Here is a 64,220-nt window from a genome sequence, read left to right as displayed (position 1 = left end):
AAGGTGGTTCGACAGTTACATGTGGAACAGACAAATAGACACACACACAGACGTTTTTTAAATTAATATAGATAGATACAGAATGCAGATTTTCTAACTCAATACATCATAGTGTGAGACTTGGCCTATTAAAGGGCAAAGAGAATGTCCCCTCTTTCCCGGGCGCAGCAGTTCAAAAAACGCCCGGGAGAAATGTCTCATTGATTTTGACTCTTTGCTTTGAATGGGACACTTTTCTTAGTTATGGAGATAGTCTTGGCTCATCTGATCAGACACAATCATGGATCTTTTTAAGATCTTATTACACTTATTATATTTCCACGTACACAATCACCCGTGCTTCTCCAACTCTGTGTGTCTAAACTTTTCCCTCCTCGCTCTCGTGCAGTCACAGCGAGGAGACAGAGCGCTGTTGATCAGAGAATGTGCCTACATTTATTAAGGCTGGATGCAGGTTAGATGTTCTTCATGTCTTGAACGCTACATCACTTTTTATTTGATGAAAACTCACCTCATATTAGTGGAGATGTGTTCATAAATCCCAGCTGGAAAAATGTGTCGTGTAACTCAGACACACGTAACCGTGACGCGCACACTGTTCAATCATCAACCCTCAGAAACAGCATCTCATAATAAATACAGAATATATACAGGATGGTAAGATACTACTGTAGCCACAGCTGCCCTGGGGCACACTGGCAGAAGCACAGTTGCCATGTCAATTGGCGCCATCGGTCCACCACCATCACACACACACCACTTTCATACTAGGCAATGTGGGTGAAGTGTCTTGCCTAAGGACACAATGATTGATGGGTTGATGGGGAAAACCGGAGCACCCGGAGGAAACCCATCCAGACACAAGGAGACACATGCAAACTCAAACATCGGGGATCGAACCAGGAACCTTCTTGCTGTGAGGCATGAGTGCTAGCCACTCAGCCACTGTGCCGCCATAGAATAGAATATAAAATAGAATAGAAATAGAATAGAAATAGTATAAAATAGAATATATATATAGAATAGAAAGCCTTCATTGTCATTCTACAAGAGTATAATGAAATATACTCACTGTCCCTCCTTTCTCTATTAAAAATCCCTGTGCACCACACATATACTTCATCAGAACATTCATCAGGCGGTTCTAGTCTCTTGTGAGCGGTGCAGTGAAGCCTAACTGGTGCACTACGGAACTTTTTGGTCACGTCACCGTCTGTTTCTATGGAGATGTCCTCGCTCTGTCTGGAATGTTCCGCAGTGTGACATTAAACAGATCTATCTTAGATTTATTCAATTACAGGTGGTTTTACGGCTCAAAAAATACCTAGAAAAAACGACATTCTGACTGTGAGCGTGGTCGCCTCTCCACGGATCTGAACTGTAACTTGGTCTGGTTTGGTCCCCATGAAGATAGAAAGGTTTAATGCCATACTGTGAAACATTCCAGACAAAGCAAGAACATCTCCATAGATAAAACCACCAGAACATACACCCCCAGACCTGGTTCAGTCCTGATTTAGTCCTGGTTCAGTCTTGGTTTAGACCTGGTTTAGACCTGGTCCTGATTTAGACCTGGTTCAGTCCTGGTTTAGTCCTGGTTTAGTCCTGGTTTAGTCCTGGTTCAGTCCTTGTTTAGACCTGGCTTGGTTCAGTCCTGGTTTAGACCTGGTTTAGTCCTGGTTTAGATCTGCTTCAGTCCTGGTTTAGACCTGGTTCAGTCTTGGTTTAGTCCTGGTTTAGTCCTGGTTTAGTCCTGGTTTAGACCTGGTTCAGTCCTGGTTTAGTCCTGGTTTAGTCGTGGTTTAGACCTGTTTAGAGCTGGTAACAATATATTTCATTTCAATCACAAATATGAATCTAACAGATCTCTTCAGATCTCGTACACGTCACTGAACCTGAACACTTCATTTCATGTATTATCCTCGACTCTTTCTGGGTTCCAGGTGGTGGAGGTGTACCCGTTCACGACCAGGGGGCACCGGGAGGTCTCTCTGGGGGCGGGAGAGCCGGTGCGAGTCCTGGAGCCCCACGATAAGAAGGGCAACCCCGAGTGGAGCCTGACCCAGACGCGAGGAGGGCAGAGCGGGTACGTGCCCTCCAACTACCTCACCGTGGTCCCACAGACGAGCCACCTGCGGCCCTACCCCTGAGACACCGAGAGACTGGACCAGGACCAGAGCCAGAACCAGAAGCAGAGCCCGTGCGACTATCAGTGTTGAACTATCGGACCGTTATCTGCTATTTATTCCGTGGCGTTTGAGCGAGTGCTAATGGAACACAGAAAAAACAATGTCGAGGTATTGCTAAAGCGATTTCAAGTTCTGAATCTCAATTTGAGTTTGCACAAGTTCATAGATATTAGTTTGTCGTTTTAAGACTTTCTGACAGGTTTCAGTGCCTTGTGTTAATATTAAAGATGCACTGTGTAACTTTTCTGGTCTGCTTGTCCCCGTGGAGATGCTGTTTAGATTTGAGTGTTCCACAGTATGGCTTTATCTTTCCTACATTTATGTGATTATAGGTGTCGTCATTAGTGTACACGGTGATTTCAGATATCTGCTGTTATCAAACGATTCTTGGGTCCAGACTGAAAAGAAAAGATCATTTATTTCCTTTAAACTCAGTCAGCGTGTGGTAAAAATGATCATCCAAATGTTTTGTAACTTGAGAGACTGAGGGGCTCTGTCAGATCGTAACCACCAGACATCAGCAACGCTACGGCAACAGCCAATAAAACAGAGCATCAGAGGAGTGACAAACACAGAGACTCAACATACAAACTTGGGAAATATTGAAAAATAATGAGGTGAATTTATTCCTCACCTCTCTTAATGTTGTAAAGTTAAACTACAGCATCACATCCACATTATCCATAGAAATTGTCCTCAGTACTTCTAAGGCTGCGTTCAGACTGCAGGGCTTAACGCTCAATTCGGATTTTTTGTGTGAAATCCGATGTTTTTGCGAGGTTGTTCACATTTCCAGTTAAATGTGACTTGTATGTGACTCCAGTGTGAACAGTAAACGGCCCAAAAGTGTCGCACATGTGCACTGGAGACACGACGATGTCAACCGCAGTGAGCGTCTCTGTGTTTACAGAAGTTGTCCAAACATTGAGCATTGAGCACCTGGAGATTTTAATGTTCCTCTTGTACCGGAGCCAGAACATGAACAAGTTACTTGTTTTAAGGAGGAGATTGAGAAGGAGAAGGACGAGGTTTTTGGTCGTGGTGTTTTGTGGAGCAGCGGCAGCGACGTCCGTTGAAAGGAACGTGTGGATGTGGAGACGGAGCCAAGAGTGGTGAGTGGTGATGTGCTTCACTTCAGCGACACAGAGTTCATTAACAATTTTCGTATGACGAGAAGAACATTTGTGTACGTTTGTGTCTTGTTGATAACGTGTAGGTGGATGAATGCACTTTGGCCGTTCAGACTGAAGTCACATGTCAAAAGATCAGATATGTATCAGTTTCAGGAGCACATATCCAAGTGTCCTGGGTCACATTTGAAAAAATCAGATCTGTGTCGTTCAGACTGTCATTAAAAGATCAGATACAGTCACATAGGGGCCAAAAAATCGGATTTGGGTCACTTCAGGCTGCAGTCTGAACATAATCTGAGTCTCGTGCAGGTCAAGGTGAAGCTGCAGATTAGTGAGAGTGACTCCTGTATCTGAAATATTGCTCCACATTTCCCAAATAATAATAACACAGTTTGACTTGTATCTGAACTACAAGTGCAGAGCTCTGATTTTTGAACACTTAAGAGTGTCAGAGTGACTGGTTTTACTGTAAACAGGAAACAGCTGACGTGATCGCTCTCACAACTTTATATTCTGCTGCAGTCTTTGTGATCGTAGATTTAAAATCTTGTAACATTCTTCTTGTTTGTGGTGTGAGCTTTTTGTCGCACGTTTAAAAATTGTTTAAGATTGAAAATTCCTGTAATGTGTGGTGGTCTTAAAGCTTGTTAGTTGCTAGTTGAATATTATGAGACATTTTGGGCCAGCGTTTGGCAGTAAATCATTTTATTACACCAATTTATAGGTCAATATGAGCGGAACCAAAATCTGATCCACCAAAATGTTCAATATCGGTGCAGATATAGTGCCAGGGCAGCAGACAGGGGGACAAAGAGGTCTGTTGTTTCAAGCTCCAGGGTTTTAGGGGCCCAGAGATGGACCCTCTTCCTGTCTATTTATATTAAATGGGGCCCCTGTGAGGTCTCTTGCCCCAGGCCCCCGAATTTTCCATCAACAGGCCTGTCCGATACCTGTATCGTATCGGTACATCCCTCCTTTTAATTGCTCAAACACCTTGCGGCGGACATGCGTCTCCACATCTGACATGTGACTTTGCCTGGTGACGTCAGAGACTTGTCTCCATGGAGACAGATCTGTTTAATGCCATACTATGGGACATATAAGCAAAGACCTGGAGTTTAGCAAGTGGCATACTCCCCACGTTTAAAGTAGGATGGGCATTCAATTAAATTTCCTTAATCAATCGTCGGGAGAGTTAACGATCGATTATCCATTAATCATTAATGTTTTTAAATTAAAATGATCATCATTATTATTGCTATCTGTACTACTAATCTGCATAAATAAATTCAACTTTACAACATATAAACCGTAACCACTCTAGAGCCACATCAGCCCGTTTGACATTATAATGTGTTTAATTCAGTTTTGCACAAGTCTCACAGAAACAAAACTTAAAACCACATGGCAAATTTGCATAAACTAAGCAAAGGAAAAAAACAGCTCTTATGCGCTGATGCGACACGACTCAGGTGAATACAGGTTAATGTGACCATATTTGCATTTGTCAAAACCAGGACACCGTCCGGGGGAGGGAGGTGGGGACTCGTCATCGACATTGAGCGACTCTCACCTGGTAAAACCTTTTTCCACTGGACATCGAAACATATGTGCTGCTTTATACACTGTGCACATGGACTCACACTTGTCTCGACCGGAACGGAAAGTGTGGAATTTCTTGTACAAATCATCATTAAATACACATTTGTGCTTCGGTATGTTGCAGACTGACCCACTGTTTGTGTCTCGCTCCTTCTGATGCAGAGAGACATGTACACACCTGTTTGGTCACGCGACGCACAGCAACCTACATTTGGTTTGTTGATTAAAATGAACGTAATCGATGAAATTCTTAATGATCAATTATCGATTAATCGACTAATCATGCCCATCCCTACTTTAAAGTTCCATAGTGCATCTTTAAACATGTGAAACAGCTGTCAGGAACAGATCTTGTAGGCCTAAAACTGATCAACGTCACAACTCAAGTCATTTTACGATTTTAGATCATCTATGACTATTTCTGTGATTTTGTGTCTTTTTTTACTAAACCTGTTCACGGAGACGATGCGTTATCTGCTTTTGTATTAAAAATTATCCAGGTCCATTTGTCTCTAGCACAAAAATAACATTGTGAGTTTAATGAAGGGACAGTTGTGTTCTTGTTGTTGTTTTGGTCTTAAATCCATTGTCTTCTGTCAGACCTGGACTGTTCATGCAGATATGTACAAATATTGTAAAAATGCAAGTATTTATTTATAACATGTGACCATATGTCGTTTGCCATTTGACTTGACCAAAATATATGAAGAAATCTTAAAACTGAACTGTCATGACTCTTGTGTGTTTATTTTTGTTTGCATATCGGCTCGATACTCAATACACTCAAGAATGTAAATGCATGGATTGGGCAATTAATCAAATAAATTCAAATAATTAGAGTTTTTAATATTCAAGATGTTGAAAAATTGTAAAATTGTGAAAGTTTCCTGATTTTCTTACTTACAAAGCAGGATTATTGTGTGTAATTTAAGGTGGTTTACAATTTCTTAAAGCTCCTATACACAGGATTGACTCTTGTGAGCTTTAAGGTGTTCAAATGTTGTTATCTCCTCAGAAACGGGTAGAGAAGAAGAGAAGAAAGTACGGGTGAAAAGAAGGAAGAAAGAAAGGAATAAAAAAGGAAAAGGAAGGGAGAGAAGGAAGAAAGGGAACCAGGAAAGATGGAAGACCCAAGAAGGATGGAGAGAGAAAGAAAGGACTGAAGAGAAGAAAGAAAGGGAACAAGGAAAGAAGGGAGAGCGGGAGAAACAAAGGAAGAAAGAAAAAATGAAATAAAGAAAGAGGGAGAGAAAGAAAAAGGAAGGAAGGAAGGAAGGAAGAGAAGAAAGAACAGGTGAAAAGAAGGAAGAAAGGAGGAAACAAAGATAGAGAAAGAAAGGAAAAGGGAGAGGAATGAAAAAGGGAAAGGAAGGGAAGGAAGAAATAAAGGAAGAAGAAAGAGAAGAAGGAAGGAAGGAAGAATGAAGAAATCAAGAAAAAAAGGATAAAATAAAGTAATAAAAGGTACAGAGCTGATGTTTTTTTTGTTTTTTTTCTTGTGTGCTGTGGCGCTGTGGTGCAGTTGTGTTTGTAGTGTTTGGTCGTGTCCACTAGGGGGAGCCTGAGTCTGTGTTTGTGTGTTTGACTTTCACTTCTCTCTCTACACTTCATTTAAGGTGTCACCGCTTTAGCTAAAATGCTCCGGCTTTACACCTCTCTATCCAGCCTTTATTTTACTGTGTGGGTTTCATTGCTCCAAAAAGAGACATTCTCACAACCTCTCCACAGATCTGACCTATAAACACACACACACACATATACACACACATACATATGTCAGGTCCAGCGTCTGACCAGAAGTGAAGAAGAGGCTTGGATGAACTGTGGAACGTTTTCAACCTAAATAAATGCAACGTTTGTCCAGCTGACAAATTGAGTTTCTACCTAAACACGCTGGAGTGGTGCAGTGTATTAAAACTGTGTTGGTTTTTCCCTCCAGATCTTGGCCTCTTCACACGTTTAAATGGTACGAGCTGCAGCAGAGCGCCCCCGTGTGGAGCCCAGAGTGAACCAGAGTGCCCCGTGTGGAGGCCAGAGCGCCCCGTGTGGAGCACCCCTGTGTGGAGCCTGGTGGTGCACAAGGTTCACACCAAAATGAAAATTAAATGTACTTTATCCTCGTGTGTGTGTGTGTGTGTGTGTGTGTGTGTGTGTGTGCGTGTGTGTGTGAGAGAGAGAGAGAGAGAGAGGAGAAAGAGGGAGGAAGAAGGAGAGAGAAACACAGAAGGAAGGAAACAGAAGGATGGAGGGAGAGGGGGGAGGAGAGAGAAACAGAAAATAGGGGATGAAAGGGATAAAAGCGCGGGAGGAGAGGGAGGTGAAGAGAGGAGAGAGGGGGCTAGAGAGCTAGAGGGACGGAAGTGAAGAGAGAGAGTTAAAGAGACAGAGACAGTGACAGAGAGAGAGGAATGAGAGCAGAGGGAGAAGTGAGAGGGAGGAGAGATAGAAAGACATAAGGGGAAAAAGATGGGAAAGGAAAGGATAGAGAGCAGAGAGGAGAAAGAGAGAGTGACAGAGGTGTGGAGAGAGAGATGACATTGAGCTGAGGTGAGGTGGCACTCTCCTGACACAGCACTCTCTCTCTCTCTCTCTCTCTCTTTCTCTCTCTGTGTTGTTCATCTTTGGGCTGAAATCTGTCCCAGTGTTGAGCTCACAACTTCAACTCACTCCACCTCATGAACTGAACGCACTTTCTGCTCTTTCTCTAAGGCTACGTTCAGACTGCAGGGCTTAACGCTCAATTCAGATTTTTTTGTGAAATCTGATGTTTTTGCGAGGTCGTTCACATTTCCAATTAAATGTGACTTGTATTTGACTCCAGTGTGAACATTAAACGGCCCAAAAGTGTCCCGCATGTGCACTGGAGACACGACGACGTCAACCGCAGTGAGCGTGCTCTGTGTTTACAGAAGTTGTCCAAACATGGACGCAGCATCGAGCACCTGGAGATTTTAAAGTTCCTCTCGTACCGGAGCCAGAACATGAACAACTTACTTGTTTTAAGGAGGAGATTGAGAAGGAGAAGGACGAGGTTTTTGGCCGTGGTGTTTTGTGGAGCAGCGGCAGCGACGTCCGTTGAAAGGAGCGTGTGGATGTGGAGATGGAGCCAAGAGTGGTGAGTGGTGATGTGCTTCACTTCAGTGACACGGAGTTCAACGTAACGTGTAGGTCGGATGAATGCACTCTGGGCGTTCAGACTGAAGTCGCCCCCCCCGAGCATCACACCCCCACCATTTGAAAAGGACTGTTATAGTTTGACAGGAAGGAAAGATTTATTACAACTAAAGTTTAAATTCTAGCAACATTATATTTGATTAAACCAAAACTCAACAAAAATGTAATTTCAAACTATTCAACTATTCCATTCTGGTGTGAAAATGTGTGACTTATCTCATAAATTGATTGTCATAGTTTTCTTTGCTGTTCTCCACACACGTTACACATGTAACTGAGGATTTCACGTGTTACTGGTTTAAGTTGAAAAGTCTGAACACAGATCAACAGACCAGCACTCACTCAGTTTTCTGCTGCTCTGACTTTTTCCTGCATTTCCGCTGGCACAGCTGGCGGAAATGGTGAGAAAATACAAACATCTGTACGACGCGACGCTCAGTGACAAAATGGCAAGGAATTTACGCAGGGACATCGCCAACATGGTTCAGGCTCAGATGAATATCATTCTAGAAAAGTCTGGCCTAATTAAAAAAAAAAAAGAGAGAGAGGTCTGGAGAACGAAAAGAAATACCCTCGATATAACCCTCCTGCAGTGACTGGTCTCCTTCATCAAACACAGAGAAACGTCACCAATATACGTCCTGTTTCAAGTCAAACGGAGGTAAGCTGTAAGAGAGGGGGCGGGGCAGAGAGAGGGGGCGGGGCAAATGTTCTTATGAAATATCAATAGAGGCTTTGCACGTGTCCCCCATGGCAACAGTAACTACGCCACCATGACACCGGGGAAACACTATGTCACTGACTTCAGCAGCATCGGAGAAACATGGGCAGGTTTTGTTGTGTATTTGGTTGTTCTAGACGCTCTGAAAGGGATAAAATGATTTGTTTCTTCACTGTTCCTCTGGAAATGACTCATCAGGATCTCAAACAAGGGAATTATCAAAAATAGACAGGAATTATGTCTAGAGAACATAAACCGCAAAGAGATTTCACGTGACACGTGACGGTGCAAAGCCTCTATAGGCCTTAAGGACAGACAAGAAAACTGTGATGCCCAACGGGAGCTGACGTCAGTGTAAACATCATTCCAACAAAGAGCCGGCACCTCCAGTGGATAACTGCGCATCTGTTACAGCCACAGGCCTCCAGATCCTCCTCTGGCCATGTCTGGTTAGATCCGTGTGTGTGCAAGCCTCCATATACAGACCCCCTGCTGTGATGCTGTGATTGGAGGATTCAATTTAAGCTGGCATCTGGAGCCCCTCCTGCTGATTGGTGGAACCTGAAACACCTGGCCAATCCTGGGCCTACACCTGGAGGACCAGCCCTATAAAAGGACCCGCCCCCTGCCACTCAGGGCTGCTGTTCTGCTGTGGACTGTGTGCCACTTTTGCTGTGGCGCTCTAAGTAATTTTGTGAACCTAGAGACACTAGTAGTCCTTTTGGCTTTTGTAAGTTTGGAAACTGGATTTGTTTTCTTTTGACATTTTGTATACCCTGTTTTGGTTAGCCTACTTTTAGTTATACATTTAGCCACTCTGTTTAGAGCCTCCTTTTGTCATTCTTGTAAATATCCTCTTTTTGTTAGCTTCACCTTAACAGTTCTTTTAAATAAAACACAACTTTAGTTTTACCACCTTACAATCTTGGTTATTTTGTTACTTCCCACTGTCCCTAGCAGAGCTGGGTTGTAACAGCATCACACTAGCTACATTTTTTTCATCTGTACCAAAATGAAACACGACACTGCTGAATCCTATACGCCTATTACTGATTAAGAAAACAAAAGAAGAAGGAGAATGAAATAAGCATGGAGCAGTAGGCATATCGCTGTTGCCGTTAAAACAGGGATTTATCAACAATATAGAAATTAAAGACTGCGCAAACACGCACAAGTCCTTCCAAAAACAACTCCGAGAAAGTAAATGAGAAGGAGAAACAACTATAACACAGTAAAAAGATCTGAAAAGTTCATTTTGTAGAATAGGTCTGCTTTAAGGTTGCTCTGAGTGTGAGACAAAGCTTAAGGACTTCAGATAAAAAGAATGAAAGATGGAGGAGGAAGGAGGAAAACAAAGAAAAAGTGTAGGAGGAGAAAGGAGGAGAGAGATAACGATGACTTGGCTTAGTTTCAGACTCACGTTCATTACATCTCCTTTAAATACATGTACTTGTCACTGCTGTACATTTGAATACATCTGGCGTAATCTCCCATAATGCCGCTGGTGATTCGTGTATGGGCCAGAACGCACTGAACTCTGGGTAACTCTCGGCGCTTTACATGAAACGGTCACGTGACGAGTTGTAATTTTAGTAACATGACGTTCCTGTGACAGCGGCGTTCCTCTTAGCGCGTTGCCGTGTTTTGAACGCTCCCCGGGTCCTGATGCTGCGTCAGCGGAGAAACAGAGGAAAAAGAACAAGAGCTGGAGGGGACTGGAGACCTCTGGGTGACCGAGGGAGTGGTGCATGCTGGGAGAATGAGTTCTTAGAGAGAGAGAGAGCTGTAGTAAGCATTCTGTAACATTGCATTTGAGAAAAAAGAACTACAGTTTAAAGCCTCTTTTTTTTCCTCCATGTATTTGAGTAAAATGTGTCTTGTCCCAGTGCAGATGAATTGTGTAAACAGCTCTTGAGGTCAAAATAAATTCACCATGTACTGTCTGCATATATATATATAGAGGCTTTGCACCATCAAGTGACCCCTATGGCAGCAGTCCCTACGCCACCATGACACTGGGCAACACTATGTCATTGACTTCAGTATCATTGGAGAAACATGGGCAGGTTTTGTTGTGTATTTGGTTGTTCTAGACGCTCTGAAAGGGATAAAATTATTTGTTTCTTCACTGTTCCTCTGGAAATGACTCATCAGGAGCTCAAACAAGGGAATTATCAAAAAAAAGACGCAGATTATGTCTAGAGAACATAAACCATGAAGAGATTTCCAATGGTACCATCAAGACACCCGAAGTTTCATCAAGGTATTTGCTATTTTAATTGTTTCATAGCTTATTTAATGAAAGAAGCACATTTACTGAACAAAAATTGTATTAATTTATCCAGGAAAACCCGCACTAGTTTACGATTCAACGAAACCCACACTGGGCTCCTATGATCAACATGGAGCACGAGTCGAAGAGTCTGTGAGTCGAACCTCGAAAGAATCGACCATGAAAAGATCCGCTCACAAAAAGTGATTAATTCTAGAAGACATAGTTGTGGATAAACAAGACAATAAAGAAAACATGGGTCCTACGACAAGTGACATGTTTATATGTGCTGGAAGATCCAGTTTCTACTGCCACTCACACTGCAAATGTTTTCTTTTTACATTTTAGTTCAGTAAATGTGCTTCTCTCATTAAATAAACTATGAAACAATTGAAATAGCAAATCCCTTGATGAAAGTGACGTGAGTGTGTCTTGATGGTACCATTGGAAATCTCTTCACGGTTTATGTTTTCTAGACATAATTCCTGTCTTTTTTTTGATAATTCCCTTGTTTGATCCTGATGAGTCATTTCCAGAGGAACAGTGAAGAAACAAATCCTTTTATCCCTTTCAGAGCGTCTAGAACAACCAAATACTCAACAAAACCTGCCCATGTTTCTCCGATGCTGCTGAAGTCAGTGACATAGTGTGCCATGTCGGTGTAGTTACCGTTGCCATGGGGGACACGTGACAGTGCAAAGCTGGATTATTTGTTTATGAACACAGTGGAGGTGCGCAGCCTGGGTGCAGAAAGCGGTGCAAAGTGCAGTGAACATGATGTTGCAGCGTTGGCCAGTGATGATGTCGGCACTAAAACAGTTTATCACGTGTGATAAAATCAGTTGTGATGCTAAATGAACATTAGTGAGGGGATACGTCTTAATGACCCGTATGCGTTAAATGCAGGTGAGTGGTAAATGGTACATGGTCACATTTTATACAGCTCTTATCCACTTCAAAGCAAGGCTGGATTATCCATATGCAGTGTTGGGAAGGTGACTTTTAAAATGTATTCCCCTACAGATTACAGATTACACACCCCAAAATGTAGTTTGTAACGTAATCCATTAAATTACTTAAAGTGAGTAACGTAATCTGAATACTTTGGATTACTTGATTTGCTCTAGAGAAGCAAAGACCAGGATATCGTAACATAAGATTTTTTTGTCTGCTAAAAGAAAATAAAAAGCGCAGATTTTACTGAACCAAATTAAAAATATTATTGATAGAAAAGAAGGAGGAGACATGGACTGCACAGCATGGTTTAGTCCTGGTTTTAGTCCTGATTTTAATCCTGATTTTAGTCCTGGTTTAGTCCATTTAAATCCTGTTAAATCCTGTTTTAGTCCTGGTTTTAGTCCTGATTTAGTCCTGATTTAAACCAGTTTTTTTCCTGGTTTTAGACCTGGTTTAGTCCTGGTTTAGACCTGTTTTTTTCCTGGTTTTAGACCTGGTTTAGTGTACGGCAATGAGTGGAATTACCAAAAAAAAAAAAGGGGATATAGCCCCAAATGTGAAAACAGGAAAATACCGTCGTGTAATGCATTTATTTCAACAAAGTAACTGTAATCTAATTACCACTCACTGAAACAGTAACACAGTAACTGTAACTGAATACAGTTACTCATAATTTGTACTCTGATTACATAACTCCAGTACATGTAATCTGTTACTCCCCAATACTGTCCATATGGGCCAGTGACACGATGCCCAGAGGCACCAACCATTCACAACCAGTGGGGGGCACCACTAGACTGATTCATCATCATGTATGGAATGTGCCGGAACACTCAGTAGTGTTCAAATAACTGCAGGCACAACAGCAAACAAAACAGAGAGTGAACATGTCTGAATGATCATTGTCATTTCTGTGAGATGAACTTTGAATTAAAGGTGCAAAAAAAAAAAAAAAAAAAAAGCTAAGTTTGTGTTTGTCAAAGGAAATCCAAAGGAGGAGAGCGTATACAGTCTGATATCATGACTCGGGCTGGTTCAGCTCCTCGCTGATCAGCAGGTGCGTGATCACCAACTTCCAGGGTTTTTTAAACTGTCTAGTGCAGGGGTCTCCAACCTGTAGTTCGGGAGCCACCAGTAGCTCTCCATCCCCTTCCAAGTAGCTCACCAAACAATTTCTGAATTATAAGTTTTGAGCTGAATAACAAAATTAGATGACTAGACTGACTAATAAAATTGTAAATATATCATTTTTATGCCTAATTTACTTTACTTTCTGCACTAATAAATGGATTATAGTCCTCTGACTATTCCTGTCTAAGGCTGTGGCTCTTATATTTACTCAGTTTGTTGCGACTGCCAAAATGAGGAGCTCTCTGGCATTTTTATTTTGTAAAGGTAGCTCACCGGAGGAAAAAGGTTGGAGACCCCTGGTCTAGTGTATTCTGATTCCTGACTTAGTCCCTGGAGAGAAATGAAATTGAAATGAGAAAATGAGAAACTAAGCGTTGGGCACTAGGGGGCGCCAGCCTGGCTACAGCACCTTTAAAAATATTTTTCATAAATTTGTATGTTCTTCAGTTGAAAATGTTAAATGGCCAAATATGACTCATCACTAACATGAATTTGATAATAACAACAATAATGATAATGATAATACTGAAATGAATATACCTGCATGTACTGTTTATACTTGGATGTTGTTAATTAAGTTATTATTATTATATAATATATATGATGTACATTATGAACTGAGACACATGAATATGCCGACATATTTATAGTTGGATGCTGTAAATTATTCTCATCTTATTTGCTGGGCTGATGTAGTTAGTGAATTACAAATGAGAAATGCCTTTGTTTATGTGAACTATTTTTGACAGGAAAACAGAGGTAAGGTGTGTGCATGTGTGTGTGTGTGTGTGTGTGTGTGTGTGTGTGTGTACTAGTTTTTGCAGAGTACTAGTACGTGTCTGATTTTGTGTGTGAGACGCTAGTTTAGTTTAGTTTAGTTTTGTGAGTTTTTAGTTGTCACTCGATTCTGTTTGCAGGTTTATGTGACTTTATCAGTGTTGGGGAGTAACAGATTACATGTACCGGAGTTACATAATCAGAGTACAAATTATGAGTAACTGTATTCAGTTACAGTTACTGTTTCAGTGAGTGGTAATTACAATTACTTTGTTGAAATAAATGGATTACACTGTGGTATTTTCTTGTTTTCACATTTGGGGCTATATTCCTTTTTTTTTTTTTTTTTTTTCGGTAATTCCACTCATTGCCGGACACTAAACCAGGTCCAAACCAGGTCTACAACCAGGTCTAAAACAGGATTTAACAGGACTAAAACCAGGTCTAAATCAGGTCTAAACCAGGACTAAAACCAGGATTAAACCAGGTCTACACCAGGACTAAAACAGTTTTTAACTAAACCATGCTGCGTGGACCATGTCTCCTCCTCTTCTATCAATAATATTTTTAATAAAAACTGGGCTTTTTTCATTGTCTTTTAGCAGATAAAACATCTTATGTGAAGATTTCCTCATCTTTGCTTCTCTACAGCAAATCAAGTAATCCAAAGTATTCAGATTACATTACTCACTTTAAGTAATTTAATGGATTATGTTACAAACTACATTTTGGGGTATGTAATCTGTAATCTGTAGGGGATTACATTTTAAAAGTCACCTTCCCAACACTGGACTTTATTATGTGACACTTGTAATTTAGTTGTGTTTCTGTGTCCCTTAGTTTAGTCACTTTTTTTTTTTTTTATAGACCTACATGACCCTTTTTTGGTTAATCTTGTTATTTTGTTTCTTAGTTTAGGTTATTTTGTGTATATATTTTAGACCACTTTTGTTATTTTGCCATTTATATCCCTGTTCATTAAATTATTACTTAATTTATACCATTTTCCATCTTGGTTTTTGTTACTTCGCCACTGTGCCACTGCCTTGTCTTCTACGTATTTTCGAAATCTCATCCTCCACACAGGTATCAGTATTTCCCCAAAATAGTCCTGTATCTTTCTAATAACAAACCTACATTATTACAAGTCAGGTCCCATAAATCTGCATTGTTTTCCCCGTGTTCCCCGCGCTGTCCTCCAGGTTACAGAGTCAGTGTGAGTGATGGGAGCCGCTCATTAAAGCTCCATAAACACGCCATACATCAAAACTGTGTGAAAATACAATCTAATGACCTTCTCCGCGGCCCACACAGAGCGCTGAGTCAGAGCAGGATGAGAACAAACAAATGAGAAGAACCTGGAACACAAGATTGCATTATAGTTATTACCGCGGCAGAGTGGTTAGCCCCCCTGCTGCGATGGAATAGATGTTTTTGAGTGATGCTTGTTCAGAGTTGCAGATTTAAGATGTAGGTATGTGGCCTCGCTCTTACTGCTATGAAAAGTTACTGTAAGTGTCTTAAAGGTCCTATATGACACAGAATGGACTCTTGTGAGCTTTAATCCATGTTAGAATGTTGTTACCTCCTCAAAAACTGACCTGGAGTTGTGTTGTGTTTTGTTTCATTCACATGTTTGACTAATGCCGGGTGTACACTGTGCGATATTTTGGGTCGTGTCACTCAGCCCCAGCTTAAACTGTACGACCAAATCGCAGCGTTTAAAAGTTCACAGCTCACGAATCATGTTCTCACACTGTACAAACCGATGCTCGGATGTGACCTGCCTGCGCACACTGTACGATCACATAACGACCACAAAGAAGAAAACCACGGAATTAGAAAACCACAGATGTGCGGAGACATGATGCTGATCCAGGCAAAAAAACAGATGCACTGCCCTGGCAATTTGTGCCATTCTCTGCGCAGACAAACCCAAAAAGAAGAGGCGACGAATCTGGTCTCAGAAATGGCTGGGCAGACGTGGACAGACGTGGGCAGACGTGGGCAGACGTGGGCAGACGTGGGCAGACGTGGGCAGACGTGGGCAGACGTGGACAGACGTGGGCAGACGTGGGCAGACGTGGGCAGACGTGGACAGACGTGGGCAGACGTGGGCAGACGTGGGCAGACGTGGGCAGTACAGGTTGTCAGTTTTTCAGAGGGAACTGGTGGTAAGTAGCATCAAGTTTTTCACCAAACTTCTGTTCTGTGTTGCTCGATTAGCTGAGCCTCTGTGTCCTGTGTCCAAAAACATTCATATCCTCCTTCTTCTTCTGTGTCCGCACATGCTCAGTCTGACAGATTCTTGCAAATCTGCTCGTGGAACGACTTCAACAGAGCGAAACCCTCACAAGAGGCGACTGGATTTCAAATAAGTTTGATTTTCTTGCGACCTACGAATGCCAATCGGGAGCTGGTCGTGATTGATGCAGGTACTGGGGTTTAGGTAGAGATTATTCAGATCAGAGAGAGGCATTTTAGTGTTCTGTCACACTGACAGCAGTTGGTGTGTACCAAACGTTTTGTTGGTGTGAAAGCTTCAGTCGCACTCGGATCTGCACTAAATTAAGAGGACCGAGACCTCAAAACAGAGTTGATCTAAGTCCACTTGAGTCCACAACAAATGCCAAACTCTGGTGCGGTCCCTCTGGTGTGAATGCTAACTTCAGGTCCAAACCATAGACAATAGGTTGAAACCAACTATTTGAAATGAATCATGGGAGGGCAGGCTCGGACTTGAGCACTCCAAGTGCGTATTGGCCTCACTTCCGAGAGGTCTGGCATGCCGGGGAGCCTCAGCGTCCCCGAGCCACGTGCTGTTGAACCCACTGTGCGCAGGAGCCTTGGATATATGTCAGTCGGACCAGATTTAGTTCTTTTGCAGGTGTGAAAGAACCTCACTGGACTCTATATGCTATATCATATGTTACGACCCCAGCTTGGGTCTGTGTTTTGTGGGTATGTGTTTGTGCTGCTGCTGGCTCTCTCTCCCTCCTCCCTTCCAGATTCCAAAGTTGGAGGGCCAATCAACGAGCTGCACCTGATTGTGGGCGCGGTCCACCACCTTTAAAAGCTGGCTGCTGGAGACTGCTCTTTCTCTTCTCTCCTCTCCACTGTGCAGCCACAACTTTATTTGCACCTTGCTTGTAAATAAATATCTATTTTTGTACTTTTTAAAAACATGTGTGGACTCTCCCTTGTTCGAACCTTGAGCCAGTTTGTAACAAATAACAATTGTATTGCCTGGTCTGGACCAAATAATCAAACTAGCAATGTGAAAACACCCTTAAGTTTATTTCCAACAGATTTTACAGACCGGTGCTGGCAACTCAAATCAGAGACTCATGTGAGGATCACTCTGCTTTCTGATTGGATAATCCAGTGGTCCTATGTCCCATGCAGTATCTTTTATTACAGGTTCTCAATATTGATTTAACCTTTATCACTGTTGTGAAATGTGAAAAAGGTTATCACATGCAAATCAGCAACTGCTGCCAACACGACTCTGCCTTCACACTGATGAAAAACTAGTACTGCTGCCATAGAAAGTACCAGTGAAAATGTCTATTTTTTTTTTTTGGCAGTTTATATAAATCAAAGCTTTGATTAAATAAATTGTGTTTTTCTCCTCAACATTTCATGCTTTGGTTGGCTATAATCAATATAATTACAGAGAAGAAATAAATAATTACAGGAAAGGAAATCATTTATATTTGATTCTATATCATAAACAGGAAATAGGATAAATAAAAATACTATGGCTTTGCATATTCTTATGCTTGACCATATTATTTTGACATGTTTAGAGTCATGCTTTCCTATATTTAAACTCCAGTCCTTTTCTGAGCAAACCTGACCTACAAAGCTACTCCAGCTTTGACCGTTAGAATCCACAGTAACAGCTGACACCTCCACATCCGCCGCGCTCACACGAAGGCCCATTTCAAAAATTCACTATAAACATTTCACGATTTACTGTCCGCAAACGGCGATTATTATTAAACTCTGTTGCATTTCTTTACGATGGCGTGAATACTTTTGAGAGGACACATAAAGCCCAAAATACACCAGAGACATGCGGTCATCACCTGCTCTATTTCTCCCACAGTAAACAGAGCCACAGACAGAAATACCCACGCACATGTGATGGACTTTAAACGTAGTCCAAGGCTCCCCGCGCGGATCATGTGTTCTTCATTAAACGCGCTCTGTCCTCTGCCCGTCTTCATTATGAGTCTATGTTCAGAAGGTAACGTGACAGGGGAGCGGCGAGCTTAAAGGTTAAACTGAATCCGATACACTTTGTGGCTAATATTGTTATGCTACATGATACGACTGGAAGGACAGAGCACATAGCAACAGAGTCGCGTTTGTTAACTGACTTCAACATAAACATGTTTAGTCTATATCATTCTGTTTACATGACTTAGGCTTCACTTCAGACTGCAGCCTGAAGTGACCCAAATCTGATTTTTTGGCCCCTGTGTGACCTGTATCTGATCTTTTATTGACAGTCTGAACCACACAGATCCGATTTTTTCAAATGTGACCCAGGACACTTGGATATGTGCTCCTAAAACCGATACATATCTGATCTTTTGACACGTGACTTCAGTCTGAACGGCCAAAGCGAATTCATCCACCTACACGTTATGAACGAGCCACAAACGTCACTATTCTGCACTGAAGTAGACGAAAATTATTAATGAACTCTGTGTCACTGAAGTGAAGCACATCACCACTCACCACTCAACGGACGTTGCTGCCGCTGCCCCACAAAACACCACGACCAAAAACCTCGTCCTTCTCCTTCTCAATCTCCTCCTTAAAACAAGTAAGTTGTTCATGTTCTGGCTCCGGTACGAGAGGAATTTTAAAATCTCCAGGTGCTCAATGCTGCGTCCATGTTTGGAAAACTTCTGTAAACACAGAGACGCTCGCTGCGGTTGACGTCGTCGTGTCTCCAGTGCTCATGCGGGACACTTTTGGGCCGTTTAATGTTCGCACTGGAGATCACACACAAGTCACATTTAATTGGAAATGTGAACGACCTTGCAAAAACATCGGATTTCACAAAAAATCTGAACTGAGCGTTAAGCCCTGCAGTCTGAACGTAGCCTTATAGTGACCTTAGTTCAAACGATTGTAAGTTTATGCAACATCTCACAAAACAGCGTCAGTAAACCTGCCGTAGACTCTGGGTACATTATTAGCGCCTGGCAACCGCACTGTGAGCGTCACTACTTCCTGTCCAATTGTGCGTCCATGGGGATGTGTCCGAATGTCCACCCTGCTATCTACAGTGTTTGGAGTAACGCCTTATAAAAGTAACGAGTTGCTGCAATTAGTGATGGGCAAATGCAGCCTCGTGAAGCATTGACACCTCAGTCGCAATATTGTCTCAAATGGTTCGACATTGGCACACAGGTGTCTCAGCATCGATGAAGTATTGTTAGTGTAAGAAGACAATACTTGTACAACAACAACAACAACCTTTTTTCCACTTGTAGATGCCGTCGAAAATGAAACAAAAGTCACTAAAATCACCACTAACGTCACACAATACTCCTCACTACCCAACATTTTTAAGAAATATTGGTGCATCTTTTATACTGTAGCAGTTTAGCGCTTGTCAAACCACAGAAGTGCACTGAACACTCTGAACACTCTGAACCAATCACAGAGCGGAACATTCGCTGAACCAATGAAACGCTTCAATACACTGAAGCGTTTGACACGTAGAGTGAAGCAGTAGGGGGAGGGACCGACACTTCCACACTTTGGTCACTGCTGTGAGACGAGCTCCGAGGCAGTGCTTCAGAGCAATTTGTTTCAGAAAGAACGAGACGTGCTCCAGAGCTCCGACTCATTTTCCCATCACTAGCTGCAATGCGTCGCTTTTTACTGTAATGCAGTAATGTGGTATTACAGGGAAAAAAATAGTAATATTTTACTCGGTACAAATGTGAGTAAAGTGCATCACAATGCTTTTTTAACCTGGATTGAAGTGGTGGGTTTTTCGTTTTTCTTCATTCCCTGTAATCACCGCGACATCAGCAGCAGTGAAATGCCACAGGTGCACCGAGTAGACCGAACGGACCGGCGCAGAACTCCGCACTACACGGAACTAACCGCAGCCGACGCCCAATCACGTTCTAGTCCAAGATTAGTCCTGGTTTAGTTCTGGGTTAGACCTGGTTCAATCCTAGTTCAGCTCTAGATTAGTCCTAGTTTAGTCCTGATTTAGACCTGGTTTAGACCTAGTTTAGTCCTATTTTAGTCCTGGTTTGGACCTGGGATCAGTCCTGGTTCAGTCCTGGTTTAGACCTGGTTTAGTCCTGGTTCAGTCCTGGTTTGGACCTGGGATCAGTCCTGGTTCAGTCCTGGTTCAGTCCTGGTTTAGACCTGGTTTAGTCCTGGTTTAGTCCATATATAGCACAAAAGTTCAACATCTTCACAGTTATTTTGATGGGGTTAGGGGGAGGAGCTTATCCAGTTTTATTATAGATCCGTGAGTGACCACTGATGTCCACTACTTTTCAAGGTGCCTTGTGGGAAATTTTGAGTGCACTACTTTTTCACTCGCTGGTCATACAGACACCCCTAAAAATAGCATGACCCCTAAATAGTGCCGTAAGTGGGGAGCAAAAACTACTTTGACAACAATAACATGACCTTTTTAAAAATGTTTCTCTGTCCAGCATGTTTAAATCTTACAAAGGTCACTTGATTGTGGCTGATGTGAGACCTGCATGTTTTAATCAGGTTGAGGAAACATGACTTTATTATAATCTGTGGTGAGGCTCCTCCCTCTGGAATTCTCCTCCTCAAAACTTTTGGAGGGAAAATTCAAATGTAACAGGACACAGGACAGATCCAGGAGCAGAGACACACAGTGTGGAGCAGGAGGATTATGAGAGCTGATCTGGAGGTGAGACTTTTCAAAGATGTTATTTGCTTCTCTGGACTAGAATGACGTCATTGTTAAAACATGTTTGTGGTGTTTTATTTGAAATTAGAGTTAATGTCAGGACTGTTTCCATGAAACAAATTATATTTGACTGTCCATCTACAAGAGTATGATAGTTGTACTCAGATTTTAATGTGTTTGTTCCAGAGTCGTCTACAAACACAGAGTGACGTCCAGAGCTCTGCTGAGCTGTGGGGAAGTTCATGAAAGTTACAGCTGATGTTTCAGAAAAAAGGAAGATGTTTGAGAACCAACAAAACACAGAGCACAGATGAACAAAGTAAGTAAACCAACTAAAATGATTTTAAACAAATGTTTCAAAATGAACTTCTATTGAAACAGTTTTCGTGTTTCTACAGGGTGATGTGGCACTAGGAGACTTTATACCAGATGCCCTCCCTCTTACTGCGTTTAGAGGAAGAAAAACAGCACATGGTGAGTTTTGTTTCTGCAAATACAGTTCTAATGTTCTGGTCCATTATTGTAGTAATAAGTACTTTAAATGTATTTAAACATGTACAACAGAGTAGATCATCAGAATGTGATCATGTTATTTGTGTGTCCACAGAGACCAGAGCTTCTTCACTGGAATAAATCTTCACACTGTCCAGCTCCAAACTGTGTGTCTCTGTGTGTGTTTGATTCTGTTAAGACAAGACAGAACTGTGGAAAACTAAAGACTGTTTTTGTATTATTTTATAGAATTACATCAATTAAATTACATTATACATACTTATACATTTCATGATAAGGTAACATGAGATAAATATGCCTATTCAGCATGATTTGATCAAATTTCATCTACATGAAAAAGTGACGTTCATGTTCTGAGAAAAATATGTGTAGAGAGGATCGAAATAAGTTTCAAAGCCTAAACATAATTTTATTGCATGCAACCGTTTGCCATAACTTTTTTACGCAAATCCAACAACCTTTTTTTTTCCAGTCTATATGTACAATTTAAAAATGTTGTTAAAATTTGGTTGATGCCGTTTAACAACATAGAAACAGGAGAAGAGTTGAACACGAGGAAATGTCCAAAATGATCTGAGTCAGTTTGAGTGAAATTGTAGTTTGCAGTGACACAAACCGTGATTCATGAACAAAACAAAGTGAAGGCCGAGAGCAGCTCTGAGCGCACACTTCAGCTGCTCATTCATATGCACATGGACATCTTTTCTTCTTCAAACTCTGACCTCTCTCTGTCCTCCACTCCTCTCCTCTCATCTCTCTCTCTGATTTACTCTCCTTCCTTCTCTTTTCTTTCTTCTCTTTTTCATTCATCGATTTCTTTCTTCTTGCCCTCTTCTCTCCGTCCTCCGCTCCTCTCTTTCTGAAGTGACCCAAATCCGATTTTTTGGCCCCCATGTGACCTGTATCTGATCTTTTAATGACAGTCTGAACGACACAGACCCGATTTTTTCATATACGACCCAGGACACTTGGATATGTGCTCCTGAAACCGATACATATCTGATCTTTTGACATGTGACTTCAGTCTGAACGGTCAAAGTGCATTCATCCACCTATATGTTATCAACAAGACACAAACGTCACTATTCTGCGTTGAAGTAGGAGAAAATTGTTAATGAACTCTGTGTCACTGAAGTGAAGCACATCACCACTCACCACTCTTGGCTCCGTCTCCACATCCACACGTTCCTTTCAACGGACGTCGCTGCCGCTGTCCCACAAAACACCACGGCCAAAAACCTCGTCCTTCTCCTTCTCAATCTCCTCCTTAAAACTAGTAAGTTGTTCATGTTGTGGCTCCGGTACGAGAGGAACTTTAAAATCTCCAGGTGCTCGATGCTCACGTCCATGTTTGGACAACTTCCGTAAACACAGAGACGCTCACTGCGGTTGATGTCGTCGTGTCTCCAGTGTCACATGTGGGACACTTTCGGGCTGTTTAATGTTCACACTGGAGTCACATACAAGTCACATTTAACTGGAAATGTGAACAACCTCGCGAAAACATCAGATTTCACAAAAAAATCTTAATTGAGCGTTAAGCCCTGCAGTCTGAACCTAGCCATAAATACATTTGTGTCTGTCCAATCAGAACCTTCCCCACCTCCAGACACTGAGTGGAATTAAATAAAGGAGATTTAACGTGTTTTCTATGTAAACCTCATTTCAGAATTATTATTTCCATCTAAATTTGAAGGAGAATATTTTAATTCCGAACTAGAGCAATGTCCTCCACTTCCTCTCTGTCTCTCCTTATCATTCAGTCATCTCTATCTTTCTTTCATCTCCTCTCTGTCCTCCACTCCTCCTCCTCCTCTCTTTTTCTTTAATTGAAATCACTTAATGAAATCCCTCAGTTGGGCTCTTCTCCAGATCGTTCAGAATAGATTGCGTTCACAAACACATGGACACATTAGCAGGAGGCACTGTTGCTGAAGCCCTGTTGTTTTGTTTTTTTCAATAGTTCATTCCTGTTGCCGTCAGCAGGTGGAGCTCTAACACAAATCTCAAATCTAATACCTGAAGTAAAGATGGGACTTTGCTTTTAAAGTGTTTTGTGTTTTTTTCCCCCCAAATGTACTCATCATTTTATGTTCTAAAATCAAATCCAAGCACCAAGGTGACCCCAAGATGTATTTAAAAGCCAGTACAGACCAAATGTAAAAGCTTAAAGGGGCTGTATTTGATTTTTACTGTCTTATAAACATGAAAAACAGTATAAGACTACGTTCAGACTGCAGGGCTTAACGCTCAATTCAGATTTTTTTATGAAATCCGATGTTTTCGCGAGGTCGTTCACATTTCCAATTAAAATGTGACTTGTATGTGACTCCAGTGTGAACATTAAACGGCCCAAAAGTGTCCCGCATGTGCACTGGAGACACGACGACGTCAACCACAGCGAGCGTCTCTGTGTTTACAGAAGTTGTCCAAACATGGATGTGAGCATTGAGCACCTGGAGATTTTAAAGTTCCTCTCGTACCGGAGCCAGAACATGAACAACTTACTTGTTTTAAGGAGGAGATTGAGAAGGAGAAGGACGAGGTTTTTGGTCGTGGTGTTTTGTGGGACAGCGGCAGCGACGTCCGTTGAAAGGAACGTGTGGATGTGGAGACGGAGCCAAGAGTGGTGAGTGGTGATGTGCTTCACTTCAGCGACACGGAGTTCATTAACAATTTTCACCTACTTCAGTGCAGAATAGTGACGTTTGTGTCTTGTTGATAACGTGTAGGTGGATGAATGCACTTTGACCGTTCACACTGAAGTCACATGTCAAAAGATCAGATATGTATCAGTTTCAGGAGCACATATCCAAGTGTCCTGGGTCACATTTGAAAAAATTGGATCTGTGTCGTTCAGACTGTCAATAAAAGATCAGATACAGGTCACACAGGGGCCAAAAAATCGGATTTGGGTCACTTCATGCTGCAGTCTGGACGTAGCCTAAGTTCATTGTAAACAGTTTGCAGTGCTCCAGAGTTCTTCCTCACTTACCTTATCGAATTATTCACTGCGATGAGTTTATAAGAGTTTTTCACAACTATCAGAGGCCAGCATGGAGTTCTGCCATCATGGTAACAGCAACTAGCATGTTAACACTGTACTTCCTGATTCTCAGACAATAAAATGCTTCACAATTAGACAGGACACGGCAGACTTAGGCTACGTTCACACTGCAGCCTGAAGTGACCCAAATCAGATTTTTTTGGCCCCTATGTGACCTTTATCTGATCTTTTAATGACAGTCTGGAAAACACAGATCAGATTTTTTTTCAAAGGCGACCCAGGACACTTGGATATGTGCTCCTAAAACCAATACATACCGATCTTTTGACATGTGACTTCAGTCTGAACGGTCAGGTTGCAATCATCCCACCTACACGTCATGATCGGAGGTTAGTGAGTTTATTCATATTTGGGGCGATCGCTGTATTCAGGACAAATTGGAGGGGTCATATCGGAAGTAGACGGTTTTTTAAATGACTGCCAAAAAAAAAGGCAGAGTGTTGCTACAGGGAAATGCGAGGAGACTAAAAAGACTCAAACGAAGCGGCCGACGTGTAACCTGTCCATTTTACCAAGAATTGGACCAGATTTGTGAGACAAGCCCAGCGTTTAGACGACGTCCGTAAACACTGAGCGCGCTCGCTGTGTGTAACGTCGTTGTTTCCTCCAATGCTCGTGCGGGACACTTTTGTGGAGTTTAAAGTTCCGGTTTAAAGAAACCGGTCAAGGTCACTTGAAGGTCAAGGTAACCAAGATCAAATATGCATTTTTGGTCATAACTCCGTGAAGGATGGAGCTCGAGCAACGGGAGTGTCTCAAAATCTCAGAAAAATTATGATCTATTTGTAATTGTATGTATTTGTATAATCAAATATGAATAGTTTTTGAGATAATCACTAATTCGAACAGTTCCTTTCTCTTTCAGTGAAGCCGTTAAAATTCTAATTGGAACAAAATTTTTTTTTATTTCTTATTTTTCTGGTGATACACAACACACTGATCTACAGTCACACAACTAACACACACACAACTCATGAAAAATGACATTTTGGTTCCACACTAGTAAACACAGACATTCTCATGTGTGACCAAGATCACACACATGTTCATGGGCCTGTACAGATACACACATTACATTGTGGATATAATGATCCTGTCATATGGGCTGGGCTCCTCATAAACTGTTTCTGTGGTGATGAACTGAACCACCAATGCCTCATGGGGACCAGGTTGTTATCTCTAATTGTGCTTGTTGGAAATGTGAACAACCTCACAAAAAATCAGATTTCCCAAAAAAATAAAAAAATAAAAAAATCCGAATTGAATTGAGCATTAAGCCGTGCAGTCTGAATGTAGCCTTATTTTGACCTCAAGAACTGCAATGGAGAAAGACTGCTTTTTCTCAAACACATCGGGAAAATCAGGTACAGTCCTTTTAATATTCACTCCACTTTTGGCTCAGAATCGATAGTTTTTGCATATTTCTTTGTTCTCTTTTGTTTGGTTTCTTCCATGTGTGTTGTGTCCATGGGAGTGGTGACTGCAGTGTCAGTGTGGTGTCTGCATGATGTGCAGAGGATGAGTCATGTATGAAACATACATAAAGCGACACAGATACAGACACACAGAGACACACAGAGCTGGGCTTTTCACCACTGGAACACACTGTACCGTACTCACATCTCCACTCACAACACGTGAGTTTTGGCTTTCAACACGTGTTCATAAAGAGGATTTAAAGGGCCCGTCTTACACACCATTTTCTAATCTGTGTTCTAATGTTGTTTCCTCATCACAGACACACCTGGAATTGTGTTCTGTTTCTCTCAAACATGACTTGTGGTGTCATACAGGAAGTACTCCACTGTGTTTTTAAATTCCATACACCTTCACTAGGATCATTTGGATGATTTTTGCTGTCGAATTGCCAATTTTCAGTTTAGGACTCCCGGGTGGAACACCTCCTGAGGGAGAGGCCCCGGAGGCATTCAGAACAGATGCCTGAACCAGCTGAGCTGCTCCTCTCGATGTGGACGAACAGCGGCTCTACTCCGAGCTCCTCCCGTGTGACTGAGCTCCTCACCCTATCTCTAAGGGAGCGCCCAGCCACCCTGCGGAGGAAACTCATTTTGGCCGATTGAAGTTACTTCCTAAAATAATAAAAGCGTGCAAAGAATCCTCATGTTGAAATGATGTAAAGAGATGATTTTTTGGGCCACTCCTTGAATCATGTGAATCTTTGATCTCGTTTGCCACGTTTACATGAGAGCTTTAATTCCAAATAAAAATCACTTAATTCTGAAAAAAAAAAAAAGATTCTGCTTTAAAAAAACATGTAAACGCTTAATTCTTAATGAAAATTCTTCATTTATTGCTCGATCATGTAAAAGTCTTAAAAATAATTTGGGTCATTCTGACACAATTTCGACGATCCACCAGTCCTGTCTTCGGACTTTCATCCACGTCTCTTTGGATTTGTGAGCAGGATGTGGGAGTGGGCTGAGGTAGAGCAGCCTCAGTCTCACTTTGTCTTCTTCCTCCTTCTCCGACACACTCTTCCCTTTTTGTATTTTTGTATCATGTTTGTGTCCGTGGTGTAACGACAAACCGAGATGACAAAAAAGCCAGTAGCAGCTGATGTGTGTGTTTTCTTCCGATCGATGTAAATATGTTGGTGTCTCTGTCCAATCAGAACCTTCCCCACCCCCAGACGCTGAGCAGAATTAAATAAAGGAGATTTAACGTGTTTTCCCTGTGAACCTCAATTCAGAATTATTATTTCCACATAAACTCGAAGGAGAATAATTGAATTCCAAACTATTTAATTCAGAACAATTTGGAATGAAAAAACATAATTTAAATGTGGCCAGTGACAGTGCTCCACATTTGAACATTCAGATCATACCAGAGGAGATGGTTCTGACCCACGAGGCACTAACCCAATGTACTGCCCTTAAGATCACAGTACACCGATACTAAATATACTATTTACTACTGCATACTGCTCAGGCCAAACGTGAGAACTACTGTAACACGGCTGGGGCGAGGTCAAATATAGACCAGAACAGAACCAGAAGAGGACAGTTCTCAGTTACATTTACTCAAGTACATTACAGCGCCCATCACAGATTGGATTACTCATTTGACTAAAACACATGTGAGCTCAATATATTTTAGATTTGACTAAAAATTTTATACATTTTTCCTTGGTTTGACACTTTTTTCACATTTCAAACTCAAAAACTGCCAAAACTTAAATGCACAACATTATAATACCCCCTCTTTAACTTTTGTTTTGCGGTTCTTACCCGAGTAGTTTTCTGAAAGTACCGTTTTATTTGAGGAAAACATTTTACAGAAGAAGAACTCCTCCTTCGTTATTCTTCCCACTTTAAGTCATTCTAGGAACAAAAGCTTTATGTTGACAATAAGAAATGATTTGAACATTTCTGTTTCTTGCTCAGATAAGGTTTAGGTACATTCACACTTTACTGACCACATCCATTGGGACTAAACCAAGAGTATACTCGGTGTCGGCGGCAAGGTGGGGCATTTGAGGGCCGTGCCCCCCCTAGCGGCCACTGGTGCCCCACCCCCCAACAGGCCGTTATTATTACTATTTTAAAATGATTTTGATTTGTGCATTTCACTTCGGGCTGAGGGCACAAACTTTACTGTGACATCAATGACATCACAGTCTCTGTTTATTTAGTGTAGTGTGATTGGACAACTGTCCTGTCACTCACGTCACGTGTTACGTTGTGTTGTTGCGTAAAGTTTGCGCTTGGCTGTTCATTGTGCTCTGATCGACATTGTTCAGCCAATACTAACCAAAATGTCTGTTTTCTGTTATTTGTTTTAATACTATAGACTAGATATATATATAATACATATATTATTCATAATATATATTTATAATTTTGGCCTTGGTGCCCCTCCCAAAAATTATACCACCAGCTGCCACTGGTCCTGGTTTTAGTCCTGGTTTAGTCCTGGTTTAGTCCCTGGTCCCTCAAGTCTCAGGTCTCTATAGGACAGGACTGGACGGCGACTCGCGTACCACGTTCACTACAGCCCTGGTGCTGTCCGATGCGTGGCTATTTCTAGTTCAAGGGTGTTTTTGACGAGAGGCTGTTGTTTAATGTTTACAACCAGTGGCCTTATTGTTTTTTAATAAACCTCAACCTTTTATTATTGTCTTGTGTGCGTATCGTCTACCACAGCCTCAACAACTATTGCAGCTAATAATAATAATTTTAATATAATAATTATAATAACAACACATAATTAGCCTAATACTGTTAAAGAAAAACGTGTTTGATAGCATGTCTGCTGTGTATGACTCCACCACGTTAAAATATTTCTCAAATGACAGTGCCCCCCCTGCTGGTGACCCATGCCCCTCCAGTAGATGTGCTCTGACGCCGACTCTGACTAGACCAGAACTAAACAAGGACTAGACAAGGACTAGACCAGGACCAAACCAAGACTAGACCAGAACTAAACAAGGACTGGACCAGGACTAGACCAGGACTAGACCCAAAGCCAAACCAGGACTAGACCAGAACTAGACCAGGACCCAACCAAGTCCTCCTCAAACCTGAAGTGGGTTCATCTTAGGACTAAATAAAAGTGAGCTTGAACGCACAGTTGGTTTCTCATTTTTGTGTCTGTTCTTTGTAAATACCATTTGTCCAAAGATTAATGATTTGTCCTTCAGATCACATTAACCCCACATGATAAATCAGATGTCACGCCCAGACAGTAACTTTTGCAATTACTCAGCAGTTATTTCCCCAAATAATTGTCTTACTTGCATCATTTCTTGGACCAATCAGTCAAATTTATTATCATTTATTAGAAAGTCATAAAAGCATTGAAATATGTACAGCTTTTTTTTTTAATGGTTGAAGCAACACAATGAAATCAACTACTTTGTACTTCTATTTGAGTAATACGACGTTGAAGTAATTGTACTCTTTAAGGTAGAGTGACCACACGTCTCTATTTACCTGGGACATTCCCAGTTCTGAGCCTGTGTCCCCTGTCCCAGCAGATTTATACAAAACCACTGACCAGTTTTATACAAGAAATGTCCCAGGTGTCCCTATTTTTGACCAATCTGATCCCTGCCAACAGTAAAAAGAGACATAAACTGTCATTTGTTTCGGTAAAATACAAAAAAGCTGCTTAAAAACAACCAAAACACAAAGAAAATGTGACTGTAAAGGCTTTGCACCATCACGTGTCCCCCATGGCAACGGACACACTATGTCATTGACTTCAGCAGCATCGGAGATTTGCTATTTCAATTGTTTCATAGTTTATTTAATGAGAGAAACACATTTACTGAACTAAAATGTAAAAAGAAAACATTTGCAGTGTGAGTGGCAGTAGAAACTGTATCTTCCAGTGCACATATAAACATGTCACTCGTCGTAGGACAGATGTTTTCTTTATTGTCTTGTTTATCCACAACTATGTCTTCTAGAATTAATCACTTTTTGTGAGCGGATCTTTTCATGGTCGATTCTTTCGAGGTTCGGCTCACAGACTCTTCGACTCGTGCTCCATGTTGATCACAGGAGCCCAGTGTGGGTTCGTTGAATTGTAAACTAGTGCGGGTTTTCCTGGATAAATTAATGAAATTTTAGTTCAGTAAATGTGCTTCTTCCGTCCATCCATCCATCCATTTTCGTCCGCTTATCCGGGGCTGGGTCGCGGGGGCAGCAGCCTAAGCAGGGACTCCCAGACTTCCTTCACCCCAGACACTATGAAACAATTTAAATGGCAAATACCTTGATGAAACTTCAGGTGTCTTGATGAAATCTCTTCATGGTTTATGTTCTCTAGCCATAATTCCGCGTCTTGTTTTGATAATTCCCTTGTTTGAGCTCCTGATGAGTCATTTCCAGAGGAACAGTGAAGAAATGGTTCGTTTTATCCCTTCCAGAGCGTCTAGAACAACCAAATACACAACAACACCTGCCCATGTTTCTCCGATGCTGCTGAAGTCAATGACATAGTGTGTCCGGTGTCATGGCCGCGTAGGTACCGTTGCTATAGGGGTCACATGACGGTGCAAAGCCTCTATACTGACTCACATTAGTCATGAATGCAGAACAGTTTTCCTTAATTTACGCACTCGTTTCACAATTTTATTATTACCAACCACCAAAAAACCAGGGACGTCCCAGTTTTTTAGTTTGAAAATCTGGTCACTCTACCTTAAGGCTGCAGAATTTGCCCGATTTAGGCTGCGATTCAGTTCTCTCTGAGTTCAAGGAGGCTGAACCCTAATTTGTGTCTTTGCGTGATTTTGAAGCTGCTGCACTCCTCGTGTGTGTGTGTGTGTGTGTGTGTATGTGTGTGTGTGTGTGTGTGTGTGTGTGAGTGTGTGTGTGTGTGAGTGACTCTGAGCTGCTCTATCAGGTCATAACAGTGCTGCACCAGCCAATAAAACAGAGCCGTCAGGGGCAGGAGAGTGACAGACACAGAGACACAAAATAGAAACTCAGGAAATAACAAGAATAATGAGAAGACTTCCTCACCTCTTGTAAAGTTATAAACTTAAACTGCATCCAGTCCACAAAACTGTGCTGTGAATCCAGTTTGAGGCGTTCTTTAAAAGTAAAAAGGTATGAGTAGTTCCTCAAGTGTGTCTGTTTACATCCACACAGCGCACGGATCGAGCTGAAGCTGCAGATTAGCCACTGTGCCTCTACTTCCTGTGGACTTTAACTTAACCTTCTGTGCATTAAAAATTGTGTATCTGAAGTTTTACACCACATTTCACAAATAATAATAACACAGTTTGACTTGTATCCAAACTAGAAGTGCAGTGTTCAGAGAGAGCGGTTTTACTGTAGACAGGAAACATCAGACACAATCACGCTCACAACTTTAAGCGTCTGTTCCGCAGACAGATCCCACTGCAGTCTTTGGGATCGGAGATTTAAAATCTCATAAGATTCTCCTCGTGTCTGTGGTGTGCAAGTTTTTTGCAAGTTTAAAAATCGTTTAAAACCAAAAAAATCCTGCAGTGTGTGGCGGCTTTACTTGAGTTTCATATTTAGTTCTAAGACTCAGATCAGTATGAGCCAAAGGTGTAAGGTTAAAATAGATTTTCCTGATAAAAATGTTGTGAGACTATAGAAAACGTTGCAGTACAACTTCTGAGCTATTTACTTTTGAAGAGTATATATACACACTACTTTTTTTGTCTGGTAAATTTTAGATAGATAGAGAGAGAGAGAGTCTTCATTCATTTTGATCTAAAACAATTTGAAAACAGAAACAGGTCCACTGACTTCTGATTCAAAACCACAGAATTGATTCTCACTTGCCTCCAACGCCGGCCCCGTCTCAGATCTGTGCTTTTCCCTTTAGTTTGTGATTGATTAGATTGCAGATAAATAAAGTGGCACGTCCTCCATCAGAAACTGTAACTTTACAAAACTGTAATCTGAAACCGTGAAAAAAAAGTTGTGGTTTCTGATGTTTTGTTTCGAATTTTTTTTATTTTTTTTTACCAGATCTTTATTGTTTTTTAATATAACAAAAACAATACACAAACCAACACAACACAACACAACAGGTCCAGGACAAAATTAAATAAATGAAAGATTAGTGCTCATCTAACTCTACCACATCAAACTCAGACAAACCCAAAACAACAATATCACTTAGCCACTCAATGGTCAGATACTGTTTGGTTCAAAAACTGAATAGTTTTTTCTTTTGCATTATGGATACGCGCTGTGGACAATTCTAAGTAAGCAATGTCCATAAATGAAAGTCCCCACTGGCGATGTGATAAAGAGTGAGGGGGTTTCCATCTAACAGCAACCATTCTTTTAGCAGCTGTAAGGCCCACCAGAAAAACCTTTTCTTGCTCTTTACTCAAGCCGAGCAGAGACATGTCATTCAGAATCAAAACCAAAGGTGAACAGGGAACATTAGTAGATATTAGAAGAGACAGACTATTACTTTTTACCTTCCAAAAGTAAAAAAACCCTGGGCATTCCCATTCCATGTGGAAATAGGTACCTAATGAATTTGTATGGAAAAGAGTACAATTTGGATCAGTTCTGGATTTCATGTTGAAAAGTCTGCGGGGTGTCATATATGTCCTGTGAATAAAGTTCAGATGTATCTGTTGATGGTTTGGATTCTTAGATGAGCAAAGCACCGAGTCCCATATTGCTTCCCAGTTAAAATTCAGAGGTAGATTAGGAATATCGTTCCTCCATCCAAGATCCAGTTGCAACGGAACATAAATATTTTCCAGAATGTTTTGTTTCAGAATTTTATTGTACTAAAAAACATTTGTCCTTTTTTCAAGTGGCCTCGCAGCTCCACAAACCTGACTCTTATTTGAAAAAAAATCCCGTTTCCATAAAAATGTTGTTCCATAGACTTTAATCTTTCACAGTATGACATAAAAAGTGTCTATGTCCGTTGAGAACGTTCCAAATTCATGCAGATGAAGTGCCACCTCCAGAAAGTTACAGTGTACCTAAAAAAAAACCACACTGACACACATTTGAGTAACCCTTTATTATTAGTCTGTTTACATCTCCAAAGCTCAAAACACTCTGTTCCACCTTGTGACATCATGAAGCGGTTAACACCTTTTACCTTTTGTTCAGGAGAGATTTGCAATTCCAGGTTTGAAATGATCCAAATGATTCTAATGAAGGTGTATGGAGTTTAAAAACACATAATGGAGCACTTCCTGTTTTACCACATGACATCACAAGGTGCAACAGTGTATTTTCTTCTTTGAGAGAAGAACTCAATAACATTATAACATAGATCAGAAAATAATATGGCCCTTTAACTGCCATATTCTCTTTTTCCTTTCAGTTGAGTTTATTATGAAAACAAAGAACCTACAAATGTAAAAGTGCAAGGCAAAACTGGTAGTACATGCCCACATGCTGTAGTCACCTGCCACCCATGTTTACTCCACACAGAATCACCCAAGCAGAAAGACATTTAGCAACTCTGTGAAAATAAGGAGCCAAGGTTAAAATCTGGGTCAAGGTCTAGTCTGTAGCGAGGCAGACACACGGGGAATGCAACTCTCGCAAAGACGACGACCATTTTGAACATGGAGCCGGTATGTTGCGTGGTCAAGGGCGTGTGCAGATGTAAAGATAGAAGGGACATGATCGCTCAAAGCATCTTGTGTCAGCTGATCTTCTATCCCATGTTACACTATGTTCTGTTCTATGTTCTAATGTTTCCTCATCACAAACAGACCTGCAGTTGTGTTTGTTTCATTCACACATGTTTTCAGACAAATCCTGCACATTTAGGCTGAGTTCTTCTCTCAAACAGACACTCTGGCTGCGTTCACACTGCAGCCTGAAGTGACCCAAATCTGATTTTTTGGCCCCTATGTGACCTGTATCTGGTCTTTTAATGACACAGATCCGATTTTTTCAAATGTGACCCAGGACACTTGGATATGTGCTCCTAAAACCGATACATATCTGATCTTTTGACATGTGACTTCAGTGTGAACGGTCAAACCGCATTCATCCACCTACACGTTATCAACAAGACACAAACGTCACTATTCTGCGCTGAAGTAGGCAAAAATTGTTAATGAACTCCGTGTCACTGAAGTGAAGCACATCACCACTCACCACTCTTGGCTCCGTCTCCACATCCACATGTTCCTTTGAACGGACGTCAGAAAATCAGACCTAGGTTTTCTCTAGAACACAATCCCTCTCCCCCATCGCCATAGTGACATGTTCTAGAACATCCAGCTGTATATAAGCACCAAACTGGACCAAACCAGTTCATTTCTAACCGAGACACTGACGAGTACAGTCACACATTATGGCAGAGAGACAAAGCTTCAAAATTTTTACTCTTTGCAGAGCTACACAACCACGTTCAGGTAAGTTTCTACTTCATTTGATGTGTTTTGACCAATGGGAATTGACATTTTGGTAGGTTGAAGGTTTGTGGCAGGTTTTGTTGTAACTATTTGTCTCAAACATAAACTTATTCTAATACCTTTCTTAACACGTGATTGTTTAGTGCTTTTTGAAAGGTAAAACAAGTTACGGGTTCACAGTTAAGTGTTAGGCCAGTGCTACAAACACCGAAGTCTTTCACTGTAACAACTTCTCAGTGTAAAGTGGGTACAGTAGCCCAAAACGTGAACTTCTACTTAAGTAATATTATTTTGAAGTACTGCTACTTGTACTTAAGTAGAAGTTAAAAGGTGTACAAGAAAGTAAGAAGTAAGAGTTAAACTGTATTTGTGGAAACAACTGCTCAGTAAGATGTGGCACCTGGTTTGTGATTTAAAGTTGATGTAATCGGAAGGACAAAACATAAAATAACGCACAAAATCTGGTGTTTTCAAAGGTTACACAACAAATATTAGAAAAACTAAATCATATCTGAAGGAGCGGTGCAAGAAACACAAATGTTCAAATCGTTTCACGTTGTCAACATGAAGCTTTTGTCACTTGTAGACTTACTCACAGTGGGAAGAGAAGCCATAACTTTTACTTGAGTAAGAGTACAGTTACACTCACATATTTTACTGAAGTAGTAAAAGTATAGAGTGTGAAAAATACTCTGAGAAGTATTCAAAAGTTACTCAAGTAAAAGTGATCTACCCACATGTACTGTTCAATACACAATTCAATCACTGTTGGCGTTCTCTTAAAGGAAGTGTACGTAAGATTTCTGCAGGTTTAGGCTCTGGTAACACAGGTTCAGTTGTGTTCATTTGTTACTGTAGTAACTTTTTTTTTTTTTTTTAAACAGTAAGAGCACAGGCTACATACAGTTCCTTTGAGTAACACATTTGAGCCTTCTCTGCAAAAGTATCTGCAGTCAGGACTACTTTACATTTACACATGAAATAAGTAGTATTGTTGAAGTAAATAAAAACACATTGTGACATGTGTGTGTACTGTTTTGCAGATTTCCAGATGAACTCAAAACCCTTGAGCAAGCTGGAGATCATGTCATCTCTCCCCATAGAGTACAGGTTCATCAAATACCTGAGAGAGGAGCATTTGGCCAAGTGGTCCAGTGTCGGATCAAGGACACTTTACAGGACGTGGCTGTCAAACTGCCGTTGTTTCAGCAGGACACCAAGGACGAGGTAAGACATTTAGATTTTTGATATGATTTAAAGGTGCACTATGTAACTTTTCTGGTGGAGGGTATGTACAACCTGCTTTTCTTTATGGAGTGACGCCAAGTTACAGGTCAGAACTGTGGATAGGCAATCACAGTAAGAATCCAGTGTTGAAATTTTATGAAATAGTTTTTGCCGCGTTTTTCTGACTAAAAAAGCTAAATCAAACTAAAACAACAAAAAATAATTACATCATTTCTGTCAACTAAAAATGACTAAAAGCAGTTCACTAGTAAATCCACACTGGTATCTGTCTCCGTATTTTTATAAAGATTGATATCAGTCTGGCCTCACGCCCCCTGTCGCGCCTCGAGCCTGGCCAAATGTGATCATCCAATCAGATTTGTTTATTTCAGTGACACAAGTGAAATGAAGGAGCTCATTGGTCACTTATCATTTACAAATAAAATCAAAGAGATAAGTGATTCTGCAGAATATCCACTATACAATATTTTTCTCGTTTATTTGTTCCAATACGGACGGACCAAGCGTGTCCCTGATTGGCTAATCCACCTGTCAGTCACACCCATCTGAAAACGAGATTCACCAGTGACATCTTTCACATCTTTCTGAAGTATTAAAAGTGTGTATTATGGATCCCAGGCAATAAAAGTAGAAATTTCATTGACTAAAAGTAGCCTGTTCACATTTTACCAAATAAGAATATATGTTCCATGAAGCAATGGGCTTCAATTTATAACAGTAAAAAAAATAAATAAATCAAAAGTAGTCTATTGTGCATTTAGTCAAGTACAACTTTGTCGACTAAAATGTAACTAAATAAAGCAAGACAGAGAAGATGGACGCTTTACTGTGAACCTTTCAAGACATAACATCTAACAGCTGAAACTCTCCACCAGAAAAGTTACACAGTGCCTCTTTAATGACGCATCTTTTTACCTCGGTGCCTAATCTGATTTCACTGAACTCTTGTCTCTGTTTGTTCAGATTTCCATCCTCACTCGACTGATGGAGGAAGGATGTGACCAGAGAAACATCGTCACATTTTTGGAGGCGTTTGACACTCGTTTGGGGAAAGTCATGATCTTTGAAGCGCTGGACATGTCTCTGTACGATTACCACAGAACAAACGCCCCACTGCGCCTCTCTGATGTCCGCACCATCACCAAACAGGTACTACCCCAGAGAAAAGTAACTCAGTATGCATTTATGGGAAGGACACTTTGAAAATATATTTAGTTACATTACTATTCCAACTTATCCATATATGAAAGCTGGGACAACATATTTTTGGGGTCAGCATTTATCATGGGTGTTCTTTCTTTTCATTACTAGGACATTTCTGGTTATTTTTTGATGATAAGATCTTATTTAAGTCGTAAAAGGTTGAAAAACTAACTTCAGTGACTCATTACAGATGCAAACTAAGAACTAAAGTTTTTAGATTCTGCTGTTTATTTATGGCATTAACGATATTGAGATTTAGAATAGTTCTTGTGGTTTAAATATGCTCTTGGGTTTTTGTGTCAGTGCCGTACATTAATTTCAATATTAGACACTGCCAAACTTTATTGATACATGAGGGAAATTACTTGTAAATGATCCTTAATCATCTGTATTTACTTATTGTGACAGTCCCAATACGATCCTACAAATGAACTTGAACTGTCCGTTTTATACTCCTAACCCTGCTCATTGTATCCCGCACAGGTGGCCACAGCCTTGGATGCGCTCAAAGAGATGTCCATAATCCACGCGGACATTAAACAGGGAAATGTGATGGTGGTGGATCACAGACAGAGGCCCCCGCAGGTCAAACTCATCGACTTCGGTTTGGCCAGGCCCGCAAAGGAGGCCAAACTGGGCAGGAGGATCCACCACGTGTGCCACAGTAGGTCTCAAAAAGTAGAGAAAGGACATAACCGGGAATACAGTGGTGGGACATACAGGGATGGACTTGGGATATTTAAAGACGGGGTATTTGACTTTTATGGGCTTTTAACCTCTTACACATAACATATTTAGATCACCATGCTTGCTTTTATTGTTTTGAAAATGCTATATTTGCTCATCTGACCCACTGCTCTTAATGTCTCTCTCCTCTCCAGACCCCCTGAAATCATTCTGGGTTTGCCTTGGAACGAGGCCGTGGACGTGTGGTCCCTGGGGACCATGTTTGCCGACCTGTGGTTAGGAATTAAATGATTCCCCAACACCACTGAATTTGAGGCGGTAAGTCATCGGACAAGCGTAGATCATGAAAACCCTTTTTTCTTCTTTTTGAATTTGACATACATATTAAAGGTGCACTACGTAACTTTTCTGGTGGAGGCTCTGATACCTGATGGTCTCCATGAGGATGGCATTGCTTTGTCTGAAATATTCCTCAAAATGGCAATTAATCTGTCTTCCTGGAGTCAAGCAGTAGTTAGTTACCTGACCAGCCAGTCCCTTCTAGGCATAAAGAAAACCCACATATTGTGACATTGTATCGTCAAAAGTCTCACAATAATAGCGGAGGCCCTCACAATATATCGAACATTTGACTGCTAGTGTACGTTTAATACATACCCGGGTTAACAATGAATGTACCGGTTCCGGATCATAGATGTTGGTGGATACGGCCGGACGAGCGATGGGGGGATCTTGGCCAACTCTCCCTTTGGTCAGGCATTGCGTGAGGGCAGACTTCCTCTATCCCCTGACCAACACCTGCCCGGAGCTGACCACAGAGGACCCCAGCCCCATGTTTTTGTTGCAGATGAGGCCTTTCTGCTGCAGAAACATATGATGCGACCCTATCCCGGACGTGCACATGGTGGCCTTACCCGAGAGGAGCGCATCTTCAGTTACCGCCTCTCCAGGGCACGGCTGGTGGTTGAAGATGCATTTGGAATCTGGAGCTCGCAGTGGAGACTGTTTCGCCCGGAAGTGGAAGTCAGCCCACAGGTCACGGAGAAATGTGTAAAGGCAACATGTCTCCTCCACAATTTCATGAGGGCAACAGCATCATCACCTGCACCGAGGGCAGCTGGAGCACAGGGAGAGGAGCCACTTCCAGATGTGAGGCGGATGGGGGCCAACAACGCATCCCAAGAGGCCATGAGGGTGAGGGAGGTGTTCATGGCCCACTTCTGTGAAGAGGGAGCAGTGCCGTGGCAGCCAGCATAGTCATGTCCTCCACAGGACTGACACACAACGGCTCTTTTAAGAGCCACCCACTAAACTATAAAGAGCTTAACATTATAGAGTTAATGGTTATGATTCATTATGTTTATTCACTTATTCATTTATTACTACACTGCCTACATTTAGAACAGTGGTGCTCAATACCTCGATCGCGATCTACCAGTCGATCACCAAGGTCATGTGGGTAGATCGCCGTGTCTTAGTACTCATCGGTCTCACGTTTGGACTCGGTCTTGTCTCTCACTCGAGGTCTGACACTCAACAAGTGCGATCATATTTCATTACGGCCGCTGCTGTTGGCAATAAACTTGTAGCGGGTGCAGGAGCGTGTGGGGCGTCTCAGTGCAGCCTGTGCGCTCATTTGAAACCCGCGGAGACTCTACGGCACATCACAAACACACACGCTCCCTATGCACGGCTCGTCTGCAACAGCGTGTGCCCTCGTGTACCAGCGTGCATCACAGGGCAGGTTCAACTTCCTAAACATCCTACCTGTCCATCTGCCTCACGTCAGCACGCCGCCCCTCGCCTTTTCACGCTCTCGCTCCTTCCTGCGTACAGCGAACACAAGCCCCTCCCACAGTGCGGCTGATTAGAAGAACAAGACCAAACGTGAAGCAAAAACGAGTCTAAATTAGTGTTCCAGTGTTGGCACAAAGCAGGTCTACAGCATAGAGCAGATCTACAGAACAGACCTACTGCCACATTTGGCTGAAGTTTGTCTAACAAAAGTGCACAAATGCATCTGTGTTTGTCACGATGTGCGTTTGGTTTGGTAAATGTGCAGAGGCTGGTAAATATCACTGCAAAACCAGAAAAGAATGCAACTCCAGTTTGGAACTTTAAAAAACAGGTTTAAAAATCTTCCTTCACTTTTTTCACAGTTTTGTATAAAGTGCCAGAGGAAGTTCTCTTAAAGAAGAGGTTCTCAAACTGTGGGTGAGGGTCCAAAAAAGGGGCACAGAGTGTTTCAGTGCAGTTTGCTTGGCTTTGTATTAGGTAGATCTTTATGACTTGGTCATTTTGTAAGTAGCTCACATGCTGAAAAAGTGTGAGCAGCCCTGATTTAGACTGTATATTTTTGTGCTGTTCTGTGTTTCTTGTTTGCAGGTAACAGCTGCCAGGACTGAGCAGCTGACTGAAGCTTCAGGTTCATCACAACATGTACACTACACTACAATAATTACCAAATTACATGGGGAAAATAATCAAATATACACAGATTAACTTCTTAACTCTTGTCTATGTAACTTTGATGTTTGATATATGGTCTTCGATTGGTGAAAGAAATAAGCTTTATATATGTAAATATGGTACACATTTTACTGAGATTACCCCTAGCTTACTTAAATACACAGCATTAGGAAAATGAGCATGATTTATAAAACCAAACCTTACTATGATTAAAAAAAACATTTTATTATACAATAAAAAGAAAACAACACAGATTAACAAAATAATAATAATTTAATATTATATATATATATATATATATATATATATATATATATATATATATATATATATATATATATATATATATATATATATATATTATATACAGTCCCTGACAAAAGTCTTGTCGCTTATCCATTTTGTAGAAACAAAAGCTTATAACCTGACTTTAAATTAATCGATTGGTTTTAGAAATGTCTCATATGAAAGCTAAAACCCTCCCAAATTATGCTCAATAAATAAATTATAATAATAATATAATAATAAATTTGCTTCACTGAAGAAAGATTGATCATTTAATGAACACAGAAAGGTCAGATTTTGGCAAGACAAAAGTTTTGTCGCCTACAGAAAATTGAACAAATAATTTACTTCAAATACAAAAATATGTTGCATAACGTCAGTGAATGAAGTAGTGGTGCTGTGAGATCCATATTTAATATCTTGTATGACTCCATGAGCTTGAAGGAAGCATCCATGCGGTTCAAAAATGATTCATACAATTTGTTGATGAAGTCATCAGGAATAGCAAAGAAAGCGTCTTACATGCCTCCCAGAGTTCATCAAGATTCTTTGGTTTTGTCTTCCATGCTTCCTCTTTCATTCTACCCCAGACATGCTCAATGATGTTCATGTCTGGTGACTGGGCTGGCCAGTCCTGGACCACCTTGATCTTCTTCACCTTGAGAAACTTTGATGTAGAGATAGAAGTATGCGATGGAGCACCATCCTGCTGCAAAATCTGACCCCTTTTATGGTTGGGAATGTAAGAGGAGCTAATACTTCTTGATATTTTAGGCTATTGATATTTGCCTTCCACCCTGCAAATGTCTCACACCCCCAGACTGGATGGAACCCCAGACCATGATTTTTCCTCCACCAAACTTAACTGCAATATTTGCAATATTTTTATACACACCCACTAACTGATTGATCAGTAACTGATCACAGGTGAGGCTGTAATCTAGGATTGGGTGCATCATATGACAAGGCCACAAGACTTTTGTCTTGCCAAAATCTGACCTTTCTGTGTTCATTAAATGATCGATCTTTCTTCAGTGAAGAACATTTATTTTAGTATATTGAGCATAATTTGGGAGGGTTTTAGCTTTCATATGAGACATTTCTAAAACCAATCGATTAATTTAAAGTCAGGTTATAAGCTTTTGTTTCTACAAAATGGATAAGAGACAAGACTTTTGTCAGGGACTGTATATATATATATATTGATGGGAACATGTGCGGGATACATTTGGATTATTTTTCAATGGAGAAATAATATGCCACGATAAAGAAGGTTTAACGTGACAATACAGCTCTGGCAGTTTTGCGTCTCTCTATGGGAGTGAATGGAAGCGAGAGGAGGACACCCCCCCCCCCCCCCATGCTTCCAGATGTGGCTCCGCCTTTACCAGTTACGCTGATCACCAGACAATCCGGACAGGGGACTCAGCGCTGCGCAGCATCCGGCGTCAATGGGTTAATGCAGCTTATATTCAGGTGCACTCAATAGTCCAGAAATTACAGTACTTTTAGTATCAGATTTTCCATACTTTTGTCAACTCTAATTAGTGATACATGTAGGATTTGGTAGCATCTACTGTAGCTACTTTTTTTTTTTTTTTTTTTTTATCAAACCAAACCAAAAACGACAAACAAAACTCCCACTCCCGATCACCTCTATCCTACAAGACCACAGACACACACAGACACACACAGACACACACAGACAGACACACACAGACACACACACACACACAGACACACACAGACACACACACACACACACACACACACACACAGACACACAGACACACAGAGTAAGTACAAAACCTGGCCAACCCTTCGGGGCCCAGGTAAATATCTGGGGCAGATCATCACTGCAGACATGACAGAGGATGATCTATGCCCAGGCAAATACTCTTATGTGCGAGTTTGGCTCTTGTACAAATGATGTAAAGTTGTTCTTGTTTAAATCATATTGTAGCCCGTTGTACACAGCCCAACTCTGGATTCATTACAAAAAAAAGTCTACAGTAACACTTTGCATTGCTTTTGAGGAGGACACGATGGACGAGTGCGACTGAAATGTTTTTTTTTTGCACAAGTGAACACTCTACAAGCTCGACTAAGAACTAATGTACAGTTTTATTTGCAGATTGAACAAATCAGACACTGAAATAATAATGTCACTCACAAATATGAGATTCAGTGCAATACCATATCAGTCCAACAGGTGGAGACACTGATGTAACTGTCTTTTAAAAACATAAATGTTTATTGTTTTGTATTGTCACTAGTGACGGGCAAATGAGTCGGAGCTCTGGAGCTCGTCTCGTTCTTTCTGAAACAAATTGTTCTGAAGCACTGCCTCGGAGCTCGTCTCACAGCAGCCGCTCACGTGACCAAAGTGTGGAAGTGTGGGTCCCTCCCCCGACTGCTTCACTCTGCGTGTCAGTCGCTTCAGTGTATCGAAGCGTTTCATTGGCTCAGCGAATGTTCCGCTCTGTGATTGGTTCAGAGTGCTTCAGAGTGTTCAGCGCACTTCCATGGTTTGACAAGCGCTAAACTACTACAGTATAAAAGATGCACCAATATTTCTTAAAAATGTTGGGTAGTGAGGAGTATTGTGTGACGTTAGTGGTGAGTTTGGCATTTGTTTCATTTTCGATGGCATCTACAAGTGGAAAAAAGCGATCCATGGTTTAGGATCCCTTTGGTCTAATTCCACCTAACAATGTAACACCTATTTTCTTATTTACAGCTGCTATTTATGTTGCTCTTTACATATTATTTTAAATCATCATTATTCTTGTTTGTTGTTAGGTACGGTGTCACTCTGCACGCAAGTCAGTGTTTCTCCGAGGCCTCAGACACGTCGAACCATTTGAGACAATATTGCGACTGAGGTGTCCATTCATGAGGCTCCATTCGCCCATCACTAGTTGTCACTGTCCTTGACTGTTTTGACATGGACCATGAGACTGGAATAAAGATTTAAATTAAAATTGAATTGAATGCGAAATTTTGTCACACAACTTTACAGTGGGCTGTCACTGTTGAGCCACGTAGGATTTCACTGTATCACACCCCTTGTACCTGACTTTACATACATCTATATTATCTATACCTTTATCCTCACCTCACCTCCTGTTTTATGTTCCCATCCACGCCTCTGTAATAAAATACTCTCTCAGCAGTACTGCATGTCCTGCCCGCTCATGGTAAACAGCTATTTTTAGTGAGACCTGACTTTACCTATGGGCCCTTTGCTGCTTCGTCCTTGAATGAGACCAGCCCAAACTCTCCAGCTCCACTCCTCCTCTGTTATTATGTTCTGATGTGAAGTCACAACCTGTAATAAAAAGTGATGGGACATTAGCATTCAGTGAGAGGCCATACGAGCTGCAGAGACACAGGAAGAAAGACAAAGAGAGGAAATGTTCACACTGCTCAAGTCTGTGGGAACCAAAATGACTTTACACGATGTTTGTAAAATGGTAAGGCCAGTTAAAATATGAAAAGATAAAAGAATACTGTGCGCCTTAGCTTTTGTGTTGTGTGCATCATTTGAGATTTCTCACCAAAAAATAAACTGCCAGCGGAAGGCGCACTGGAGAGTGAAGGAGTAGACCCTTCCAGTGTTAAACAGACGGGGCTTTATTCACGTTATGTCATAAACCAGGAAGAAGTTCTGGCGGGTTCAGTTCGCGGTAGTAAGTCTGACAAATCTAGGAAAAATGTGAAAATATCAAAGTTAAATCCGCATCCGCCCGGACAGGTTAACATTCCACTCATTACATTATGTGCCCATGTCTGTGATAAATCTGGGTCAGCCCATTAGTCCAACAGCCCAATAGTCCAGGACCAAACCAGGACTAAACCTACACTGGATTATAAATATATACACGCCACAACCACAGAGCTGATCACCAAGACTACACCAGGACTGAACCAGGACTACACCAGGACTGAACCAGGACTACACCAGGACTACACCAGGACTACACCAGGACTGAACCAGGACTGGACCAGGACTGGACCAGGACTGGACCAGGACTGGACCAGGACTACACCTGGACTACACCTGGACTACACCTGGACTGAACCAGGACTACACCAGGACTACACCCGGACTGAACCAGGACTACACCAGGACTGAACCAGGACTGAACCAGGACTGAACCAGGACTGGACCAGGACTGAACCAGGACTACACCAGGACTGAACCAGGACTGAACCAGGACTACACCTGGACTACACTTGGACTACACTAGGACTACACCAGGACTGAACCAGGACTACACCAGGACTGAACCAGGACTACACCTGGACTGAACCAGGACTACACCTGGACTGAACCAGGACTACACCTGGACTACACTTGGACTACACTAGGACTACACCAGGACTACACCAGGACTGAACCAGGTCTAAACCGAGACTAAACCAGGAGCTTTACAGAAGGGGCTTCAAAAAATAGAAACTAACAGAAGATGACACAGACAATGACAAAAACCAACAAAGGGCAGAGGAGATCACAGGGTACATATGCACACAGGTGACACTTTAGGGCGGGGCAAACAGTACAACGGGAAGTAAAAGTCAAAGAAATTACAACATTAAACCTGATTTAAGAGAGTAAAAACTATGACAAGCACAGTTCCGTACATTCGCTCCAATGGGGAATTAGCCAAAGTCAAACACTGCAAACTGTGAGAAAGTTTTTGGAGACGTGCACCCGCCTGCACCTGCACAGTACAACACCACACCTGCCCGTTAACCCGTAATTAAGATTGTATCAAAGTTAAATCCACATCCGCCTGGACCGGTTAACATTCCACCCATTACGTGCCCATGTCTGTGATAAATCTGGGTCAGCCCAATAGTCCAGGACTAAACCAGGACTAAACCTACACTGTGTCATTAGAGGATTATAAATATGTACACGCCACAACCACAGAGCTGATCACCAAGACTACACCAGGACTGCAGCAGGTCTAAACCAGGACTAAACCAGGATTAAACCAGGACTACACCAGGACTGAAGCAGGTCTAAACCAGGACTAAACCAGGATTAAACCAGGACTACACCAGGACTGAAGCAGGTCTGAAGCAGGTCTAAACCAGGACTACACCAGAACTACACCAAGACTGAAGCAGGTCTGAAGAAGGTCTAAACCAGGACTAAACCAGGATTAAACCAGGACTACACCAGGACTGAAGCAGGTCTGAAGCAGGTCTAAACCAGGACTACACCAGGATTAAACCAGGACTACACCAGGACTACACCAAGACTGAAGCAGGACTAAACCAGGACCACACCAGGTCTAAACCAAGACTACACCAGGACTACACCAAGACTGAAGCAGGACTAAACCGGGACTGAACCAGGATTACACCTGCATTACACCGGATCTAAACCAGAACTTAACCAGGTCTAAACCAGGAGCGCAGTCGGCGAGTCAATCACCTGCACTGATGGTTTTATGTAATAAATACACTAAAGTCTCTCTCAACCTGGTCCATCGTTCCGGGAAAAGACAGGAGAAATGGCTCTTGTTTCCCGGGCAACAGACGTCCTGAACACACGTCAAGTATTTTTCTCTCGTTTATCTTTCATTTGATTCACCTGACCTGCCCGTGTGTAATCACTACCCACCCACATGTAACTGCAAACCTCTGTTCAAACTGTTTCACACATCTGATTCCCTTTTGTTCACAAACAAATTTCTCAAGCCGTTTTCCGCTGTTAGGATCCAACAACGACACAATTAACGATGTCTGAATCCCAAAACTAAAATGACAATATCAGAACCAGAAACAAAAGTGATATGGTTCAAAAGACTTGAAAAGATCGACTTTGTCAATAGTCACATCCCACTGGGAAAACAAACATGGAGGTTTGATGCTCACTTTTTCAGAAAATCCTTCCCAGAATGCATTGCGCAATGACCAGAAGTCCGAAATTCTTGATGCATGTATTGTTATTACACAGAGCGACGCACTAAGTGAAAGAACTTTCACTGTGCAATTCTTTTGCTTTACATTTCTCACTGATGAATTTTACATTGATTTAATTCAGTTTTAGAATAATGTATGTAAAAGTTGAACATTTCTTCTTGAATTACTATAGAAACAGAATAGTTTGATGATTGGTTTTATCAGCAGGGAAAAATCGATCTATTAACAGACAATCACAAACACAACACTGGCGTAGAGTCACGAGGAAGCCCCATCTCATCTGCTCTGGAAATGTAAGCAGGGCAGGGCCTGGTTAGGACTGGGACGGGAGACCGCCAGGAATACCAGGAGCCCCAGCGGGACGGCGGCGTCTCGAGTGGTATGCTGTTGTTGTGTCCTTGGGCAAGACACTTCACTTGTCACTCATTTAGTGCAGTGTGAGTCCTTCAAATGACACCATGCATGCAGTATATTTGGAAGCACAAACTCATGGATGGAGCTCTAGACCTGATGTTAAAGCAGGAGACTGAACCAGGACTGAAACAAGACAAGACCAGGTCTAAACCAGAACTGAACCAGGACTAAACCAGGACTGAACTTGGACTAAACCAGGACTAAACCAGGATTAAACCAGGGCTGAACCAGGACTAAAACAAGACAAAACCAGGACTAAACCAGAACTGAACCAGGACTAAACCAGGATTAAAACAAGACTAAACCAGGTCTAAACCAGAACTGAACCAGAATTAAACCAGGACTAAAATCAATGGTCTATACAGGCACACCTCTGGGCCCGTCCTGACACTCAATCCTGGTTTAGTCCTGGTTTAATCCTGGTTTAGTCCTGGTTTAGTCCTGGTTTAGTCCTGGTTTAGTCTGTACGCAGTGCAAAAGTCCGGCATCGCAGTTTAAGTCATGAAAACCCGAAAAGTGATCAGTTTTTTTCCATTACTCATTTAAACACAAAACTGAAAACTGAAAAAACAAACTGTTACCTGTTTTTTTTTTTTTTTTGTTTTTTTTGGCTTTGGAGACAAATAATGAAGAAAATTGTTGTTGTTTTTTTAAGTCAAATTTTAGGTTTTATTTTGAAAAACAAATGAACAAATGAGACATGGATTTGTTTATGATGAGGAAACTACATGATAACAGATCAGAAAAGAACATTGTATTTTCTGATCTTTAAAGTACCTCCTTGCCAAATGATTGATGTTATAAATATTTTTTGCCTGTTACCGTCCCGTGCACACGTTACGTCGCCCGTCACATATCTCCTCGGAGTATCTGAGCGCATATCTGTTCTCACTTCACTTACAGACAGAATCCGTGTATCATTTATTCATTTGTTTTTCAATATAAAACCAAAAATAAGAAAAGGATAAAACAACTATTTTCTTCATTATTTGTCTCCAAAACCAAAATGGAAAAAACAGATAATGATTTGTTTTTTTCAGTTTTCGATTTTGTGTGTAAATAAAGAATGGAAGAAACTGATAACGGCCATTTCCCGTTGACGTGACTTCCATGACTGCGATGTCGGACTGAATCAGGACTGATTCAGGTCTGGGCCCAGGCTGGAACCAGACTGGAACCAGAGCAGGATTGAGACCGGGGCCAGGCCGGGACCAGGCCGAGACTGAGACCAGAGCGGGACCAGACCGAGACTGAGACCAGACCAGACCAGACCGAGACCAAACCAGGACCAGGCTGAGACCAGACCGAGACCAGAGCAGGACCAGAGTGAGACCAAACCAAGACCAGGCCGGGACCAGAGCGGGACCAGACCGAAACCAGGCCGGGACCAGACCAGGACCAAACCGAGACTGAGACCAGAGCAGGACCAGACCGAGACCAGGCCAGGACCAGACCGGGACCAGACCGAGACCAGAGCAGGACCAGAGTGAGACCAAACCAAGACCAGGCCGGGACCAGAGCGGGACCAGACTGGGACCAGACCGAAGCCAGGCCGGGACCAGACCGAGACTGAGACCAGAGCAGGACCAGACCGGGACCAGACCGAGACCAGAGCAGGACCAGAGTGAGACCAAACCAAGACCAGACCGAAACCAGGCCGGGACCAGACTGGGACCAGACCGAGACTGAGACCAGAGCGGGACCAAACCGAGACCAGGCCGGGACCAGACTGGAGGCTCTGCCCATGGCAGGGCCGGAGCTCGAAGCTGAGGCTTGGAGTCAAAGCTCGGAGTTCGCTCTGGTCCCGGTCTGATCTCAGTCCCGGTCTGGTCTCGGTCTGGTCCCGGACCTGGATCAGTCCTGGCTCAGTCCGACATCGCAGTCACGGAAGTCACGTAAACATGAAATGGCTGTTATCTGTTTTTTCCATTTTTCATTTAAACACAAAATCGAAAACTGAAAAAACAAATCATTATCCGTTTTTTCATTTTGGTTTTGGAGACAAATAATGAAGAAAATAGTTGTTTTTTTGTTTTCTTATTTTTGGTTTTATATTGAAAAACGAATGAACGAATGATACTCAGATTACTTTGATACGTCGTAAACCGTTTAATCCACACTAGACTCTTGAGTGTAGGGCCCAGTCTGTTGCCCTGGATCAGACTCATGCCCCAGTGGCCTCGTGCCAGTCCAAACCGCATATACATCGGCATGTGCATTAGCGGCCGGCTCGTACATTAGCGGCGAGCACATACATTGATTGAAACGGAGATAAAGACAGACGAGGAGGAGGAGGAGGAGATTTACGACGGAGCGGGATCATGCCAGCTCGCCCGGCCATCTGAGGTCAACGTGAAGGGACGAAATATATGATCCAGGATTGGGCCGACCGGGAATACTGCCAAACATAGTACACTGTAAAAAGAGAAAACCACGAGGTCAGTTACAGGTCCGTGTAGCATTTGTTGTTTGGAATTTCAATTAAGAACGAAAAACAGTTTGTTGTTTTAGTGTCAAAGAAAAAACAGATTTCAACCTCTGTTTCCAATATTTCATGTAAAGTTTGTTTCAAACACTAATCAAAAAACAGTCTCAGTGCCTATTTCAATTTGGATATTTTTTTTTCTCTCGGGTTTATTTGCCTGGAAGTTCTGCTGCTGGAAGGACTTTGCCTGAAAAATTATTGCAATTTCGTGGGCAAACATGTCGTCTTCTTTTACAGCGACGCACTTTTGCGTCATTGTTGAACTCTCTGATGAGAAACAGGAAGCAGCAGAAAGTCCAAAGCAAATAAACCAGAGATAAAGAAATATCAACATTAAAATAAACACCGAGACTGTTTTTTGATTGGTGTTATTTGAGAGAAAATGTAATTTAAATATTGAAAATAGAGATTGAGAGATTTTATTATTTTTTTTTTGACACTAAAGTGAAATAACAAAGTGTTTTCCCAGTTTATTATTGTTCATTCTTAATTGAAATTCAAAAGAACGAATGGTACACGAACCGTTATAGTCATTGGAATCCACAGTATTCATCTTTATTCATGTCATTTTGAATATATATAGATCATTTCTATAGATAAACTATAGAGGCTTTGCACCGTCACGTGTCCAACATGGCAACAGTAACTACGCCACCATGACACCGGACACACTATGTCACTGACTTCAGCAGCATCGGAGAAACATGGGCAGGTTTTGTTGTGTATTTGGTTGTTCTAGACGCTCTGAAAGGGATAAAACGAATCGTTTCTTCACTGTTCCTCTGGAAATGACTCATCAGGAGCTCAAAAAAGGGAATTATCAAAAAAAAAAAAAAAAAAAGACGTGGATTATGTCTAGAGAACATAAACCACGAAGAGATTTCCAATGGTACCATCAAGACACACTCACGTCACTTTCATCAAGGTATTTGCTATTTCAATGTTTCATAGATTATTTAATGAGAGAAGCACATTTACTGAACTAAAATGTAAAAAGAAAACATTTGCAGTGTGAGTGGCAGTAGAAACTGTATCTTCCAACACACATATAAACATGTCACTCATTGTAGGACCCATGTTTTCTTTATTGTCTTGTTTATCCACAACTATGTCTTCTAGAATTTATCACTTTTTGTGAGTGGATCTTTGTAATGTTGGCGAGGATCTTTTCATGGTCGATTCTTTCGAGGTTCGGCTCACAGACTCTTCGACTCGTGCACCATGTTGATCACAGGAGCCCAGTGTGGGTTCGTTGAATCGTAAACTAGTGCGGGTTTTCCTGGATAAATTAATGAAATTTTAGTTCAGTAAATGTGCTTCTTTCATTAAATAATGAAACAATTTAAATGGCAAATACCTTGATGAAACGCCGGGTGTCTTGATGGTACCATTGGAAATCTCTTCATGGTTTATGTTCTCGAGCCATAATCCGCGTCTTGTTTTGATAATTCCATAGTTTGAGCTCCTGATGAGTCATTTCCAGAGGAACAGTGAAGAAATGAATCATTTTATTCCTTTCAGAGCGTCTAGAACAACCAAATACACAACAAAACCTGCCCATGTTTCTCTGATGCTGCTGAAGTCAGTGACATAGTGTGCCCGGTGTCATGGCGGCCGTTGCTATAGGGGACATGTGACGGTGCAAAACTTCTATTGGTTATTATTACTTTACAAAATCATCTTTAATGAGCTCTAAAACATACAATATGTAATCAGCTTTAATGGACGTAAAAGAACAGTACACTTTCTGGAGGTTGCAAATCACCTGCTGGATCCCATGGAAATATTTTATGGAAATGCCACTTCTCTGGATGAAATGTTCCACAGTATGGAACATTTAAACAGCTCTACTTTACATTTATTCAATTACAGGTGGTTTTATAGCTCAAAAATACCAAGAAAAACAGACATTCTGACTGTGAGCGGGGTCGCCTCTCCACAGATCTGACCTTGTGACTTGTATCTTGGTTTGGTTTGGTCTCCGTGAAGACAGAAAGGTTCAGTACCATTTAAGGTGACCAGACATTCAGACAGTCCCAAAATCTAAGCTGTTGTCCTGAATCCAGCCCTAAATGTCACGGAGATAACTCAAACAGCATACTGAGTAGTTATAGACTGATGAACATTAAAAACTGCTGGTAGAGAGTTTGAGTCGACTGCACACAGCCCCTGACGGCTTTTTGATGTTTTACAATTAGGTGTGAATATGCACGGATATGACGGTAATCTCATTTTCATTCACCCAACGCCAGAACGCCGCTAAAAAGCAAAAGTGGGTGGAGAACTATTAAAAGGGACAGTTCAGAATTTTGGACATAGGACCTAATTTCCTAGTGAGCCAGAGTCTTGGAGACGTGTGGAGACACTTTTAAAAATATTCCATCCAGTCCTTGTATTTGCAGAGGTCGCTGGTGCTAGGCTAGTGCATGTCAATGATCATAGTTCTCGTGCCACTAAAAACAGTCTTACCCACTCCACAAAACACCCAAAACAAATCTATTATTACACCAGACTGTCCATAAATAAAATAAAACTAACCTCGCATCGCATGAATCGTCGCATGTTGAGCTGTTAGGATCCGGCTCGTTTGGGCTGAGGGAAGTAACAAAAACAACCAAGATGGATGAGGTAATGTTTAATTAACAGGAATGTAAAGGTAAATCAACAAAACAAACAAAAATATATACAGAAAATAACCTAAACTAAGAAACAGAACAACAGAATAAACTGAGTTTTGTGCCACGAAAGGGGACACAGGCTTACACAAAACGAGTGGTTAACAAAGGGACACACACTAAACTAAAACCACAAGTTCCCCAAATTAAACCACATAAACCCACAAACAGAGTCCAGTGACTAGATTAAAAAAGGCACAAAACAGAACTACCCTACACACTAGTGATGTGACGTTCCGTGTCGAGGCTTCGAAGCGTGTGTCGAGTAGGGAGGGGGCGTTTCCGTGATGCGCGTATCGAGGCTCGCTTCATTTAGGGGAGGAGCTGAAAATGATGACGTCCGAAGCCTCGCTGCCCGGCTGTACCACGTGACTGATTCAGGAAATGGTTCGGATTTTGCTGCGATTTCCATTTTCATCATTTTCAAATAATCATTTTCCATACTGCCAGTACATAGATACACAGTACACTGCCATCACTACAATATACATGTTTTGCATACTTCTTTATTTTGCTGACAGTTCTATTCACAGGCTTTCTGCAAAATGTCACACACTTCAAATTCATGTCAACTGATATTTTTGTGTCCAGTAGACGTCCTGCTAGAGCAAATGAAGCTTCAAGAAGCTTCGCGCTAGAGTGAACCAATTGGATGAAAGGCTTCAATGCGTCTTGAAGCTTCATTTGCCCATCACTACTACACACAAACACAAAATGGCATAGTGGCCACCAAAGCCAGCAGCTCTGATCAGGTGCTGGTAATCTTCTTAAATAGAGGCAGTGGTTGCAAGTGAGGTGGGCGTCGACCTGCCCCACCAATCATGAGCCAGGGCTCCCACAGCAGGAATCAAGGCGTGCCAGCAAAATATTTTAAAACACACAAAACAAATTACTACTGCAGGCCTGGGGCTGTAACACGGACTATTTTCTCGTATATCAGTCCACTGCTGCCGAGCTTTCTATCAGGAATTACAACTCTCTGCTGCTGCTCAGACATAAATCCTTCAAATACAAGGTTGGTTTTACTTCTAAAATGATTTTATCAACACAGACATTCACATGGACAGTCTGGTGTAATAATAGATTTGTTTTGAGTGTTTTGTGGAGTGGGTAAGAGTGGGTTTTTAGTGGCAGGAGAACTATGACCATTGACATGCACTAGTCTAACACCAGCGACCTCTGCAAATACAAGGACTGGATGGAATATTTCAAAAGGTGTACAGAAAAAAACAAAAATGTGGCTGTTTGCTGCAGGTGTTCCAATCAGTGGGAGCAGGTAGAGGGTGCGCTTGGAAAAAGGATCAAAACTGAACGGAATCCAGGCATTCCAAAGAAGTCAAAATCACACAAGGAAAAATATAGTTAAAAGGTCTTTATTTAGAGGACCAAAGCCAACATGTTTCGACCTAACTCTTCATCAGGGCTATATTTTTCATCGTGCTATTTTTACTTCTTTGGAGTGCCTGGATTTCAAAAAGTGTCTCCACACGTCTCCAACACTCTGGCTCACTAGGAAATGAGGTCCTATGTCCAAAATTCCGAACTGTCCCTTTAATGGGGAAATATTAATGAAGGACTTGGATCTTTTGAATAATAATATGTTTGTGACAGGTTTGAAACTTCATCTTTTTATTATGAACTATGAATCAGGAGAATAAGCAGTCACATCCTGCCTACAGTCCAAAATCCTCAGTCTTTTTAACATATTTTCAGGAATAGATTTTTGTAGTGCAGCAGCTCCGCCGGTCGTCTGAGGTCACTGTGGAGAAACATAATATATGATGGAGGAGTGGAGCAGGAAGTGCACGCGCAAGTACACACAGATACATTACAGAGGCCATAATAGACACATGAGGACGAGTCAGGTCAGTGGAGCTCAGATGGAAAGGCCAAAGGGAATCCTGGCTTACAACAATTATGTATTGATATAAACATTAGAGCTTCACATACATGTACCCAGGTATTTTAAGTCCGTAGCAACTGTGAAAGCTTCCTATGATGAAATAAAACTGTACTATTTACAGTTTAAATGTTCAAGTTTAAAGGTGCATTGTGTAACTTTTCTAATGTCAAATGCTTTTCTCCATGAGATGTTACTGGTTTGCCTTGAATGTTTCGCTGTTTGGTATTAAACCTTTCTGTCCAGGCCAAGACCAAGTTCCAGGCCAGATCTGTGGAGAGGCGACCCCGCTTACAGTCAGAATGCCTGTTTTTGTAGGTATTTTTGAGCTGTAAAATCACCTCTAATTGATGTAAAGTAGATCTGTGTAATGTCACACTGTGGAACATTCCAGGCAGAGCAATAGTATTGTCTATTGTATTTTTATTATATTGTACTTTTTATTATTATTATTAGGGGTGTCAAATTATCGCGTTAATTGCGATTAATTAATTACAGTCATATTTAGCGCGTTATGTTTTTTTATCGCGTTAATCTCATTTTTAATCTCTAACTTTACTGTTTCTGTATGCGAGTTGCTTTAGTTGCTTATTATAAACCTGTTTTTATGTGTTGTTGGGACAACAACACACACACACACACACACAAAACACATTTATAAATTTTTTTATTTCGGTAATTCCACTCATTGCCGGAAACCCGCACAAAACGTGCGCAGTAACAGCGATGTAAACGTCATGTTCACGTTGGTGGCGTCAGTCGCACAATGGACGAGGTGGAAGAGCCAGTAGAACAGAGTCAGCAGTGCACAGGTAAAAACACATTCGTGTCTTGGCAATTATTCTCCCGACGTGAAATATAAAAGAAAATAACAAATATAATATCGCCTACAACTTAAATGTCACTGGTGAAAACAACCTGCATAGACTCATGATGTCTGCACTACTGTCCTATAGTGACCTGCCACATGAGGGGACACGCACACAAACACACACAAACACACACACACACACACACACAAACACACACACAACACACACACACACAAACACACACAACACAACACACACACACAACTTCATCATCGTCATTAACCTCAGAACGCGCGGACCACGTTTCCTTCCGTAGTTAATGCGCGGACACCGACGTGCTCCCGTGCACCGCGTGTGGATCGTGTTTTCTCGCGTACGCGGCGTAAACCGCGCTTCCTCCTGTGCGCCTCTAAACCAGAACTAACACCAAGACTAAAACCAGGACTAATCCAGTCCAGGACTAAACCAGGTCTTAACCAGAACTAACACCAAGACTAAAACCAGGACTAACCCAGTCCAGGACTAAACCAGAACTAAAACCAGAACTAAAATCAGGTCTAAACCAGGTCTAAACCAGGACTAAACCAGGACTAACACCAGGACTAAACCAGGTCTAAACCAGGACTAAACCAGAACTACCACCAGGACTAAAACCAGGATTAATCCATTCCAGGACTAAACTAGGGCTAAAGTAGGTCTAAACCAGGACTAAAACCAGTGATCTCATATATATTACTCTATTAATAATATTTTTAATATGGTTAAGGAAAGACTGGACTTTTTATTGTCTTTAAGTAGACAAAAGTTATTATGTTCAGATTTCCTCGTCTTTGCTACTTTACAGCAAACAGTTTCTTATTCATGGAGACTTGGGCTCAACAGCCAAATTGGAGAGATTTGTTAAACAATAAATGACTTTATAAAGTCACTTTTTTTGTTCTATATCTTCGTCTTTTGATCTGCCACAATAATGTAATAATGAATTTAAATGAAAATACCTCAAATTGAAGCTTTTCTCAGCAATTTTTAGGTGAGATTAAAATTAGATTAATTAGATTAATTAATTACAGATCATAATTAATGAATCTCTCAATTTTTTTAATCGCATGACAGCACTAATTATTATTATTATTATTATTATTATTATTATTATTATTATTATTATTATTATTATTATTTTGCAGCAGAGGTGGGGACTTGCAAGATTTGGATTTGAATCAGACTTGAGTCACTATTTTTAGGACTTGAGACTTGATAAAATGGAGTAAGACTTGGGACTTGACTTGGACTTGAAAGACAATGACTTGGGACTTGACTCGGACTTGAGGCCTGTGACTTGAAAAGACTTGAGAAGCACGTTTAAACCTGAATTATTTCTATTCTGACTGTAATGATTCACACTAATGTCTTGTACCATACCATACCTTACCAACATTATTTATAAAGCACTTTAAAAACTTTAGAGTACGCCAAAGTGCTGCACACAAACACAGGACAGACAATGATAATCGCAGTAGAAGGAAATATATGGTACACATACAATACAGCTACTAAAAACATAGAAAAACTACTATACTGAACAAGAAATATACATGTCACTTATTAAAAGCCAGTGAAAAAAGGTGCGTCTTGTATATCTAAAAAGAAAAAATTAGCATTTTTACAACTCTTACATACTCTATAAATACTCCTATAAAAATATACTATAATTTTTTTAAGTACAATTTATCTTTAAATTCATATAAATTCCAAAAAATCGAAGCTATATTTGGTGCTGTGGTTTGAAGACTTGAAATGACTTGAAGCTCAAAGCAGATGACTTGGACTTGACTTGGACTTATGGGCCAGTGACTCGAGACTCGACTTGGACTTGACTTGGACTTATGGGCCAGTGACTCGAGACTCGACTTGGACTTGCTCGTATTTGACTTGAGACTTCATTCAGACTTGAGGTCAAAAACTTGAGACTTGCAAAACAACGACTTAGTCCCACCTCTGCTTTACAGTGACATGCTGGGGGTGTCTTACATGTATCTCTATTGGAGAAATGCTTAGCAGTTACCATAGTGACACAATATACACTGAAGCAAAATTGCCAAAAAAAACCCCCATCTAGACAGGACCATGAAGGCTCGTGCTGATCACAGGCTCCTGAAAATGTGCTCTTTAAATCCATTTTGTATGGTACTGTGCATTGTGTCACCATGGTAACTGCCGAACAACTGCCTATAGAGATGTGAGTAGAACACCCCCAGCGCGATGTCACCATGAGGACAAGTCAGACCCAGATTTATTGCATCATCATCATCATCGGTGAGGAGCCCTGCCCTGATCGGGCCTGTGTGTTTGGCTCTGAGTTCGCCCTCCTCCTCCAGCTCATGTCTATAACGAGTCGCTGAAATGTAAACACTGCGTCTGGAGCCGTGCCAGGCCAAACTGTGCCAAAATGAGTGGGTTACATGCGCTCAGAGCTTCAGAGAGCCCACAGGGCGTCCCCTCCCGCGGCTCCGGTTCTGCTGGTGGTCGGTTCGCGCTAATGAAGTGAAGACGTTGTGATTAGCAGCTCATTAATCACGAGATCACTCTGTCCACGTGCACAGTTTAGATTTCTGGAAGTGGTCCGACGATTCACCTTCACCGTGACCTCAATAGTTTGTGATAGATTTAGGCTACGTTTACACTGAAACGAATCACCGTTTCACCGTATCAGAAACGATCTGCAGCCAGACACGTCGTTTCTGTGTCCGCAATCTTCCCTGTCCACAGAACTTTGAGCATATATATATACATTTTACAGAAACAAAACTTAAATGGATAATTTGCATAAACTAAATGCTCAAAAACAACTCGCTATTGTGCTCTGATGCGGTTTAGCTTCTGTGAGACTAAAGTCCACAAGTCAAGTCCAAGTCAAGTTCCAAGTCAGTGGTCCAAAAAGACTAAAGCAGGACTAAACCAGAGCTAAATCACGACTACTTCAGTTTTGGTCAGGTCTACCTTAGCTGGAGGATTTCCCAGGAATAAACCAGGACTAAACTAGTACTAAACCAGGACTACACCAGGACTACACCAAGACTAAACCAGAACTAAACCAAGACTAAACCAGAACTGAACCAGGACTAAGCCAAGACTAAACCACCAGGACTAAAACAGGACTGAACCAGGACTAAACCAGGACTAAACCAGGAGTACACGAGTCTTGGTCAGGATTCCTTAGCTGGAGCTTTTCTCTCATGGTGCATGTTTTGTTTTTGTGTTTTGTGAAAAGCTTGTCTGTCTCTTTGCAGTAGAGTTTGTGAAAATGAAGCTAGGGAACAGTAAAATGTGTCTTGGGGCAAAATATGAGAGTTGCCGGTGAAGCAGGACTGTCACAAACGCACAAACACACAAACGCACACGTGGAATAATGTGATGTGATGCAATGAGACCAGGTGGGAAGATGGACTCAGCTCAGCCTTTAAGCATCAAGATTAAAAAAGGCTCTGTTGTAAGTAAATGAACTTCATGTACACAGAGCTTTTCACAATCTTTTTGTGTTACATAACAATAAAAGACAAACACAATATATAACTTTAATCTATACAACTAAACTGTTGCATAACTCATCTTTCGATCCCTTCGATCTAGCATTTGAGATATTCAAGATAAGACATTTTATTTAAACCAAGCATGAACGTCTAATTTGGAGTATGTGCAATACTTTGTGCAATACTTGTGTATGTGCAATACTTTGGTTTCTGGTGCCGGGGGTAATGAGTAAACGATCAGTAGAGTGGAGGAAGATGGATGGATCTTGAGGAAGTGTAGGTTTAATGTTTGTTGTTTCTTACCATTGCTGGTATGTGCTGTCTGTTACATGACTTGTATTTGTTGTTTCTTACCATCGCCTGAATCCTTAACTTTACCATTGTTGGTGTGATTATGTTACACTGCCGAACTGTAACAGTGACTCTTTCTGTGCACTTGTAAATAGTTCATATAGTTTAATGCAAAATGTCTGAAAAACACAAAAGATAGCTCATTGTGTAATCTGTGATTATGAACAGTAGGGGTGAGATTAAATAAGTTTTCTTGAATCGTCGCATGTTGAGGGACTATTTTCTCATATATCAGTCCGCCGCTGCCGAACTTTCTATCAGGAAGTACAACTCACTGCTGCTGCTCAGACATAAATCCTTCAAATGCAAGGTTCATTTTACTTTTTAAATGATTCTATCAACACAGACATTCACATGGATGATATATATATTATATATATAATATATATATATATATGTGTGTGTATATATGTGTGTGTGTGTGTGTTTCTCACCTTCCACGGTGGTTGGTCTCTCACCCTCATTCAGTTCGGGTCCTCTGGTAGAGGTCTGGGAGCTTGAGAGTTCTGCGCAGTATCTTTGCTGTTCCCAGTTCTGCACTTTTCTGGACTGAGATGTCCATTGTTTTCTCAGTATCTGTTGTAGCCACTCTTCCAGTTTGGAAGTTACAGCCCCGAGTGTCCGATCACCACAGGCACCACTGATGCCTTCACTTTCCAGACTCTCTCCAGCTCCTCCTTGAGCCCCTGGTATTTCTCTAGTTTCTCGTGTTTCTTTTTCCTGATATTACCATCGCTTGGTATTGCGATGTCAACCACCACGGCTCTGCTCTGTTTCTTCTCCACCACCACTATGTCTGGTTGGTCCATCACCATCCTGTCCGTCTGTATCTGGAAGTCCCACAGAATCTTGGCTCGGTCGTTCCCCACCTTGATCCTGGGGTTTCCAGCCCGTACTCTGCACAGATGTTTACACTATGCCCGCCACTTGGTTCTGTCGCTCCATGTTTGTTTCCCTGCAGCATCTTACACCCCGCAGTTATGTGCTGGACTGTCTCAGGAGCCTCTTTGCACAGTCTACACCGTGGGTCTTGTCTGGTGTGGTAGATCTGGGCCTCTATTGCTCGAGTGCCCAGGGCCTGCTCCTGAGCAGCCAGGATCAGTGCCTCTGTGTGTCCTTCAGCCCTCTCTCTCTCTCTCTCTCTCTCTCTCTCTCTCTCTCTCTCTCTCTCTCTCTCTCTCTCTCTCTCTCTCTCTCTCTCTCTCTCTCTCTCTCTCTCTCTCTCTTCTCTCTCTCTCTCTCTCTCTCTCTCTCTCTCTCTATCTGCATCAATTATTATGATTATTTGTATATTTTTGTTATTTTTCATTGTTTGTGTGAATGTGGTGCATGTACATCCTGTTTTCCTGTGGGAGATGCATTTATAGAATGTTTCTGACTCCAGGAAGAATAGTTGCTGTTTTTCAGTAGCTAATGGGGATCTAAATAAAAACAAACAAAAACATGGACAGTCTGGTGTAATAATAGATTTGTTACAGGTGTTTTGTGGAGTGGGTAAGACTGTTTTTAGTGGCAGGAGAACTATGGCCATTGACATGCACTAGTCTAACACCAGTGACCTCTGCAAATACAAGGACTGGATAGAATATTTCAAAAAGTGTCTCCACACGTCTCCAACACTCTGACTCACTAGGAAATGAGACCCTATGTCCAAAATTCCAAACTGTCCCTTTAACTTAAAAATAAACTTACATAGGGGGCGATAACGGACCAAAAACCAACAAATGTGCCTTGAATCGACATGATATTTTGTAGTTTCCATGTGACCGCGTTAGAAAAGTATGTGTTTAGGTCCGTGGCATGAACAGTGTCAGTGTAGACTCTAAAATATGTGGTTTGATTTGGTGCACAGAGGAAAGCCTCATAGCTCAGATGCCTCTGCTGTGTCTCATCAACTCGCACAAGCACTTCCTCTACTGCTCTACAACAACAACACACACGTCTCCACGGATACGCACAGAAACAACTCACTGGGCTCTTATTTCCGTCTGGATATACTAGGACTAAACCAGGACTAAACAAGAATTAAACCAGGACTAAACTATGACTAAACTAGGACTAAACAAGAACTAAACTAGGACTAAATCAGGACCACAGGAAAAATCTAAAAGTAACTAAATTAGGACTAAAACGGGACAAATATAGTTGAGATGATGTTATAAAACATCAAGGACTAAACCAAATCCAGACAAGGGATCATTCATTTCATTCAGTGTAATGGAAGCCATTTTGAGGACTTTTGAGCATTTTTTGTTTTAGTGTCAGTTACTATGGCAACCAACCTAATATAACAACAACAACCGCATAACAAAACTACAACAACAAGTCATCAGAACTAAACAAAGACTAAACCAGGACTAACCAAGTGTGCAGCGTACAGTTTAAAAAGTATGCATTCTTACTGTGACTGGGGGCGCCTTTCCACAGTCCTGACCCGTAACTTGACCTGGTTACGTGCACCTGCTCGTCTCCATATTTTGGGCCAAAAGGCAGGTGACAGACCCTTCAGCAGAAACCAGACAGTCATAAAACCGAGCGCATTAAAGATTACATCAGGTCTAAAACAAAGGTTAGACCCACGGGGAGAAATTAAAGGACAGCACGATAAAAAGAACACTTCATTTGAAATAGAAACTTTATTAATCCCAAAGGAAATTTAAAAGTGTCCGGCTGCTTTCATACCGACAACATCTGATCATTAGATAAAAAAATCACTAAAACACCAAACAGTTTCTTGAAGACGGGGTATTATGCAAAACTGACATTTTTGGAGCGTTCTAACACATTATAACTTTGTCTCTCATCGAAACCGCGCATGAAGATGTTTTAGCTGTCATCTATGCATGTTTGAGTAATCTAGCGATCTCTTTCAGGCCCTATATGAACCCTCCTTTCTGTAAAATTCTGTACAAGGCTCCGCCCACAAGCCGACGCCCACCTTGCGCCCACAAGATAACTCTCCATAAATACACAAAGACATGATACAAAACGGCAGACGCGTAGCATTCTGCAGTGCAGGCGGGGCGATGCACCGGGGCCCACGGAACTTTGAGGGCCCATCGTGATCTAGGACTGGCCCGTCTCCCTAAACTCCGTACAGATGGTGTCAGCATTTCACTTCGGGCTGAGGGCACAAACTTTAGTGCCCAGACCAATGACATCACAGTCTCTGTTTATTTAGTGTAGTCTGATTGGACAACTGTTCTGTCACTCACGTCAACCTGCTGCGTCAACTCGTAACGGTTTCACGATTAGTGGCAGCTGCTACTTTAGCCTAAAGCTCCACACAGGAAATGGCGAGGAGAGAGTCAAAGAGCGACACACTGACAGACCCACCGCCGGGCTGGGGCTCTCGCTGCAGCCGCCGGGCCCAGGGCAGTCGCTTGCTGCTCTATCCGCCTTTGCCCACTCGTTTCTGGGTGTAAAAGTTTGACCTGAGCAGAGCGCAGAGGACATAATTCTACCTGATGTCCTGGTGCTGATATGGACTGGCCGTAATTTTCAGATTTAAGTGGGAAATGGGATTAAGACAAATTTTACAACCACTCTTACATTCGACTCTTGGACCTCATGCCACGGACCAGACTGGACCAGGATTTGGACCAGTTTCATCTCTTCATATTGGACAATAGACTTTTGGAGACAGAACCAGTGGGACAGTGGACAGAGGAAACACTCTGCTTCAGTCTCTAGAAAAGGTAAGAGGCTGGTTTTCATTAGTTTGCGGCAAATCTGAACATGGAGCCTCACAGGTAAATAGTGTTTTCACATCTGGGATACTGTCCTGAGGAAGTCGAACTGCAGATGGCGCTGTCGTCCTGCCTATGGGATGGCTGCGCCAAAACCTGTTTAAATCAGCTGACCAGACACATCACAGCAACATCACATGACTCTGAAGAAGAGCGCTAGTGAGCAGTCGAAACTGTCAGGTATGAAACAAAACTCTAGGTCTGAAAAAAGAACCTAATAACATAAAATATCGGAAGACCAAATGAATCTCATTGGAGTTTGAGAACCTCTTCTTTAAGAGAACTTCCACTGGCACTTTACACAAAGGCTACGTTTACACTGAAACGAATCACCGTATCGGAAATGATCTGCGTCCAGACACATCGTTTGTGTGTTTGCAAGTCTTCCCTGTTCACACAGCTTTGAGCAAATTTGTTTATGTTTAACAGAAACAAACTTAAAACTGCATGGTTAATTTGCATAAACTGATGCGGTTTAGCTTCTGTTGGACGAAAAGACATGACTCAGTGGAATATGAGTGTTCTTTCTGTGACAGAGGGGTGTTCTGCTGATGGTGAGTCTGTTCTGTGTTTCTGTCGTGTTGGAGATGGTTCATGTTAAACTTTTCAGAGATTATACATCTGCAGGTCGTACACACAGACACACGTTTATATGAATGGACATATATTCTAGCCTCTTAGTGTTTTGACAGTGAATTACTTGGCGGTGCACAGACCGACATCAGAGTATCAGTGTTTTCAGGCATCCACACGGTGCCGGATCAGATGTGCACTCAGATGAATTCGTGGGAGCTGGAGGCACCAGATCGTTCCATCTCTGGAACCCTTTTCAATCGGATTACACACTAGTGTGGATGGGGCCAAAACTGTGAAGAAAGTGGGAGAAAAAAAGAGGATTTTTAAACCTGTTTTTTCAAGTTTCTAACTGGAGTTACATTCTTTTACAAGTTTTGCAGTGGGATTTATCAGCCTCTGCACATTTAGCTCATCAAGACAAATACAGCTGCTTTTGTGCACTTTTATTAAGCAAACTTCAGCCACATGTCACAGTAAGAAGTTTATTGCCGACAGCAGCAGCCTTAATGAAATATGATCACAATGGATGAGTGACCGAAACCCAGTCCAAGTGCCTTCAAGACCGAGACGACCGAGTCCAAATGGCGTAATAAAACAGTCTTGAGGCCGATCTCTAGCCCAAGCCTACAGAAGCCGAGAGGTTTCACAACAAACGCAAACACTGCCACAAATACAGATGCAACAACACAACAAAAAGCCACCAAAAAAACAAAAAAAAGCCACAACAGAAATGACCGCGGGACTGTATTTTAATACAAATGGCGCAACAAATACAAACACCACAACACAAACGCACATGCCGTAACACATTAAAAAGCCACAACACATTAAAAAGCCACAACGGAAGTGACCGTGGGACTCTATTTTCCGACGGACCGATCAAGCGGCAAGTGAAGAAGAAGAACTACAATGTGAAACGAATAATGATAAATTAATAAATGACTTTTACTTGCGTTTCAAACTTCTCTGTTCCTTTACTTTTCACGTTGTAGTTCTTCTTCTTCACTTCCCGCTTGATCGGTCCATCGGAAAATAGAGTCCCGTGGTTCCGTACAAGACTTTTCTCGAGTACTACACACTTAATACCCCATAGAAGTCAAATATTGACACGTAATAACTGTTAAGCAAGTTTAAAGTGCCCTTGTGCTATGTCAGGTCAGAGACTTGTGTAATTTAATGACTCAGGAGACAAAGGGCTTTTATTTGGGCAGTTTCAATTCATTAAAAAAGGCTGACATGTTTGATATTATTCCCTCCCTGACCACTAGGAGGCTGCGAACCCTGCACAGAGATAACAGCAGTCTCAGCTCTGCTCCTGTTAAACCTGTGTTAGAGTCTATTACCTCCTCACACACACACACACACACACACACCCAGAGGAACATGTAAGGACAGGAGACAAAGGGTAAACAGGAGCAGAGGGCATTTCAGTCCAATTATTTAGATGATAGAACTAAACAGAGATAAAAGATCCTGTATTTTACAAAACAAAACAAAAAAAATAGTGTTGTACCTGTAGTTTAGACCTTTACAAAATGCCCTTCTCTCACATTTTAAAAGTGCACTATGTAAC

General features: G+C 41.6%; 1 protein-coding gene across 1 annotated transcript; it reads left to right on the top strand.

Annotated features, from left to right (window-relative positions):
* Positions 1–8,496: 8,496 nt before the first annotated feature.
* On the top strand, positions 8,497–37,755 carry LOC129410607 (homeodomain-interacting protein kinase 1-like). The gene is made up of 5 exons (XM_055159091.1): positions 8,497–8,612; positions 35,370–35,553; positions 36,538–36,723; positions 37,261–37,445; positions 37,659–37,755. The coding sequence occupies exons 1-5, from the start codon at positions 8,497–8,499 to the stop codon at positions 37,753–37,755; spliced, it is 768 nt and encodes a 255-aa protein (XP_055015066.1).
* Positions 37,756–64,220: the final 26,465 nt, after the last annotated feature.

The sequence above is a fragment of the Boleophthalmus pectinirostris genome, unplaced genomic scaffold, assembly GCF_026225935.1.
Source record: "Boleophthalmus pectinirostris isolate CB_2022bp ecotype Guang Dong unplaced genomic scaffold, ASM2622593v1 HiC_scaffold_23, whole genome shotgun sequence".
Lineage (NCBI taxonomy): Eukaryota > Metazoa > Chordata > Actinopteri > Gobiiformes > Gobiidae > Boleophthalmus > Boleophthalmus pectinirostris.
The sequence above is the reverse complement of the archived record's forward strand: the minus strand, read 5'-3'. Positions and strand labels throughout refer to the sequence as shown.

Coding starts and splice junctions, on each gene's coding strand:
- LOC129410607 (XM_055159091.1), top strand. CDS start 8,497: ATGGTGAGAAAATACAAACATCTGTACGACGCGACGCTCAGTGACAAA. Junction 8,613..35,369: donor ATGAATATCATTCTAGAAAA/GTCTGGCCTAAT, acceptor ACTGTTTTGCAG/ATTTCCAGATGAACTCAAAA. Junction 36,724..37,260: donor TCCGCACCATCACCAAACAG/GTACTACCCCAG, acceptor TATCCCGCACAG/GTGGCCACAGCCTTGGATGC.